The sequence below is a fragment of the Pinus tabuliformis genome, chromosome 7 (assembly GCF_031772625.1).
Source record: "Pinus tabuliformis cultivar Carrire ecotype Pingquan chromosome 7, CPIR1, whole genome shotgun sequence".
In the NCBI taxonomy this organism is placed as follows: Eukaryota; Viridiplantae; Streptophyta; class Pinopsida; order Pinales; family Pinaceae; genus Pinus; species Pinus tabuliformis.
The window spans coordinates 287,450,409-287,522,497 of NC_142293.1; positions in this window are offsets into that span (position 1 = coordinate 287,450,409).

The window sequence follows — 72,089 nt, forward strand, 5'->3', positions numbered from 1 at the left end:
GGAGGTAGGGGAAATAATGCAGAAGATAGAGGAAATGATGTAGGAGGCAGAGGAAATAGGGAAATAGATAATTCTTTTGGATTCCCTAGAGTGGATGAGGAAACAAATGCCACAATGAAAAATATCTCACCCTCTGTCCTCCCAAACTTTCATGGGTTGAAAAGTGAGGATCCTGAAACATTCTTATTTGAGTTCGAAGTCTTGTGCAAAACCTATGATTATCTAGAAGACTCTCAAAAACTCAAATTGTTTCCTTCAAAAATAAAAGGAGCTGCTTTGAAATGGTTTATGGGGTTAGTTACTCAGTCCATTAGAGCATGGAATGACATGAAAAAAAAAAAATTGGATAGGTACTTGGATTATTGCATACCTACCAATCACAAAGATGAAGTGTTCAAAATGATGCAAAGAGAAGATGAAAACTTAGAAGATTTGATTAAGAGTTTCAACTAAAATTTGAAAAGAGCAAAGATGAATGATTTAGATGAAGAAACCTTGAAAGCTCTTTTATTAAAAGCCATTAGAGATGAGTGGATAGATATCCTTAACATGATGGGGAAGGGAGATATTTCTCAACTCCCACTGAATGATATAGGAGAATTGTGTGTTCATCTGTCAAGAGGGAAATCTAAAATAGGGAAAGGGCCAAGAGATCCTTCTCTTGTTAGAGTAAACAAATCTGCAACGGGATCTGTAAGCAAGGCAGAAATTGGTAATATACTTGATGAATTTAAAACTAACATTCTAGGGAGCCTTAGTGAGCAATTAGACACCCTTAAAATACAAAACAAGTAGAAAATCGAGGCTGATGCTTTAGCCATTTTTTGTCCAAAATGCAAAAAAAAACATGCTCTAAGGGAATGCCCTTTAGAAGAAAAAATTGTAGAAACTTGTATGATTTTCTTAGAAAGTCATGAGACCAAGGGTTGTCCTTCAATCCCAGGTCTGAAGGCTGTCTTTCAAGAGGAAACAGTCCCAGTTTTTGCAGAACCTCTTTGTTTTGTTGCTAGAAGACCTTGGCAGGGGCCACAAAATCAGGGATTTAACAATCAAATGTATCTTTAGCCCCCACCAAATTGGAATCCTTGGCAGCAACCTTGGCCTCAACCTCAACCTCAACCTAAACCTCAAACTCAATCTCAGTTTCAATCTCAACCGTGGGCACAAGGAATACAAAATCCTTATGGGAGATTTTCTCAATATTACCAATATCCTCCATCATATCAGAATTATCCTCCCCCACACATTTCACAACAAAATCAGCAGCCACAACTTCAAAATTAGAACCCTCAAGTTTCATTGCCATTTCCACAATGACCTCCACAACAAAACCAAAATCCTCAACCCTTACTGCCATTTCAGCAGAAACCAAATAAACTACCTACCCAACCATTGCCAAACCCCAACAATAAAAACCCTCAGAATGCCTACATGGTAGAAGTGTTATAGACATTTTTGTGCCTTACAGCTCTAAGCATGAAATGTCCATAAACCAAAGGATCCTAAGTCCCTAAAAGTGTTGTTCCGACCCCTAGAGGAACAAGGTCAACAAATTACAGCTTCTCCCAGAAGTTCTCCACCAGAAACTGCTCAGAATCAGTCAAATCAGGATCATTTCAGCTGCTCCACTAGCTAGTTGCGTTGCATAGCACCCAAGTACACTAGCTAGGTGCGTTGCAATGCACCTAAATGCACTACCAGGGTGCGTTGAGCGGGAAATGACAAATGGCAGTGTCATTCCGTGAGGTGGACAGACAATGGAAGCTTCCAGAATCTTCCCCAATGACACTTGCCTCACTGATTTCGACCAAGGATGAGTAAGAGGCTCTCAGTCTCCAAGTGGAAGCAAGAACTGACAGAGAGAAGCCACTAGTCAGATCATAAGCTGACTCATCCTCTTTGCATACATCTATATATGGATCCCTCATCCCAGAGATCCAGAGGCTGGAATTTTGTACATTGAGGAGAATTGCTGCTGGTTTTGAGATAGATATCAGAGTATTGGGTGATTTATGCTTTGTTGGAGGTGAAGAGGGGATTCCTTTGCTGGGAGGTTGATGCTGGATCAGGAATCATCGGTTGTAACTCCTCCTGGATCTTCTTGTTATATCAATAAAACTATTTGAGTTTCTCCTACATGCTTATGTTTCATTGATGTTTGTTACATTTGTATGTTTAGCTTAAATCTGATCCTAAGCTATTTATGAATATAAATCCATGTCTTTGTGTAGTTTTCTTCTTCTGTGATCTTAAAGGAACTTCGTGAAGCTGGGCAAGTAAGGGAGCAGGTAGCTGGAAGCTTTCAAAGAGGAGAGAGATTGGATCAAAGGACTAGCGCAAGACACAGGTTGGTTCATCCTATTCCTCTTCGTTTATAGTTCATAAAGAAGAATACGAAAGTAGTTTTCCTTGTTTGTTTCTAAGGTCACTGTCACACCTTAGTGGGATAGGGTCGTTCTGAGTAGACACTTTTCCCGTTAACAAGAAGGACAACAATTTCCAACTTACATGATTACCCCTATAGATCTTAATGATGTTCAACTAAGATCTGGAAGGATATTAGAAAAGGAAAGACCTTCTGTAGTTATTCAGGAACATGACAGTTCTGAGGAAGATTCTCTAAAGATCAATAAAATTTTTGAGGGAACATCTCCCCAAAACCAAAATATTGAAATAGAAAAACAAAAAGAATCAGTAAACACAACTCCTATCATTGAGCAACCAACATCTACTTCTACACCTCCTTTTCCTGAAAGACTACAAATTGATAGAGGGGTAGAAAAATAGATCTTGTTGCCCAACTATGATTTCCTAGATGAATTGAAGAATTTCTATATCAAAATTCCTTTGCTACAAGCCACTAGAGAAATTCCAATTCTAACCAAAACAATAAAGGAGTTGAGCATAAAAAAACTAGGAAGAAACGCAAAAGAAACAAAAAGAATTCACTTGGTAGGAAAAATAGCAGACATAATGATGGGAAAAATTGCCATACAAAAATATGTGGATCTAGGAAGTCCAATTGTGAAAACACATATAAATGGAATTGAAATTCCAAATACATTGATTGACTTAGGGGCAGCAAGAAACATCATGAGAAAATAAACTATGGAGTAGCTCAAGCTTCCTAATCTTCTTTACACACCTACCTTACTACAACTAGCAGATAGATCAGTAATTAAACCAGATGGTGTGTTAGAAGATATTTCAGTATCCCTAGATTCTTGGGAATATCCTGTTGATTTCATGATCTTAACTCCCAAGAAAAATCTAGGACATCCACTCGTATTAGGAAGTCCTTGGCTGGCCATAACTGATGCTTTTATTAGCTGTAGATCTAGTCACATGTATATTTCTGATGGTAATTCAACAAAGAAATTTACTCTATATCCTCCAGCAAAAGCAATCACAGAATAGATGACAAAGAATGGATTGATGATGAAGATGATATTCAACCTCTCTTTACTATTCAGAAATTAGTGAGGATAGTCAAATTTTAAACACATTGGAAAATTTTGAATCATCTTTAGAATATGACCATGAGCAATTTCAAGAAAAATCTAATGTTGAATATTTGTCATCTTGGCAGATGTCTCTATATTCTATGGAAGATTTTGGTAGCTCTACAATTGAAATTTTTCCAGGAAGGACATTGAACATAAACAAAAACTTGGAGAAACTACAACAAGAAGAGCTAATCAAAACATTACAAAAACATTCTGCTGCATTTGCATGGGAATACACTGACATGAAAGGCATTGATCCTAAGACTTGTATCCATCACATCTATATTGATGAAAATAGTAGACCTATTAGACAACCTCAGAGAAGGATGAATCCAAATCTTAGGGAGATTGTGAAAGAAGAGCTCCAAAAATTACTAAATGTAAACTTCATTTACCCAATTTCAGATAGCCAATGGGTTTCTCCTTTGGTAATTGTGCCTAAAAAGAATGGTAAATGGAGGGTGTGCATTGACTATCGAGAACTGAATAAAGCAACCGTTAAAGATCATTTTCCTTTGCCATTTATAGATCAAATGTTAGATACATTAGCAGATAAGAAGTATTTCTCATTCTTGGATGGTTTTAGTGGTTATAATCAAATTCAGGTAGCACTTGAAGATCAGGATAAGACCACATTTACTTGTCCATGGGGAACTTATGCCTACCGAGTACTTCCTTTTGGGTTATGTAATGCACCTACAACATTCCAAAGAGCAGTACTAGGAATTTTTTATGATCTAATACATGATTGTGTAGAGGTATATATGAATGATTTTACAGTCTATGGGAATACATTTGAAGAAGATTTGGAAAATTTGGAAAAAGTTCTTAAAATATGTAAAGAAACAAACCTTTCTTTAAGCCATGGAAAATGTTTTATGATTTTTACAGAAGGCATTGTTTTAGGACATCACATTTCAGGAGATGGGATTAAAGTTGACGAGTCTAAAGTTGAAGTCATCTCTAAATTATCAATTCCAAATTGCCAAAAGGATGTTAGAAGTTTTTTGGGATTTACAGGGTACTATAGAAGGTTTATAGAAAACTTCACTAAAATAGCATCCCCACTCTTTAAATTGCTTACCAAAGATTGTGAATTCAATTGGAATTCCGATTGTTAGTTGGCATCGAAACCTTGAAAGAAAACATTTCTGAAGCACCCATTTTAAGAGGTCCAAATTGGAAACTCCCTTTCCATATTTCCACAGATGCTTCAGATACAAATCTGGGAGCTTTATTGGGACAAAAATATTTGATTCCTTATGCCATTTATTATACAAGCAAGAATATGATTCCCACTAAGTTGAATTATATTGTGACTGAAAAGGAGTGTTTAGCTGTTGTTCATGCAATTAACAAGTTCAGACACTATATAATAGGCTATGAAACCTTTGTTCATACATATCACTTTGCAATTAGATATTTGATGAATAAGCCTATTACTAATGGCAGAGTTACAAGATGGCTTTTACTTTTACAAGAATTCAACATTACTATGTTAGATAGACCTGGAAAACCAAACATAGTTGCTGATTTCTTGTCCAGAATTCAGAATATCAAAGAATATTCTCCGGTTGAAGATAAGTTTCCTGATGAATATATTTTTGCAGTAACTACTCAAACTCCTTGGTTTGTAGATGTTGCTAACTACTTGGTCACAGGGAAGTTACCTTCACATTTGTTTCCTAGAGAGAAAAGAAAAATTATTCAAGAAAGTGCAAGATATTCATGGATCACTAACGAATTGTATAAAACAGGGCCAGATCTTATGATCAGAAGGTGTGTCAGGGAAGATGAGATGCCCGAGATTCTTAAGGCATGTCATGATGAGCCATGTGGTGGACACTTTGCTGACAAGAGGATATCCTATAAAATCCCTTCATTAGGATATTATTGGCCAACTATATTCAAAGATGCTAAAGAATATGTTAGTAGACGTGACAGTTTCCAGAGTAGGGAAACCTACCCCCTCAAATGAAATGCCAATACAAATTCAGGTACTCATCGAACCCTTTGAAAAGTGGGCCTTAGATTTTTTTGGACCAATTAATCCTCCATCTAAGCAGGAAAAGTATATATTGGTATGCATTGATTATGTCACTAAATGGGTGGAAGCCAAAGCATTACCTTTTGCTAATGAAAAATATGTAGTTAATTTTCTTTTTGATGACATCTTCACTCGTTTTGGTGTTCCAAGAGAAATTGTGACAGATCAAGGATCTCAATTCACATCTAACATGGTGGAAAGGCTTGTGGAAGAATACAAGATCAAGCATCAGAAATCTACTCCCGATCATCCACAAGAAAATGGTCAAGTGGAATCTACAAATAAAGTGATTGAAGGAATCCTCACCAAGACTGTGCATCTACATTTTAGAGATTGGGCAAAAAGGCTTCCTGAAGCCTTATGGGCCTATAGGACTACATGGAGGAACACAACGGGACATACACTCTATGAACTTGTTTATGGTAAACAAGTCATGTTCCCTATAGAGTTCCAAATCATAACTTTCAAGCTGGTAGTTCAACTGGGACTAGATTTATTAGAGGCACAAAAGCATAGGTTGGAGCAATTAAATGAACTTGATGAAATCAGGCAAGATGCAGTTCAAAGGACTAGTATAGTCCAACAACAGAGGGATAAATGGCATGACAAATACATCAAGGACAAGAGGTTTCAAGTGGGAGATTGGGCGTTGTTATTTGATTCAAAGTTTAAAGATTTTCAAGGGAAGTTTCAAACTCATTGGCTTGGGGCATACGAGATTGAAATTTTTTTAGTAATGGAGTAGTGAGGATTAGAACAATAGATGAAAGTAAAACTCCTCTTCTGGTGAATGGTCATAGATTAAAGATACATCAGAAACCAATCTCAAAAGAGGAGTTCATTAAGATTTTCCAAGACAATTCTGAAATGTAGTGAAGAAGAATCCTTCTTCTCCACTAACTTAGTCTTTATTTTTCCTATATATATATATATATATATATATATATATATATATATATATATATATAAAGTAATAAATTGTATAAGGTTGAAAACCAATCATTGATTGGCATACTTATAGAGAAAATACAGGGTGAAAATCAGATGTTTCTGACACCCTATAATTTCCATTTCCTTTCTATAATAAATAGTGACAAAAAGCCACAGTCACTCTGTAGTTTAGATTCTTCAAAAATTTATCATCTCATCTCACCTCACTCTGTTTTGCTTTTGCAGTTTCACTTCATACCATTACCATATTTCATAATTCATTCCATCTCCATTTCATTTATCATCTTGTCTTAAATCTCATTTCATTTCACTTACATATCCATTTCCATTTCATTCATGATCCATAAGCCATATTTTCACTTTCTGTTTCACATTCTGCAGCTGATTCTATTCTGCAGCTGATTCTGTTCTGCAGCTACAAATTGTTCACTAGTTCAGGCACAAATGTACAGTACATAATAAAATCTTGAATGAAGGGAATTAAGGGAAAATCAATTTTTGGAGACCAATCATGCTCAAGGCACCTGTGGATCAACATCAAAGGAAAATTTTAGCAAGCAAAGGTAAAGGTTCCAAACGTAAAATGCAAAAATTTATTTCAAAAAGCAATTTGAAAACATAAGCTTCTATAATATGTATGATCACATGTCTCCTTAATTAACCATCATTTGATTTGACTACCACGATGTCTCTGCCATATCTTCTGCCTTTAATGAAAAATGGTCTCAATGATTCCTTCATAATCAATCTCTGCTTCAAACTCCATAATTGGTACTCAAACGGTCCTCCACAAGTGTGCTTGCTACACTTGTTAACAGTCAAAATGACGATGTGACCTACCTATCTACGACTCTCTAAACCCTGACTGTCTATTTATTACATGCCAACTCTTAAGTTTTTCTCTCATATTCACGTGGCCATTTCATATACACTGTCATTCTGTTTCCATATACCTAGTCACTCCATTTCCATACACACAGTCATTCTATTTCCTAAATATCACTCGTTCCATAGACAGTAAAGAGTAATTTTGAGATCAGTAAATTCTATAGAATAAAGACCATGTGACTCATCGTCAAGGCAGAGCCTGTAGGGGCAAAATTCAGGGAAGGATATCCCAAACTTAAGGAGATGTTGTAGAAGACTGGTTGGCTTAAGTTCATTGAAAAGTTTGATGGATATCATAAGGAGATCACGAAATCTTTCACTAGATCCTTTGATGGTACAAAAGTGGAGATTGTGGACATCAAGTTTGCAATAACAGAATCCTACATAGCAGAGGCTACAGAACTACCAAGACTTGGTGAGAGGTGGTTCAAAAACAAAGAATTCCACAGTGAATCATGGAAGGTATTCCTCAAAAACCCAAGTATGGATGTCACTGTGTTTAGGAAAGGAATCCCTATTTCAGCACTCAAAAATAAATGGAGGCGCATGCTTTTGATATTGCAAAAATTTATTATTGTGAGCGAATATTTGGATGTATGTATGTTTATCATATACGTTTATTGATGAACTTTCTAGACAATGGGGACATGAACCACCCTTTCTTCCTCCTAAATAGACTAAGGAGAATGGCTTCAAATGTACAGAAGAAAATAGAATCTTTGGAAACAACCATGTATCACCATGGATTGGTCAAAATCCTGGTTGAATATCACCTCAAGAAAATAGGGGATACCTGGGAAAACTGTTGGGTCCCTATAATACTAGTGATTACCCCATTACTATTGTATTTATACCCCTTATTTATATTGTTGTGCCCCTATTACCCCCATATTGTTATTTCTGTGCCCCATAGAATCCCTCTATTGTTATTTTTGTGGCTTTATATTATTATTGTTAGGTCGGCTGGATTATATTGTGACTCCTTAGACTCCTATATATAGAAAGGAGGTTTTGTCATTTGTATCATCCAAGAATTGTTCATTTATGTAATGTAAAGGAGGTTTCCCCCTCGAAGAGGCTGAATTCTAAGGCGTGGATCTATCTTTTCTATCTTTTCTTGAGCTGGTTTCATAACATTTGGTATCAGAGCTTTGGATTCTAGGGTTTCGCTGCTCCAAACAGGTCATCGTGGAATTTTCGCTATAACTTTTTTTCTGTGACGTTTCAGAAGTCGCAAAAAAAACCCATTTGAGAAGAATTGGCTCTGAACCTTGGGTCCGAATTTCAGAGCTTTTAGCGCGATATTTTCGGAGATATGATCTGAGGAAGTTGGCCTTTTTGCAGACTCCTGAATTACATTCAAAACAGGTGACCTGGGGAAAATCGTCATAACTCTCTCTCTGAGGATCGGATTGAAATTTCGTAAAAAGGTACAGAAAGAGGACGGACTGTAGTTTCTTGTATGTGTGTTTCAGATTCAAAGGTTGAAACAGTGACTCGTGGCACGTCGTACAAGTTCGCTCTACTGAACCAGTCTAAAAGCAAGTCACTGTGGGAGATTTCACATAACTCTTCCTTGGAGAATCCAATTTGGCTCAGACTTGTGGCATTGGAAAGAGGACGCAGAAGGCTACTACAGGTAGCAATTTCAGAACTGGATGATTCGAAATTACAGAGATACATCAGATTCAATATCAGGCTTCTATAAAGTGAAAAAAGGTGTGTAGTTTTTTTTTAAATTTTTATGTAAGCTTGGTTTAACGGAATTCAAAGGGCATAGTAAAGCATTATTATCGGTAACTGATGCCCCGAGGAAAGAAAATGCAAACACCTAGTAAGGAACCTGAAAGCTCTAGCATGACTCATGAAGAAGAAGAAGAAATGCTACATGATATATCAAAATTACAAGAACAAGTGCAACAAATGTCACGCTCACAAAAGCTAACAGAAGCTAAGATAAGTGGCGTGGAATCTAAGATAAAGGGCATGGAAGCTAAGATGGATGATTCAAAGACAGATTTGAAGAGAGACATGGCAGATTTGAAGATAGATTTGAAGACAGATATGGAAGAATTGAAGAAGTTGCTACAAGAAAGTGTCACTAATGGTGAAAAGGTAAGGAAACTCATGATGAGAACAAAAGAAATGTTAATCATGATTCCATAGACTCTAATGTTGGATCGAAGACTCACCATGTTCCAAAAATCGATATGAGGAAGTTTGATGGCAAGGATCCCGCCACATGGATATTACAGATGGAGCAATTCTTCGATCTCAATAATGTGCAAAACACACAAAAGGTACGTATGGCAACTTTATATTTGGAACCAAATCAGTTTGTATGGTATCAATGGCTTTGTTCTCGTAAACAATTTATCACTTGGGCAATTTTTACGGAAGAATTGATAGCACATTATGAGGATACAAAAAGCAACACTTTTTTTAGCCAATTGATAAGTCTCAAACAAAAGGGTTCAATAATGGAGCACATTGAGGAGTTCCAAAAATTGAACATAAGGGTAAAAGATATTCCAGAGGAGCATAGGATTGATGTGTTCATAGGGTCTTTAAAGGATAATATCCAACATGATGTGCGCCTTTGGGAACCTGATTCATTAGAGAAGGCATTCAGGTTAGCAAGAAAAATGGAAAGCAAAATTATGGCAACTAGGAAGCATACCATTCACAACTATAAAGACGGAAGTGTTGTTGCCCATAGTCTTCCACAACCTACAAGGTTGACACCACAACAATTGGAAGAAAAAAGAGCAAAAGGGCTTTGTTACAATTGTGATAGCAAATACACAAAAGGTCATAAGTGTGCTGAGAAGAAATTATTCTACATAGATTGTGAAGAGGAAGAAGAAAAGGAGCAAGAAAGGTCAAAAGAAGAGGATATATTCCAGGAACAAAGCCTAGATGAAGAACAAATAAATCCGACCATATCTTGTAATGCATTGGCGGGAATTACCACTCCTCAAACCATCAAGATAGAAGGACAAATCAAGAAGAAAAAGGTAATAGTGTTGATTGATTCAGGAAGCACCCACAATTTTATTCATTGTAGGGTAGCAAAAGAATTGAATTGCTTCCTATATCCAGCACCAGAGTGTCAAGTGATGATTGCAAATGGAGGAACAATAAATTGTTCTGGAAAGTGCCATAATATCAAGCTATCCATGGGAGAATATGTATTGACTAGCCCAATGCTTTCCATTCCAATGGGAGGTGCTGATGTTGTACTAGGAGTCCAATGGCTACAATCCTTGGGTACAATAGCTTTTAATTTTCAAGAACTTTTCATGAAATTTTCTGTGGAAGGAAAGGAAGTTGAATTAAGGGGTATTGCAGGGAAACCAGGAAAGATAATCAGCTCTAATGGCATGACAAAGCTTCTAAAAAAGGAGCAAAGAGGTGTAATTGCACAATTATGTTCGCTAGATGTTTCCACATTGGAATCATCTATTTCTCCAGATCTCCAAAAAGTCCTGGACAATCATTCCAAGGTATTTGAGACTCCCAAAGGTCTCCCACCTATGCGTGATCATGATCATGCTATTCATCTGATTCCAGGAAGTGTTCCTCCAAACATCAGGCCGTACAGATATCCCTATGTCCAAAAAAGTGAAATTGAACGTATGGTTGCAGAAATGCTAGAGGCTGGTATAATTCAACCGAGTCAAAGTTCTTTCTCAGCTCCAGTAGTATTGGTGCACAAGAAGGATGGATCATGGCGCATGTGTCCAGATTATAGGGAGCTCAACAAGCTCACTATTAAAGATAAGTTCCCCATTCCTGTCATTGATGAATTACTGGATGAATTGCATGGATCAATTTACTTCACCAAGTTGGATCTTCGTTCGGGATATCATCAAATCAGAATGAAGATTGAAGACATTCCGAAAACGGCATTTAGAACTCATGAGGGTCATTATGAATTTTTGGTCATGCCTTTTGGCCTTACCAATGCACCTTCAACATTTCAAGGTTTGATGAATTCAATTTTCAAACCATTCCTTAGAAAATTTGTGTTAGTATTTTTTGATGATATACTAATCTACAGCAAGTCTTGGAAGGATCATGTTGAACATGTTGACAGGGTGCTACAACTATTGGAGGAGAAACAATTATATGCAAAAAGATCCAAATGTTTCTTTGGAGTCCAGGAGGTGGAATATTTGGGTCATATTGTATCTCATGAAGGAGTTAAGGTAGACCCTAGCAAAATTAAAGCCATTAAGGAATGGAAAATCCCCACATCCATAAAGCATCTGCGAGGATTTCTTGGGTTGACAGGGTATTATCGCAAGTTTGTTAAGAATTATGGGAGAATAGCAGCACCTCTAACAACATTATTGAAGAAAGATTCATTTTCATGGACTCCGGAAGCAACAAAGGCCTTTGAACATCTTAAAGAGGCAATGTGCCAAGCACCGGTCTTAGCTACACCGGACTTCACAAAAACCTTTATTGTGGAATGTGATGCTTCAGGAAATGGAATTGGTGCTGTTCTAATGCAAGATGAAAGACCCATTGCTTTTGAAAGTCGTCCAATCAAGGGAAAGTTTTTAAGCAAAGCTATTTATGAGAAGGAAATGTTGGCAATACTCCATGCACTTAAGAAATGGCGACCCTACCTAATGGGAAGACACTTCAAGGTAAAAACGGATCATGATAGCCTTAAATACTTTTTAGAACAAAGATTATCCTCTGAAGAGCAACAAAAGTGGGTCACAAAGATGTTGGGTTATGACTTTGAAATCATCTACAAAAAAGGGAAGCAAAATGTGGTGGCAGATGCACTCTCAAGAAAGGATGAGGATGTGGAAGCATTGTTGTGTGCCATTTCTATTATCCAACCAGATTGGATAAACGAAGCAAGGGAGGAATGGAAGAATGACGAAGAAGTGTGGGCACTTATTCGAAAGCTACAACAAGATTCCAGTACTTCTGATACATTTAGCTGGCAAAATGATTCGTTATGGTACAAAGATCGCTTATACCTCTGTAAGAATTCCCAGCTAAAACAAAAGATTCTTATGGAATTGCACACTTCTCCCTTAGGAGGGCACTCAGGATTTTTAAAAACTTACCACAGGGTTAAGAAGGAATTTTTTTGGGATGGCCTTAAATCAGATATTCAAAAGTTTGTGGCGGAATGTTTGGTTTGCCAACAAAATAAAGTTGAAACAATTAAGACACCGGGTCTATTACAACCTTTATCCATTCCAAGCCAACGTTGGGAGGAGGTTTCAATGGATTTTATCACAGGTTTACCCAAGTCTGAGGGAAAGAGTGTCATCATGGTGGTAGTTGACAGACTTACCAAGTATGCACACTTTTGTGCATTATCACATCCATTTAAAGCCAGTACAGTTTCTACTGCATTTATGGAAACAGTTCAAAAGCTACATGGAAACCCAAAGATTATTGTAAGTGACAGAGATCCCATTTTCACTGGAAATTTTTGGACAGAATTATTTTCTTGTCTTGGTACTCAGTTAGCTCATAGCTCATCTTATCATCCTCAATCTGATGGGCAAACTGAGATAGTAAACAAATGTTTGGAAGGATATCTTCGTTGCTTTGTATCTGATAAACAGACACAATGGGTCAAATGGTTGCCTCTGGCTGAATGGTGGTATAACACTTCCTTCCATACAGCAACAAAAATGACCCCATTTATGGCACTTTATGGGTATCAACCACCATCCATCACATCATATTTAAGAGAAAATTCTAAGGTTCAGGCAGTGGAACATCACATCGAACATCAACAACAAGTCCTCCAACTCTTAAAGGATAACCTCGTGTTGGCACAAAATAGAATGAAACAACAGGCAGATCAACATCGCAGTGAAAGAAGTTTTGATGTAGGTGATTGGGTATTCCTACGGCTACAACCATATAAGCAAATGTCCCTAAAGCAAGCTAAGAAGGATAATAAATTATCACCAAAGTATTATGGTCCGTACAAGGTGTTGGAAAAGATTGGTACTATGGCATACAAATTGGAGCTTCCTGCAGCTTCTCGATTGCACCCAGTTTTCCATGTTTCATGTTTAAAGAAGGTTATAGGCGACAAGCTCCCAGTTCAAACAATATTGCCAGAACTTGACGAGGAAGGAAAAATTATATTGGAACCGGAAGCAGTCACAGAAACAAGAACTCGACAGCTACGAAATCGATCAATTTCAGAGTATCTTATCAAGTGGAAGAACTTATCCGCTGAAGATTCCACATGGGAGGATGAGAATTTTATGCAGAAGTATCCAGAACTACTCAAGCGTTGAGGACAACACTTTTTTGAAGGAGAGGGGCATGTTGGGTCCCTATAATACTAGTGATTACCCCATTACTATTGTAGTTATACCCCTTATTTATATTGTTGTGCCCCTATTACCCCCATATTGTTATTTCTGTGCCCCTTAGAATCCCTCTATTGTTATTTTTGTGGCTTTATATTATTATTGTTAGGTCGGTTGGATTATATTGTGACTCCTTAGACTCCTATATATAGAAAGGAGGTTTTGTCATTTGTATCATCCAAGAATTGTTCATTTATGTAATGTAACGGAGGTTGCCCCCTCGAAGAGGCTGAATTCTAAGGCGTGGATTTATCTTTTCTATCTTTTCTTGAGCTGGTTTCATAACAAAAACTTTCTGATAAGAAACCATTTCCAAGAGACACTAGAATATTGTGAAAAATATAGTGTCAGAAAGAGTAGGAGAAAGATTCAAAGCAACCCTAAACCTTCAGCATAGAAAAATGATGAAGAAGAACCAATCTCTAAAAAATTGATAGAGATTAAGAGACAAATCAAGGGGAAGGAAAAGATAGGAAAAGAGAAAAAGGGTGCAAAGGAGGAAAACATAAAACCCCTTAGAAGAAGCTCTATGCTCAAAGGAATGTTAAAAAAGGTGTCATCAAAGGAAATAGAGTTCATCAATTTGGAAGAAGAAACACCAACATCATCTCCTGAAAATATTCCACTTACATACAGTCCTCAAAACTCTCCTAGACATTATTTTTAAGGTAGTCCTAGTAGAGGATCCCAGGCATAGATCTAATTCAACAACAAATTTATGATTACATAGAATCACTAGAAAAAAAAAATGCCTTAAAGGATCCAGGTTCCTCATCCAATCTAGAACAACCCGTCAATCCACAAGAACCTCTGACTGACACACTCAAACATGAAATCTATGAGTTGGAGATATTGAACATGCACATTAAGAAAGAAAATGAAACCCTAAAGGAACAAAGCAAACTAGATAAGGCCATACATGACAATACCATACTGCACTTGGGCCTATGGTACAAGAAAAATAGGAAGTTGAAAAGGAAAAACAGAAACTTGAACAAAACAATGATCAATCTCAAGTACAGACTTCTCTTGAAGAAACCAAGGATGGTTGTTACTTCAAAGAAAAGCAAGAGAAGAAAGTTAGATGTATTGGCAGAGGTATCTGAGTAGATGCAATAAGGAAAAAGTTCACAGTTTTGGCAAATATTGCATGGGGACATGCAATGATTTTGCAGTGGGGGTATGTTGAGCTTCAAAATTGCTCTTTCCATAGCAACCCTTTTCACTCTTTTTCCCTATTTCTCCATGAGAAAGATGCATTCTCATCACCAATGACCGGTATATACTATCTTAAGGAGGACAATTAGTGGTTTACATATTATGCTTTTATGTTTTGTTGTTTGAATAAATTTTTGTATATTAGCTACGGAGCGCAACCTATTCTGTAGCTAATCGGCCATTCTGTAGCTACCTTCATGCTTTAACAGGTTCCAGGTGTCAGAAGGAGAAACTAACTACATGGGCAGCTTGGAAATCATTGTGACATGGACCTTGTCCTATTTACCTAGCCCAGGTCGACAAGGAAGTTGGTATAAGACTACAGTCAATGGAGAAGTCAAATGTAAAGACCAAAGGTAACAGGACTCTGTTTCATGGATAACTAACACGTTTCATAGTGATGGGAAGCATTATCCGAAACAACTAACTGAACCTACGGACTCCAACGACCACCTGTGCAACCGAATCTAACAGCCACCATCTTGGATTTATGTCTCGACTCTCCAGCAGTCGAGGAAGAAATTCCGCATACCTGTCTTCTATGTGTTTTGAATGTAACATATTTTTCTCCACAAATAGTTGTATTGTTTTCTTATAAATACCTGTGTAAAGAACCGAGGAAGTTAGGAGTGATAGTAATAGTTTTATTGTGAAATCAAGTTCTGAACTCTGTAATTTCTAGGCATTTTGTGTCCCTGTTTTTAATATGAAGACCGCATGTTTATGAGAATTTGAAGGAGTTTCCATGAAGTTGATTGAGAAAGCGTAGCCTAATCAGTTTCAGAGGGCCCCTGCACTGAAAAAGGTTTCATTTCATTTTATTTCTCTTCTTTCTGCTAACTGTAAATTCATCATTTCCTTTCACAGTGTTTATAACCATTTTCTTGCTAACCATGGTTATAATGCAATTTTCATCATTATCTTATTAATAGTGTTCACAATTTAGAGTAGCTTCCATTTGCTTAATCTCTTTCTATTTTTTATCAGTAGATAGAAAATGAATTTCAGTAATGTAATCTAGTTTTCTTCATTCACTGTTTTACTAGTCTTTAAATTTTCAATTACACTGATCAGTGTCATTTACTGTCTCTGCCATTCCTAAGTTTAATAACTCATGGTGTTAATGAATGTCTATAAAAATCCTTCAAGTTGATAATTCATCCTAAACTAAGTGGTTCAGCATTTCGTTTATGCAATGAGTCTTTGCTACATTTCTGTATTTGCTTTCTGTTATATTAATGAAGTACAAAATTCCTCAAATGTCATCCCAAGGAGACTTTCTCCCAAAATTGAGAGGCATAGTAACTAAGTATTTCATTTAGTTTTATTTATGTAATTAATTAGGCATCAGTTACAAATTTCACTTTCAGTTCTTAAATCATGATTTGGAAATAATGGTAAAACAGGAATAGAAACTCTATTTTCATTTCTTGCTTAAGCTTTGATTCCAAGTCTGTCTCAGCTCTATTTTCATTTCTTCCTTAAAAGCTCTGTTTTCATTTTTAGATTTCGAGTAGTCCTTACATAAGTTAGACTCAAGTTTTTGATAATTACATTGTAAATCATTAGGTATCAAAAGACCAAGAACACCCCAAAACAACATAAAACACAAAAACAATGAAGTAAGAAGGGTTATCTAGCATAAACAGTGCACTACACTTCATCATTTTATGATACCCGGATTGATAATTTATGTAGAGCAATTTAGGACACTAAATTGACCAAGCAAAGGTTCCATCACTAGGTAAGTCTGTGTATTATGTATCATTTATAGATGACTTCTCAAGGAATACATGGATATATTTTCTTAAGAAGAAATCTGAAGTCTTTGACAGGTTAAAGAATTTAAGGCTCTCGTGGAAAACCAAATAGAGAAGAAGATAAAGGTGTTGAGGACAGATAATAGTGGAGAGTTTTGCAGTAAGGAATTTGAAGAATTCTATATGAAGTGTGGTATAGCACAATAGAATACTACTGCATACACACCTGAGCAAAATGGAGTTGCAGAAATAATGAACAAGACGTTGATGGAAAGGGCAAGAAGCATGCTCACTGGTGCCGGGTTAGGCCAGGAATTCTGGGCAGAGGCAGTGGAGACAACATGTTACCTGGTCAACAGATCACCTTCATCAACGTTGGAGGATAAGACTCCATAAGAGGTATGGACTGGTAAGAAACCCTCTCTTTCACATCTGAGGGTATTTGGATGTGATGCATATGTACATGTTCCAAAGGAGAAAAGAACCAAGTTGGATAGTAAATCTGAAAAGTGCATCTTTATTGGGTATAAGGATGGTTTAAAGGGTTATAAGCTTTGGAACCCATTAACAAGGAAGGTTATGTACAATCGAGATGTGGTGTTCAAAGAGGTGAAAGATGTTATTAAACATGAAGTCCAACCAAAGGAACCTGAGAAGATAGAGTTTGAGCTTAAGGAGGAAGAATCAGACTCTACAGCAAAGGAGGAATCAGAAGATGAAGAGCCACAAACTTCAGGTGTGAGAAGATTAGTTCGAGAAAGAAGGCAGACAGAAAGGTATAGTCCATCTGATTTTTGTTCAAATTTTACTTTATCTATTACTGATGATGATCACAGAACTGTGAAGGAAGCATTAGATTTAGAGGATGGAAAACTCTGGAAAGAGGCCATGGTTGATGAAATGGCATCTTTTCACATAAATGAGGCTTAGCATCTGGTGGAGTTGCTGGCTGGAAGGAAACCCATTGGCAACAAATGGGGTGTTCAAGAAGAAGACAAATGTAGAAGGAAAGGTGGAGAAATACAAAGCTCGGTTGGTAGCAAAAGGTTATTCGCCAGGAATTTATTTTGGTGATATTTTTTCTCCTGTTGCCAAGGTAGCTTCTATTAGATTACTTTTATCTGTTGTTGCTGCTTTTAATTTTGAGGTAGAGTAGATGAATGTGAAGACAACATTTCTTCACGGGGATCTGGAAGAGGAGATCTACATGAAGCAATCTGAAGGTTTTACGGTGAAGGGTAAGAAATAAATGGTATGCAAGTTAAATAAGTCTCTGTATGGGTTAAAACAGTCACCAAGGATGTGGTATCAGAAATTTGATACATTTATACAGGCACTTGGCTTCACCAGAAGAAAAGTAGATCATTGTGTGTATTTTAAATTAATTGGTGACCGTGTTATTTATCTGTTCTTGTATGTGGATGATATGTTGTTGGTTGGAAATGACAAAGAAATTATCCAGGATTTGAAGACCCAATTGTCCTCCAAATTTGACATGAAAGATCTTGGTGCTGCAAACTATATTTTGGGCATGGAAATTAAAAGAGATCGGGAAAAGAAGAAGTTCTGGTTAAACTAGAGGAAGTATGTTGAGATAATACTGTAGAGGTTGAATATGCAGGATAGTAAACCGGTGAAGGTTCCTATTCCTGTAGGTGTGATGTTATCTGCTGAACAATGTCCCAAGACACAAGAAGAGGAAGAGGACATGTCCCGTGTTCCATATGCAAGTGCAGTCGGTAGCCTGACGTATAAAATGGTCTGTACTAGACCAAACATTGCACATGCAGTGGGAGTATTGAGTAGGTTTATGTCAAAATTAGGGAAGGAGCACTAGACAGCAGTGAAGCGGGTTTTCAGGTATTTGCATGGCACTAATGATTATGGTTTGTGCTACCAAGGAAGACCAAGATTGGACAGAGTGTTGAATATTCATGGCTTTGTTGATGCAGACTAGGTTGGAGACATGGATCAGAGAAGATCTAAAAGTGGGTATGTGTTTAACCTATTTGGAGGTGCAGTCATTTGGATGAGTAAGAAACAATCTGTAGTGGCACTATCAACTATAGAGGCAAAATACATGGCAGCCACTCATGCAAGCAAGGACGCAGTTTGGTTGCAAAGATTGTGTTCAAGTATGGGGTTAGTACAGGGAGCTATAAGGATAGACTGTGATAGCGAAAGTGCAATATTCTTGGCAAAGAACCCTGCATATCATTCAAAGACAAAGCACATTGATGTTCAATATCACTTTGTGAGGGATATGATAGAAGACAAAAAGGTGTTGCTGGTAAAGGTGGACACTTTGAAGAATATTGCAGATGCATTGACAAAATCTGTGAGCTCTGAGAAGTTCTCTTGGTGTAGAGAAACAATGGCTATTGCAGGGTTGGATAAATGACTAAGCTCTCTTGTGGTCCCCTTTGGAAAGAAAACAACAAGTGGGAGAATGTTGGGTTGTGTTATATTCTTTCCACGACTAGCCCACATAGTTAACCGGGGGGTTAGAGGGGGGCGGAGCCCCCCCTTCGTTGCACCGATTGCGTAGCAGGGGGGTCACAGGGGGTTTGAGGGGTGTAGGTAACCCCCCTCTATGGGGTCCGGGATAGCGCCCCAGAATTTTTTTTTTTGGACCCTATATTAGGTTGGGCAGACCTACCTATGGTTTTGTGCATGATTTTCGCACATGGTTTTGGACGCGATGGTTTTTGGTCCATGGACTTGGATGCTTCAGCATGTATAAATATGTATTGTAACATTGAAAAGGAACATAATGAAAAATCAAGATGGTAGTCCCGATTTTCGGATCCAGGGGAAAATATCTGTGTATATGTGTTTTAGGTGTTATTCTCTCGCATTGTTTATTTTCTGTGTTTTAGAATTCGTATGCAGGTAATTTCTGTATGGTGTTAAAACCTACAGTAATCAATCTGCAAAAACATTGACCCCATACTATTTTATGTGGCTTATTTTCTAGGTCATATTCTTGCAGGGTGGTAAAACAATTTTTCCTTTTCTTTCCTAATTATTTTTCTATAAGAAATTGTCTCACTGTAGGGAAAGGAAAAAATTGGAGCTTCAATTTTTTGTTCACTAGGTTGAGTCAACACTGCTACATAGGATTTTTCAGAAGCAAAATTATAAAGAAAAAATTGTTCAGCAAAATTAGGTGTTGATAACGAAGAGGAATTGATAATTTTCCATTTTGTTGACTCAAGTGATTTTCTTTCGATCAATGCCCACTAAATTGACTTATTCTTGATCATAGCATGTAAGGGGAGTACAATTTGAGAGAAATATGGGACAAATATGTTAACAAAACTAATATGCCCAAGGAAGGATTGCATGGACTTTTTGTTGTATGGTAAGGGGACTTTAGATATTGCCTTGATTCTATCTCGGTCTATGCATATTCCTTCTTTAGACATAATACAACCTAAATGTTTACCCTTGTTAAGAGAAAAAAATGACTTTTTAGGATTTAAAGAGATTCCAAATTTTCTACATCGTTCAAAGATTTGTTTTAAATCATGTAAATGATTACTCTTATGTTTAGAATAAATTGTAATGTCATATATATACACTACAACTTTCTTTTTAATCAAACCTCTAAAATCAATATCCATAGCTCTTTGGAAAGTAGCTCCGACACTAATTAGTCCTGAAGGCATTTTTTGATAAGCATATGTCCCCCACTTAGTCCTAAATGTGGTTTGCATTCTATCATTTGGATGTAAAAGAATCTAATTTTAACCCAAAAAACCATATAAGAAAGACATTAGTTTAGAACCAACAACAAATTGTGAAATTTTCTCCATTCGAGGTAAAGGAAAATGATCCTTTTCACAAGCTTTATTTAATTTTCTAGAATCTATACAAATACGAATATCTCCATTCTTTTTTTCTAACTGGAACAATATTTGAGACCTGGTTGGAATGTCTGACTAGGAAAATGATTTTATCTTTGAGAAGATTATTCAATTAAGTCTTAATTTGAGCTTCTAAGTTAGGGTGAATCTTCCTAAGCTTTTGTTGAATTAGCTTGACAGCTGGTTGTATAGGAATATTGTGTTGAATGATGGATGTGTCATAGTTTTTAGATTATCATAATTCCATTCAAATACATCCTTGTATCTTTTCAAAAAATGGATGAAATCATATCTTTCATCTCGTAAAATTCCAAGGCCTAAATTAATGTTTTGAGGCTTATGATAAAATCCTATGTTGTCTAATTGAAATCTCAAGGTAGAGCTCTAAGTTTTTCAATTGATGGTCCTTTTGAATCTATCTTTTAGATCACATAAGTCTTCCAATTTTTCTACAGGTTTAGGAAATTTATTTTCTTCGGAAGACCTATTTTTCATATTGTCATGTTCATCTTCATCAATGACCCGATTGGAGTAAGAACCTTTTGATGTTAAGAAACTCAAAATGTCACCATCATCATTAAACACAGGGAAATTAGTTATGTTGTATGGAATGGAGGGGTGAAAAATTAATTCAATTGAAAATCTTTCAGGACTGAAATATTTGGGTGATCTGGATCTTGGGAGGAGGCCCCCAAGATCTAAAAGATTGAAATGGATCTTGGGGGGAGAGACCCCCAAGATCTGAAAAACTTGAAATGGATCTTGGGGGAAAGGACCCCAAGATCTGAAAACTTGAATTGCCAAAAGAAAAATAGGAGAATGCCCAATAAACAAAACCACAAAGAAACTTTTTATTAAAACCCACTGATCTGGATTTAAACAGGAATGCAACAAATTACAGAGATAACCATAAACACAGATATGCAGCGGAAATAATACTTCATTTCATTAATGTAAAATACTGAAATATGCTTACAAACAGTAATGGAAATAAACCAGCTAGGGCGATGGTAGCTTATCTCTGAGAAGAGATGTGGTGGCTACATGCCTCTGAACTATAAAGGCTACATTGTGGCGGACAACCTGTCCTTTTACAAAATGTGACTTGTTACTTATAGTATTTTTCAGTTACAATACCACGGGTCAATTCCATGGGTGAATGAATACCATGGGTGGATTTTACAATACCACGGGCGGATGCCATTTACAATACCATGGGTAAATTCCATGGGTCAATGAATAATATGGGTGGATGAGTACCATGGGTTGATGCCATTTTCCATTCGGATCATTCCTCCCTCCTTAAGAAGCAATGGTCCCCATTGCGTAAAGTTCCCTCCTGCAAAGCCTTTGTTGAATATGAAGAGCCGCGGAAGATAAGGGTTTTATGTAGTTAACCCAAAACCCTGATAAACAAAGATCTGAGGATAGAGATACCTTGTAATGCTTGTGACCAACTGTGATTCTGACAGTGTGCGGCCTAGCAAATGGACTTCGATGACAAGGATTTTATGCGGTTGACCCATAACCATGATGTTGGTTGCTGATGAAGTAGCAGGTGCCTACATAGCCTGGGGTGAGAGGGCACGTCACCAAATAACCCAAGCCGAATGCTACTATGTTGAAACTGATGAATGTGAAGCAGGTGCCTACTAAAGTGGGGTGGGAGGGCACGTCTCCAATGGGAACCCACTCCAAATGCTACTCCAAAATTAAAATGGGCATAACTCAGTCAATATAACTCAGAATATTTATTATAACTTGTTTTTGGAAGCAGAAGGACCATTTTGCATCTTCCCATGAGTTGGAAATCCTTATCTGGACACTCTGAGATCTCAGATTCGTGCTGCCAGTTCCGCCGTCACAAAAATTCTGATAAAATAGCTGATTTTAAATCAGCGATATCTCCCACATCTGAACTCCGATTCGACCCATTTTTTTTTTTAAATTGGGTGATTTTTTAAGAGGAATCCAGATCTGGTATTTGTTTTTGTAAATTTTGTACCAAATGTTTCAGATCTAATCTGCAAAGTTGCCGCCCATGGAATCATAACCTACTCTAATACCACTGATCCGGATCTTGGGAGGAGGCCCCCAAGATCTAAAATATTGAAATGGATCTTGGGGGGAGAGACCCCCAAGATCTGAAAAACTTGAAATGGATCTTGGGGGGAAAGGACCCCAAGATCTGAAAACTTGAATTGCTAGAAGAAAAATAGGAGAATGCCCAATAAACGAAACCACGAAGAAATTTTTTATTAAAACCCACTGATCTGGATTTAAACAGGAACGCAACAAATTACAGATATAACCATAAACACAGATATGTAGCGGAAATAATACTTCATTTCATTAATGTAAAATACTGAAATATGCTTACAAACAGTAATGGAAATAAACCAGCTAGGGCGATGGTAGCTTATCTCTGAGAAGAGATGTGGTGGCTACATGCCTCTAAACTGTAAAGGCTACATTGTGGCAAACAACCTATCCTTTTACAAAATGTGACTTGTTACTTATAGTATTTTTCAGTTACAATACCACGGGTCAATTCCATGGGTGAATGAATACCATGGGTGGATTTTACAATACCACGAGCGGATGCCATTTATAATACCATGGGTAAATTCCATGGGTCGATGAATAATATGGGTGGATGAGTACCATGGGTTGATGCCATTTTCCATTTGGATCATTGGGTGGAATAAGTTTGGAAGCAACATTTGTTACGAGGTCAAAACTATCATTCTGTATTCTTGGGATAAGAGCTATATTGAATGCAAGAAAATGAGAAATGAGGTCTTTAATAAAAGAAAGTTAATGTTTAAGGTGACTAGGAACACAATGGATGTTATTTCTTACTTTTTTAATACCAATATTTGGGTCACCAAAAACTTTAAGATATTTCATATCAAGGATAATAGTTTTATGTAAACGATGTACCAATGCTTCATATTCAGCAACATTATTGGTACAATAAAATTCCAATATGCATGCCATCATAGTTTTCTCACCCTCAGGGTTTACTAAGATGCAACAAATTCCCGCACCTTCATTAGATTTTGAACCATCAAAATAAAGAGTCTGAAATAAACTATCATGCTTATTTACAAGGTTTTATACAATACTAATACACTTAGATAAATTGGTTTGGGAATAATTTTCAATTTGAGATGAAACAGAATAAACTAAAAAGGGAGATGTTTGTGTGAGAAAATTACCAAAGAAAGATTCCAAAGAATAGTTTCCATGAATGTTGAAAATACTACTGGTCCATTTTCCTCGTCAAAATCAGTAACTGAATATTTCATATGTTTCTCCCTATCAACACAAATATTATATGGTTTTCCATTGTAGGGAAGCCACATATGTGACCAATGAGTTGCAAAGTAACCATGTAGATTTTCATCCCAGTCTATGCTCAAAATAATACCATAAAACTCAGGAATGCCAGCCACTACTATCTCAGTTATTTGAAAAACCTTTGAATTTGAAGATAATCTAATAAAAATAAAATTCATTTCCCCCAAAATTTTTACCTTTGAGCGATCTAATTGAACAATTTGAAAAGGAAATTTCTAAGGTGATATATTTAGTTAAAGGCAAACTAGATAAGGCATGATATTTCATGATGTACTCGAATACACTAAACAATTATTAATGTTTTTCTTACACCTAATATAGCTAAATTTATATTTTTATATAAGAATTTTTATTTATTATTATATTATTTATCATTTATATATTTAGATATTTAGTTATTTTTTACCTAATATAACTAAATTACTAATACAACTAATATAACTAAATTAATTTATTTATTAATATAACTATAATTTATTTACTATTATTTTTGTTAATTTATTTACTATTATTTATTTATTTTTACCTAATACAACTAAGTTACTAATATAACTAAATTAATTTAATTATTACTTTTATATAACTAATATAACTAATATTACACCTAACTAATATAATATAACTAATAGAACTAATATAACTAAATTAATTTAGTTATTATATAACTAATATAACTAAATTAATTTATTTATTAATATAACTATAATTTATTTACTATTATATTTGTTAATTTATTTACTATTATACAACTAAATTACTAATATAACTAATAGAGCTAAATTAATTTATTTATTACTTTTATATAACTAATATAACTAAATTAATTTATTTAATAATATTACTATAATTGATTTACTATTATATTTGTTAATTTATATTTTTCTTACATCTAGTATAAATAAATTTATATTTTTATATATAAATTTATATATTTTTATTATTATATTATAATTCATCATTTATATATTTAGATTTTTATTTGTTTATTTTTTACCTAAATTTGACCTTGCTCCTTGAGTCAACCTTTCCCCCTGGTAACCGTTGGTGTCTCTGCTCTAGCTATTTAAACACGCTAAGCTGGTTCTGTTCTTCAACTTGTCCTGACGATGAACCACACTGGTTGGTTCGAAACGCGTCGACAAATGATATTCCTTGTGATTTTTGCCGAAAAATTCTCTCTAAATTGATATGGATCACAGAAGCCTGAACTCTATTATTTGGAAAGTCAATAAAAAGGGAGGAGTGTGAGAATTTAATTTGTCTCCAATTAAAATAACATCAGAGGGGTGAATTTTATCCAAGAAGACATTAGGAGGTTTACCTTTCCCTTTTGAAGCTTTTGCAGTGCCAACAATAGGTAATGGAGATTCAGGGACTGCATTTAACTCCTTGAGTAAAAAATGTTGTTGTTGTTTTAACTTACTAACTCCATATATGGAAATGTTGGCTTTAACCTTTTTCATGTATTCCACAATATTATATTCGATGGTATCCAAGACTACCAAGGTTTTAGATGAAGAAGAAGACTTAGAAGTAGTTGGATCAGAGTTTGAAGAAGGAGTAGAAGTCTTTTTTACTATACCTTTGTCTTTAGTAAGAGGAGCAAGAGCCTTTTGTTTTTTATTTGCTGGAGAGGTATCAATAGGTCCCTTACTTCTAGTACTACCTGGTAGGTCTTCTTCTTCTTCTTTATTTTTGATGAAGTTAGAATAAAATCCCATAAACCATGAGCTTCTGCTAATTATTCTTCTTGGGACTCCTCAGCAGATAAGGGTAATTCTTCCTCTTCATCATCTTGGTCATATTTTGCATTTGATATAATGGTAGGTGGTTGTGACTGGGATGGTTGATTTGTTTTAAAAGGACTACATGGATTTTTTGAATATTCAACAACTTGTTTCTTAATATCTACCATTTCATTAGACATAGTCTTTAGAACCTTTTGTAATCCTTCTAGGTCGAAAGGGTCTTTGGGGGCTTTCTTCCTAGATTCATCCTTGAAAGTAACTTTTATGGTTTTCCTTCTTTCCTCAAGAGCCACCTTCTTCTCAAGAGAAAGGATTTCTTTTTTGACAAGCAACGCTTCTTTCAGATTATCAAATAGTACCATTTTAGTTTCCCTACCTATTAATATTGCAATATTTGAAGGGAGAGCACTAATGTACCATTCAATTTGTGCATCAGCACCCAGTCTGGAGGTTGCTGGGATTTTATTCAGTAGTTTATTAAATATCGATTTAAAATCCTTAATCTTTTCATTTGGATTTGTTTTAAGATTTGACAATTCATTAATCATAGTGCTAGTTGTCGAGTCATCCACAAATTTGAGTAAGAATTGTTGTTTGAACATATTCGAGTTTGTTATGGACTCGAAAAGAAGAGAGAAATACCATGAACCTGTGGGCCCTTAAAAAATATAAGGAAAAATTCTAACAACACAATATTATTCTATGAATCCATTTAAATTTATGGCTAACATGAAATTATGAAGATGTTCCTTTGCAAGGATGCCATCATCAAGATTGAACATAGGAAGCCATATTTCTGTATGTTTAGGAAGAGGATGTAATGGTGGAGCCATTTGTACTTCCCTAGGATTGTTCCATGGGCTATTTTTCATCTTGGGAATATTAGTAACAGAGGAAGTTGCACAAGATATGGAAGCTGATGGAGATTGGGGATTTGAAGATGTTGCTCTTGTGGTGATACTAATTATAATAGAACTAGATTATTGTGGATGAGAAATATGAATGGATTGGATGAGAGGTTGATAAGAGGAAGGTAAAGAGGTAGATGGAGAAGCGGGATCGAGAGAAGGAGTATGAGGTAAAGATGTTGATGTGAGCTCGCTAACATAAGAGTAAGTCTCTAAGATACTTTTATTTCTCCAATGAGTGGATAGTGGAAATTTAAAAGGTTTAAATCTAAGTTTTTCACTATGGGATATGGTTAACACACTAGAAGACTGTAAGGATGATGAAACACTTCCTTCCGATATATCATTTTGAACAATTTTTTCTCGAGAAATGGATATTTCCTCCAATTTTTGAATTAAATTCTGAGCTTCAGGAACCTTTGTAGGTATTTTTGAAGAATTTTGGCCAACAAGCATTGGAAGTGTGCTAGGAGTTTTGTTGGTTGTTTGAGCAACTTTAGATCTTGGATTTAGGGATTTAAAATGTGATCTATAAGTTGGTGGTGATTTTGAGGGAGATTGACTCTTAGAATGACCTTTCAATTTAGGAGTGGATCTTCTTTCCATTCATAGTGTGAGGCTCTCCTTCTAATGCCAAAAATATTGAACGGTCGAAATTCTTTGCCTTAACATCGAGGAAAACCACCTGGTTAGGAACTTAATGCAACTCCTTTTCCATTTGGAATGGTGGCTCCGACTGGGATTACGAGACTAGTTTCGCTTAATAAAATTTATGAAAAACTTATGAGATATATAAGTGCGGGGATAATGATGTAAATTAAACTAAGAAATAAACAATAAATAGACTTACAATATCTGTCCTAAGAAAGCTTTTTCTATATATGTGACTTTAGAAAGATCTCACATTTAACGTGATAATGTAGATCATCAAGTCATTTATGAGGTTAAAATGAATGAAGATAACTAATTTAATTAAATTAGTTGAATAAAATCATTGCTAGGGAAAAATTTAGGCATGGAAAATTACCTTGAAGTTCAAAAACATTGGTGAATCTCACTAGTCCCTAATATGCATACTATACAATGGTTATTAATGTATTCGTAAAATTATTCAAATTTATAATCATTTTATATACTCTCTATATAATTTTGGTGATTTTTAGGGTAAAATAATTTTATATCATAAAATTTCGGCGAATCATTTTTATAAAAATGGAAATTGGCAAATCTTTTTTTTGGAAAAATCATGGAAAATTAGCCCACCTATGAATATTAGCCCCTAAAATTTTGCATGATCATACACATTAAAATATTTCAATCAAACACATCAATACTGATAAATGTTTAATTGCGTGCAAAAACATATATGATAAACACAATTAAAATAACCATTCAACTCATAAACATAGTACTAATACACAAATAGTAGTACTCGATATATGTTGACTCTACTCATAAGTGAAACAATAATAATTTTTCTTTCTATTAAGATCACTTCAAGTTACAGTAGAGCAAACAAAAATATTTCTTGCCAAAATTCAGAACCTCTTCTTAATATCAGTGAAGGGGATTTATAGTTTCTAATGCAAATACAAATATAGTAAAGAACCATAAAAGACTATAGTGGTTTCAAAAAAACACACTTGAGAAAAATTAAAAAGACAATACTAGATTTCAGTTTTAACAACTTGACTATGACTGAGATGAATTCTTCTCTTCCATATGTTGTTGAAGTTCACAAATATATGTCATTAGCATTAATTCAGGTGGAAAATGAGGCTGTATGCACATTTGTGTAGTTAATATCGCATCATTGAGTGCTGAAAGCATATGGGTGGTTGTGTCAGAGAGACACCTTAGCACCAACCACTAACTATGAGGTTTAACTAAGAAATGACAATGTCATTCCAAGTCAACCTTTGACATATTCTTGATGTTCTCAACCTTCTACTTCGAACACTCCTGCCATGTTTTAGTTAACAATTTCACATTGGGAAAAGTATCCTCACAATAGTATGAAATTAGGTTGGCCTATAATAATCTGTCACTAATAGATTCAATGAGATTAATTAAAATATCCTTGGCACTGAAGATTTTCATTTCTGCATGCTTGAGTTTTATTTCCCACTCTTGGAAAACAATCCGTTTATGTGATTATTCAATTTTAGGGAGCTCAGTTGATCTCCCTTCAGTACTATCTTTCCTATCTATATAATCTAAAATATTATCCTCAATTTCCCTATGGTATGTCCTTAGAACAGACAACTAATTCACTAATGAATTGAGAAAGGAGATTGTCTAGTTCTCCTGCTTCCTTTTTAAATTTAGCTATCTCAATATTCATGTTTAATTGCTCAATATTTTCTTGAAGTTTGTGGATTTAAGTATCCTTGCCCTTCAGATCATATTTGTGTTGAAGCTTCAATTCATTTAAGTTATTTTGTAGTTCTGCAAGTTATGCTTGCCACTGTTGAGCGATTATATGTTTTTCATTCTCAAAACAAGGTTCTAACTGCATAATCCTTTCATCTTTCTCCCTTAGGAGTTGTTGTACTTCATAAGCTTTATCAATAGTAGCACTGGCATATGCTCCTGCAAATTGTGAAAGCCTTTCGAGGTTCTCAAGAGGAGTAGCCTGAGCATCTTTCCAAAGTGCTTCAAAGGAAGCATTACTAGGGACTAAGGACATGATATGTTAAATTCTCCTTCTTTTTCTCTGTCTGTTAACCACAAATTTATATTTTGGACTATAAAACACATCAAGAGGAGGAATTTCCTCAATTTTCAAAACGACCTCAACGGTCTGGGATACCGGGATGACTTCTAAATCATCAATTTCCAAAGCTTTATAGGAAGCCTCACCAGGAAGAGAGGTCTTCCCTACAACTTCAGGGGTCTGTGTAATATTCATCTGCAATGGAGTCTTCTTCCTGTTAGGATTTGTCTCTTTTCTGAACTGCTCCCATATTGCATCTAGTTTTTTATCTATTAAAGTTTCTTCTTCCTGAGGAGAGGAGGGAATGACTGTCTCTTTTATCTGACAGACATTAGGGACTTGTGTTGTACTAACTGAGACTTTATCCTTCTCTTTATTTTTTCGATGAAGAATCAATAAATCGATATGCAAGTGGGATATCCTTTTATTCTTGTACTGATTAAATTGAATCAATTCTTCAAGACTTAACTGTGATGGTACTTGTTTCTCAACCTTTGAATAGATATAATATGATTCAAATAAATCATCAAACTTTTTTAGCTCATTTGTGAATTTCCTAAGTTTTGCCTCTGTAGTGACATTCTTGGCAATATCATTAGGGTTATATTTTCTATTGGGGATAGCTGGGAAATTTAGGCATTGAATTTGCTCAATCTCAAGATTAGCATGCCTGAAATTATCAAGAGCATAGATACCACATTGAATAGGAAAGGTAGGCCACATTGTCTTTTTAGCATCTTTCAAAAGCTTTGAAAGACCATTCCCTATAGCTTTGTAGGTGACCTATCGGGCTAAGAGTTTATCGTGAACATAAAAGGGCAACACATGAGGTTTTGCAAGACTATAGAAGATCCAGATATAAGTGAAGGATTCTTCTCCAAACCATCTTCCAATTGATAATAAATCATTATTGGCTCCAGTTGAAACACTAGGAGCCTTCTCTCCAAGGACACTTTGGTGGATGGGAAGCATAACTACATGGCAAACTTTATAGAAATGAGGTTGGTTTTTAGATTCGTAGAGTATGTTGTGATAGATATGAATAGGTGTAGGGTCTTCTATGGTCCATTTCCATCCCAGTAATGTAAAATCAGAGGTGAAACAGATAACATCCATTATATAGGTGTTGATATAGAAATGGGGAACAATTTTTGGGAAAAATGTGTGTTTTCTCATAGAATCCAGTATTTGAGTGGATAAATGTAGAAATTCCCACGTGTAGATCACTTGATAATGCAATATACTAAAGCAAAATACTTGATCCACTTCTACAATCAATTCAGTGGAAGCTTAATCAATTTGAGAAACATCAATAAGAACACATATAATTGATATGGAGAAATCAAACACACATAACACAGAAGAACAACCTAGGGAAAGCACCAGCCTAAAACCACATCTCTGTATTATCATACAAGTGGAAATATAGCCAGCATTACAAAAATAATCAGCTCAAAAGTTATCCTGCTCTCTCTGCAATACCTCTGTTGCTCATAGACAGTCAAAGGCCTCTATCTAACCTCTGGTCTGCCCTCCAAGCCTCCTATTTCTTTGCGCAATTCTGATTGGGTTCCAGTGTAGCCACTTGTGTGAATTGGCCTCTTCACACACTCACTAACCTCTGATCCAACTACACAATCCTGAAGGAGATAAATCCTCATCATGGATGAGCTTCCTTTATAGGAAAAATATTCATCCAACTTATAGTACACTGTCCCTTATCTGATCTCAGTTGGGTCTTTGTCTGAACTGACATGCATAAGTTATCCATGAGTGAATACTTAGTTATCTGAATTACAGTAGTTACATGCATGCAAGCATTAACTAACTGAACTCTCATTAATTTAACAAACTGTTAAATTAATCTAACTGGACTTGACTCAGTTAATTGAGCCAACTAATTACAACTCAATATTACAACTCATTCTTATCTCTTTAACTGATGGACAAATTCCTCAATTAATAGATAAATTGTTGCATGTCCTCACATAGACTTCAAGTTTGATTTTCTTTAACTAATGAATTAATTAATTAATTTACAAACTGTTATTAATATCAAATTCGAATTTTACTTCCTATTTTTAGTCCAGGGACTGACTAAAATAGGAATCCATCCTGAACTACTAAAAATAGAATGCTATTTTTAGCACTTCCATTTTTCATTCCCTGTTGCCCAATCCAGCACTGGTACTCAAACTACTACTTTTAGCAGTGCTATTTTTAGCACTTCTATTTTTATCATTCCTTGTTGCCATTTTCAACACTCCCTCTCAACAAGAAAGGCTTCCTCTCGAACCCGATCCTGTACCTTCGGAATGTTCTACATGCAACACTTTTACCAAGTGTGGTTGCTCTAGCAACTCTCGAAACAAAAAAAAAACTCCCAACTAACCTCTCGATTGGGCTAGAAACATACTCTAATGCTGAAGCTCTACTGGTGCAACACCCCTGTGCCTCTCGCATCACTGCAACCTACTAGCTCTACACAGTCTTGGGACTCTTGCACTGTAGCTCTCTCTGTTGCTCTATCCGCATCTGTCTCTACCCAATCAGCCAGTCCTACTACTCCTTGTCGGGACTCCTGTAGCAAAGTCGAATCAAAGAGGTTGGGTACCTCAAGGATCCTGCCCCTATTCCAACCCTCTTGGGACAATTACTCCACATCACCCCACCTCCTACCTGGAGGTATGGATGCATGTGATCCCTATACCCATCTGGCTCGAAATTTCCCCCTATTGGAGGTCTCTGCATGAGTGGATGCCTCCACTGTGTCTCCTCTCGGCTTCCCCTATTATCGAAGCTCCACAACCTCCTGAAGCTGCTGCACCAATCGTGGCTCCTCCACAATCTTCTAAGACTTCTTCTGGCACTGCATGTTGAGAGGTAATATACTCTCCCTCTCAACCACCAAGTCTCCATCAGTTGCCTTGCTCCTCAAGGCTTTGCATGCATCTTGAACCTCAAGAGCATACAGGTTCTTGACCCGTGAACCGATCTACTTCACCTATCTAGTGATGAGGTGTCTAAGGAAAACCTTTCCCTTACTGAAGACTACATCATAGCCTTTGTCTTCCAGCATCGCGATCGACACCAAGTTTCTTTTCAGTCCTGGTACATACTTGACATTGGTCAAGGTAAGGCGAGCTCCATGCACCCTCTGAAAAATAACCATGCCTACACTTGAGACACTATACTTTTCATCATTACCCATCACTATGAGTATCTGGAGATCTTTCTCCTCCAAAGTACTGAACAAACTCTTGTCGTTGGTCATGTGGAAAGAAGCTCCATTATCAAGAAACTAACCACTTCCCACCATGGATGAAACCATGCATGCGAAGAGTGTGAAATCCAACTCGAACTGTGAAGCAAGTACCTCACCTTCAAATCCTTCCCCGGATCCCCTCTTGCATTTCCTCTGTGGACAATTTGTAGCAAAATGGCCCACCTCATGACAACGAAAGCATCACACTTTCGATTTGTCAAACTTCTTCCCACCATGGAAAGAACTGGATTCGGAAAGAGAAACCTTCCCCTTCCCATTCTTTGCCTTACTCGCTAAGGCACAGTTTTCTTCATCCTCCATGGATGAAGAACCATCTTTGGTGCTTCTTCTTATCTCATCCTACATCAAATCCGACCAAAGTCGTTCCCAATTTGGTTGTTTCTCTCTTCCATTAACCGAGTCCTGGTAGCTATGTCAGCTCTTAGGAAGACCGAGGAGTGTAAGACTCACCATGTCATCATCAGCTGTCACGATCCCTACACTTCCAAGCTCATCCCTGCATGCAGTGAGCTTGTTCAATACATGGAGATCGCGTCACCCTTTTCACACTTGATCTTTTGAAGTTTGTCCTTTAGTGCCAGCTTCTTCTGATCACTGCTATTCTGATAAATATCTTTCAATGTTTTCCACATCGAAAACAAAGTCTCCTTCCCATGGAGGCTCAAGACAATGTGATCTCGAACCCCCTCCAGGAGGATTCTCATTGCTCTAGGCACACACTTTTTCCATTCTGCCAATTGAGTAGCATCAGTCGGCTTCTGGACTTCTTGATCAATGAAGTCCTTTAAACCGTTATCTTCTAATACTGCCTCCATGTGATCCTTCCAGGCTATATAATTTGATCTTCCATCAAGGGCATATTCGAGTCTCAAACCACTGAACGCCATCGGTGAAATAGATGTGATAAGAACTCAATTCAATATTTAGAAACCACAAACTTCAACTTCTCCCTTCTTGTATATTGTTCTTCCTTGATCACCTATGCTTTGATACCATGTAGAAATTCCCACCTATAGATCACCTGATAATGCAATATACTAAAGCAAAATACTTGATCTACTTCTACAATCAATTCAGCGGAAGCTTAATCAATTTGAGCAACATCAATAAGAACACATATAACTGATATGGAGAAATCAAACACACATGACAAAGAAGAATAACCCGAGGAAAGCACTAGCCTAAAACCCCATCTCTGTATTATCATACAAGTGGAAATATAGCCAGTATTACAAAAAGAATCAGCTCAAAAGCTATCATGCTCTCTCTGCAATACCTCTGCTACTCATAGACAGTTAAAGGCCTCTATCTAACCTCTAGTTTTCCCTCCAAGCCTCCTATTCCTTTGCGCAATTTTGATTGGGGTCCAGTGCAGCCACTTGTGTGAATTGGCCTCTTCACACACCCACTAACCTCTGATCCAACTATGCAATCCTGAAGGAGATAAATCCTCATCATGGATGAGCTTCCTTTATAGGAAAAATATTCATCCAACTGATAGTACACTATCCCTTCTCTGATCTCAACTGGGTCTCTGTCTGAACTGACATGCATGAGTTATCCATGAGTGAATACTCAGTTATCTGAAATACAATAGTTAAATGCATGCAAGCATTAACTAACTGAACTCTCATTAATTTAACAAACTGTTAAATTAATCTAACTGGACTTGACTCAGTTAACTGAGCCAACTAATTACAACTCATCCTTATCTCTTTAACTGATTGAAAAATTCCTCAATTAATAGATAAACTGTTGCATGTTCTCACATAGACTTCAAATTTGATTTTCCTTAACTAATTAACTCAAGATGAATTAATTAATTAATTCACTACTGTTAATATCAAATTCAAAATTTACTTCCTATTTTTAGTCCAAGGACTGACTAAAATAGGAATCCATCCTGAACTGCTAAAAATAGAATGCTATTCTTAGCACTTCCATTTTTCATTGCCTGTTGCCCAATCCAGCATTGGTAGTCAAACTGCTATTTTTAGCACTTCTATTTTTAGCATTTCTTGTTGCCATTTTCAACAATAAAATGTTAGATAATATGTTTCCCCAATCCATAATATAACCATTAGATGCAACATCAATTAGTGGTACCCACTGGTCTGAGAATTTATGGGTATTAGAGTAACCATAGATTCTACATATCATAGTAGCTATATAATAGAATGGCCCGACAAGGGAAGCAATAGAATACATACCCTTATCCTCAATCTTGTGTTTGTTGGCATCCCTTCTCAATTCTTTGATGACCTCTAACTGATCTTCATTTCCATTCATGAATTTTCTACAAATTTCTTGTCGTATTTTTTCTTAGGCTTTGGCAGATTATGCATCTTAGTCAAATCTCTATTGGTCAACAACCAGATAAATGTGTCCATCTTACACATGAAATTCCTATCTGCAATATTCATATGTTCGATAACCCATTTAACCATATCTATATAGGGCATGATGTTGGGATGGGTTGCAATTCTATGAAGGAATCAATTGGCGACGTCACTCTAAGTAGTTTTAGAAACAGAGGTAGAATAATCGGTTGTAGCTATTTTATCTATCATCGTGGGTTATTCATATTCAAAGATTTTATAAATAGCTTCCCAAGAAGAGCTTCCAGCATCGGCGGAGCAGTTTGTAACTTATAGTAACACAGGGATTTCGTTAGCTTCAGGTGAAGGAGAAACCAACTATTGTTGAACAATGGGTTTCTTCCTGGGTTAAGTTGCTCTAAAAATTTCTACTGAGATTTTGTTATCGAGATTGTCCTGCAAAGGAAAACATGGGAATTAAATGATGAAATATTTAGAGCGAATAACCAATTTCATATCAATTCATGTCTTTATGAGCAAAATCTAGTGATATTGAGCCGCAATAATGAAATTGTTTAGAACTTTGAAATCATAAACTCATTACATTTGGTCATTAAATGATAAAATGTGGGTTCACATGGGATTTTGTACACGTCAACATATTGGAGGATTATATAAGAGAAATGTTATCGTTGTACCTCTAAAAATTGTGATTTTCTTACTTTCTGATAGGATTTTATTATTAAAATGTAACAAGTAAAAATATAAGCGGGAAGGGATATAAGAGGTCTTGTATCGGGGGTTGAGAAGAGTGGTAGTCAATAGGAAGTTCCGATATGGAAGTTCTGATATGGATAGGAGGGGTTTATTGGAGGATCGAGATATTGGAGAATTTAATTCATGCTTATATGAAAAGTTCCAGTATTTAGAGGCTCTGATAATGTTATGTGGAAATCCTCTGCGGTCAGGCCTTTTATTATTATATTCGAAAATAAGAACTTTATTACTTTTAGACTTAAAATATTGGAAAACTTTAATTGGGGAGTGATTTATCACAACTTATACTTTGGGACATGTTACAATATTTAAAATATTCCGTTAAAGTTATTATGATAATACATTTTCAACAAAAGCCTAAGGGTAGATTATTTATCAATTTGTCTTATGGGCCTAAGATCCGATATGAAAGCTTCGATAAGGGAATTTTCTCATTTAGTGAATTTTTTTGGTGACAAATCTAATATTGCCTTATTTTATTAAAACTAATGGATTTTATCCTAAATTTAAAGGGTGCCCATTATTTATTATTTCTACTATTAACCTTAATGGGTAGGGTTGTTGAGTAGTACAACACAAACCGACAATAATATCAATAGAGGACTATACCAAGTTAGATCGGAAGGCAAAGAGCACATGTTGATTGTCTCTATCAAATTTAGTATTGTAGAATGTTTCAAAAGAGGCTAGAATTAAAACTTTGTGATATAGGTCAGGCACTTTGTATTAGTCTAAGTCCCTGGAAAATGAATTGTTCCTATGGAAAACATTGTATAACCTGAGAATAAGGGGTCTAGACTCGGTGACAAAGCATCTAAAATTATTCAATATTGTGGTAATTCAGTGATTATATATTGATATTAAAATTACAGATGAAGATAAGTGCACCAACTTGGTTTTTTTCTCTACTAGACTCATGGAATATTTTGGTTGTTTCCATAGCTAGCAATACAACTACGTTGAAATTTGATGAAATAGTCTCATGATTGTTGTTGGAAGAGATGAGATGGAAGAATATGAAGAACTAGAATGGATATGCCTTATCTATAAGAGCATGGTCATAGAACATAAAGAGAAATAAGTTCTCAAGTGGGAGATTTGAATCTCTAGGAATGTTTGTAAAGGCATGCTAGAAATGAAGAAAATAAGGGAACTAGAAAAATGAATCTAGATCTAAAACTATTGAGAATGGAAAGGTATCTAATGATGCTCCTTCTGTAGAGGAAGAAACCACCAGAGATGAAGGTGGAAATGTGTATTTAGCTTCCTATTCAGGTACACCTATAAATTATGAGACATGGTTGATTGAATGAGGTGCATCCTTCCAAATGACTACCCATAGGGAGTGGCTTTGTTAATATGAGAAGTATTATGATGGTGATGGATTCCTAGATGATGATAAGAAGACGACAATCATAGTATGAGGAAAACTCAAGGTAAATCTGATAGGTGCAAGGATTATAACACTTCCTAGTGTTCTACACATTCCTATACTGGCAAAAAATCTAGTCTTGATAAGAAAGACAGATGATGTAGGTGTAACGAAAATGTTCAAAGAAAGTAATTTCAGTATCATTTGAGTAGAACTAGTATTGATGAGGGGATTTCATGTCAGAACTTTATATAATACTATATGTAACTGTTATTTATGGGTGAAAAAATTCAGTTGTTACTCAAAGTGGAGCGTAAAATATTGAAGTCTCTAATGAAAACCCTATGTTATGACATCAAAGACTGGGACATATTAGAGGGCAGGGACATTGGATATTACATGTCAATTTAATGGTAGAATGTATTTCTAATTTCCCTCTATATTTTTATTTCTATGAACATTGTGTATATATGAAGGATAATCAAGTGAATATTCCCTTTTGCTACTGAGAGGGAAAAAGGAATATTAGATATTTTGCATAGTGATGTGTTTGGACCTATGATGATTCAATTAATGGGTAAATATGTGTACTATATCTCATTTATAGATGAATCTCGAGGAATACATGGTCATATTTCCTCAGGAATAAATATGATGTCTTTGACATGTTCAAATAAATTAAGGCTCAGGTCGAAAATCATATAAAGAAGAAGATTAAGGTATTAAGGATAAATAATGGTGGAGAGGTTTGCAAGAAGTAATTTGAAGAGTTCAGTAAGAAATGTGATATAGTACGATAGGAGAATACTCCATACACACTTCAATGTAATGGAGTTGTAGAAAGAATGAACAATATTCTCATGGAAAAGGTAAGGAGAATACTTAGTGGTGTTGGATTAGGGAAGGAATTTTGGGCAGAGGTAGTGGATATTGAATATTACCTGTTTAAGAGATCAGCTACATTAGCATTGTAGGATAAGTCTCAACATGACATATGGAATGCTAAGAAACCATTAAGAAATTCTAGTAAAGTTCAAGGGTGTTATCGAGTTTAAATTTTAACTACACTTCATCTGGATCTTACCGTGTAGGAATTCAAATCACTGTTGGTAGAGAAGAAGCTAAAGGTTGACTATAGAGGAGATTTAGGATATAGTTGACCCTTTGGAAGACACTTTGAGAGTACCATTGGAAGAAACTATGGATGTGGAAGAGATCTAAATTGTTGAATATATTGATGGGAACCCTAAGAGTCAAGATTAATAGGATGTATGTTCTTTAGTTGTTTCGAAGAAAGATCCATAGGAAGGGTCATCAATAATAGGAGAGAAAGCATCACATGAAAGAAAAAGGTTTTGAAAAGTATTGTATAAAGCATATTAACAATGCAAGCCTGGAGTAAGCACAAGGCGACCCCCACATCTCCAATCTAAACCTTGTTGATAGAACATGACCTTGAAAGGATCAACGAGAAAATTGAAGATGTGGCGACAAAAAACTTGGATAAGCTACAACAAATGGTAAGTGAATTATGTTCAAACTTCACTCTCATGGTTGATTTATTAGAGCTTAGAGGAATAAATGTTGTAGATATTTGTCTTCAACCCAAGATCTAGCCACAGGCGCCTGACACATATTCATTCAAATAACCTTAAGGATATTTTTCTTCTTGAACAAATCCTTGTAACTGTGGGATGGGATTATAGAGCAAAGAATTAGCAATACAACTTGAATCAATCTAATACTATCATGGTTTGGCTTGGAAGAGTTGACTTAGCTATAGTGTAGCACAGTCCACAGTAGTGGTGACCAAGGTAGAGTTGAAATAGATGCAGGAAATGCAGGAGTAGTTGTGACAATAATAAGAGTATCTAGTAGAAGATATGTTAGAATGGCACTCTTCCTTGACACAAGTTTACAGGTAGTGTATATAGGAATCATTCGATCACTTTGTTCCACCCATCTACATAGTAGAGAAAATGAAGAAAGTGATACAAGTTTTAAAGAAACATGTGATAGAAGCAAAGACACTTTAGCAATTATAAACACCACCGAAGGAATATAAGTGCAAGGAATTAGTGCACCAAGTCAAGGAGCAAAGGATTGATGATCAAGTGCTCCAAAAATAGCTCAAATTTAAAAGTTGTTAGATTGGTGTGGAACCTAGATGACCATTTAGTGCTCGTCATCTTGAATCTAGCGCAACTTGTTTCGCGCGGAACAGACTCCATATGAATCTAGAAATGATTTCTGTCCACTTTCCCAAACAAGCGAATTTTCAAAAAACAGGACAACCTAGTCAACAGTCTGTACTGTTGACATGGCTTTGGATGGGTAGGTGATGTGGACGTTGACTTGGTCAAAGAATATCTCGGAAAATTATATCGCGAAAAGTCTCTATTTGTTATTGGTCACAATTTTGTGGTTTTACATTGGTTGGAATGATGGCCAACCACACGTGGCCTAGCTAGAGGCCGCCACATGGCAACCCGATAGGCCACCAAAAACAAGGCCATAGATTGGGTGGAGGGAGTGAGGGTCGAACCCATGACCTCTCAACACTAATACAAAAACGCATGGGTCTTAACCGTATGGGGTGCGATGCATATTTAAGGTTTTTTTCCACATGATTTAGAGGTTGGGCGCGGACATAACCACCCCATGTGAACACTCCCGCTGTTTACCTGTCATCAGATTATGTGGATGCCAGGAGGCTCCCTCAACTTGACCTTCAGCGTAACCGCCCCATGTGCCCACTATTTTAGTTAACCGCCTCGGTGTTGTGACCACCGGAGGAAAGGGGTTAGTGTCGGGGGCTAGACCCTAAGCGCATGCCCCCCACCCCTATTTTCGGCGTTTTTAGGCCTCAGTGGCTAAATTAAGTGTTCGACAAATATGCCTAGATTTCGGTGGATTTGGTGGCCAATTAGCCAAAAACAGGGCAAAAATGAGGGTCGATGCCAGATTTTGGGCAAATTGTAGAGCAAATAGTGGAGAAACTAGGAGATGTCATAACTTCTCCAGTTTTCGACCGAATTGGGTGCAAAAAGAGACTAGGTAGTAATTTTTGGACATTTTAGACTCATTGGAGCAAGTTTTAGAAGCATTTGAGCATTGTAAACACATATTTTTACACATTTGATCATAATAGAGAGGCCCAAGCCATTGGAATATGGACCAAGGAGATGTAGCCCAGGAGGGGTGAACTCCTTCATCGTGTTCCTGTTGTGATGTGTTATTGGTGATGTTATGTACATTTATATGTCATCGTTCAATTTCTATTTTATGTTAAATTGCTCATAAAATTAACATAAAAACTCATTTTTCACTTGCAAAACTCATGAATCCTTAAGCACATGATTAGCATTTTGTTTAAATTTTGAGGAGGATCTTCACACAACAAAACTAATATTCTTAATTAGATGATTTTTTTGGTATCAGAGAACTAGTTTTTCTTTGGCCAAGAAGGATTTAACTGTTTGTAAGTTTATTTCATGCTTACAAGGTTTAAACACAAAACAGGAGAAGGGAAGCTGGTTGGAAGCCCTGAAGTTGGGTCCAAGGGAAGGAAGGCAAGGTTGCCACAATCTCCAACACCAGTTCATCCTCAAGTTGCAATTGAGATTCTAGTGAGCATGTCTCATGAAGGATAACCTACAAACATGACATCAAATGAGAAGGTCTTCAGAAGGAATTCTTTGATATGATAGAGATGGTAAAGGTCCTATATGAAGAGAGGAATACTAGGTTGCAGGGTGAAAGCTCCAACCCTCCCAAAGGAGAAGGTTCTTCAGGAGGAGTTAATGGAAATGGAGGCAATGGAAAAGGAGGTAATGGAAATAGAGGTAAACCTCCACCCTCTCCACCATATTCTTCATCTTCTTCTTCACAGACATGTTTTCCCTCTTCCACTAACACAACCCTACTCATACTCATTAACATACCTCAAAAGGAACTGGTAAATCACCCTTATTAAAATTTGATGTTAAATTTGCATTGCCCATGTATAATGGTGAAGTGAATGCAAAGAAGCTTGATAATTGGATTCGTTAGTTGGAGGTCTATTGCATAATTCAAAACCTTCAAGAGGATGACATAAAGATTCAGTTAGCTTCCTTGAGAATGGAGAGTGCACCATTACTATGGTGGGAATCAAAGACACAAGCAGAGATAAAAAAAAAATGGTAAGATATCAATTTCTTGGTCTGATTTCATTGTTGCAATTAAAATATAATTCTACCCTCTAGCTTATATGCAGAAGGCCATGATGAATTGCCAGAACTTTAGACAACTTAAAGGTCAAAATGTGGAAGATTACACCCAAGAATTCAGAAAAAATGTCTCTAATGTTAGGTATAGATAAGACACATTGTTGAAGTACATAGGGGGTTTACACAATTACCTTAGGCATACTATCTTAATGTTTAATCACAATAATCTAGATGATATGTGTGCAAGTCACACATCTTGAGGTGAGAGGGAAAAATACTCCAGAATAAGGTAGTAAAAATCCATTTAAGAGTAAAGGAAAAGAAAAGGGTTTCAAAGGGAAAGGAAAGAAAAATGCATCTATCAAGAAGGAAGGAGAGAAATTAACATGCAAACATTGTTCCAAAGAGGGTCATGATGAATCTCATTGTTGGAAGCTTCATCCCAAAATGAAACCAAACAAATCTAACAACAAGGGAAAACAAAAGACAACTTCAACCACTCAACAAGATTTGGGATCTAATTCGGGTGATGAAACTAAAATTACAACCATGGGTATGAAAGGAAAAAAATCCGTTGCTAGCACTAGTGCTTCAAATTCATAAAATGAAACTCCAAATGAAAAGAAGAGGATATAATTTTTTTACATATCAAAAGTGATACACTTTTCGACAATGGCTCTCAAGCCAATCTTATCTCTGAAAACATTGTCAAAAGTTTAATCTTGGAAACCATTCCACATCATAAACCATATCCACTTGGATGGGTGTGTGACAATGCACAATTGCAAGCTACTAGAAAGTGTAAATTGAGATTCGCCACTACTGCAAATTTCATAGATGAAGTGGAGCTTGATGTTGTTCCATTAGACATATGTGGTATAGTTTTGGGCAACCCGTACCTATATGATAGAAAATCTATCTTCCATAGACATCAAAACAAATACTATTTGTTCAAATATGGAGTAGAATATATTATGAGAGCTCATAGCAAGAAACTAAATATTTCATTTCTTAATGTAGGGCAGATGAAAAGACTAGTGAATTCAAGAAAGAATTTTTTGCTTCTAATGATCAAACACAAGAAAGATGTTGATAATAAAGCTTTTAAAGGTTGTGATTCAAAACTGAAATCTGAATTGGTTGATGTAGTTAACCAATATGATGAGATGTTTCAGGAACCAAAAGGGTTGCCTCCCAAGAGAGGAATCCAACACAAGATACAATTGTAGCAAGATTGTCCTCTTCCTATCATTGGCATGCACAAGATGTCAGTGATGGAAAGTGTAGAAATTAAAAAGAAAGTTCAAGAGTTTTTGGATAAAGGGATCATCAGGTCATCTTCCTCGCCATGTAGTTCACCTATTGTCTTGGTGCAAAAGAAGGATGGAACATGGAACATGTGTGTGGAATTCCGTGGATTGAACAAGATTACGGTAAAGAAAATTTACCCATTGCCTAGAATAGATGATTTACTTTATCAATTGAAATATGAAATGTATTTTACTAAGTTTCCCTTAAGGAGTGGCTACCATCAAATTAGAATTGCTAAAGGAGACATTTGGAACACAACATTCAAAACAAAACAAGGTTTGTTTGAATGGCTAGTTATGCCTTTTGGTTTATGTAATGCTCCTGCTACATTCATGTGTGTGATGAATGATGTGTTGAGGCCATTTCTTGATGAGATTGTTATAGTCTACTTAGATGACATCTTAATTTTCATTAAATCTCGTGATGAACATGTCATGCGTGTGACAAAAGTACTTTATGTCTTAAAGAAAGAATAATTGTATCTTAAGATGTCAAAGTGTGAGTTTGGAAAAAATTCTCTTGTTTACTTGGGTCATATTTTTGGAGGAGGTGAGTTGAAAATAGATCCCTCCAAGGTTGACGTCATTTTGAATTGGCCATGGCCCTAGACAGTTACTGAGGGAAGAAGTTTTTTGGAGTAGCCAAATATTGGAGGAAATTCATTGCTAACTTTTCTTCTCTAGCAGCTCCTTTGCATGCATTGACAAGTGTGAAAAGGGTTTTTCAGTGGGGAGGAAAACAACAAAAATCCATTAACGCATTGAAGGAAAGTATCTGTTCAGCTCCAGTACTTGCACTTCCAAACTTGAGACAGTCATTTGAGATTCATACTGATGCTAGTGATTACACCATGGTTGCAGTCCTCATTCAACATGGTAAGCCTATCTATTTTCATTCGAAAACTTTCAATGGCGTAGTGATTAACTATCCAACATATGACAAGGAACTGTATTCATTGGTGCAAAGTCTGAAAAAGTGGAAACACGACTTCATGGGTAAGGAAACAAATTTTCACACTAATCCTCTACCATTGCAATACTTGCAATCTCAATCAAAGTTGCAGCAATCAATGCACCTACGATGGATGGGTAATCTTGATCCAAATTTAACCAGGAGCGAAAAAAGTTTATAGATATAACCATAAATAGAGAGATGCAGCAGAAATAACACTTCATTTCATTAATATCAAATAATGAGATATGCTTACAAACAAAATGGAAATAAGACTAGCTTGGTCGATGATAACTTATCTCTTAGAAGAAATGTGGCGGCTACAGGCCTTTGAGTTGAGTTAAAATGAAACTCAAGGGCCTTTTTATTATTGGAAAATAAGAGAAAAACCTAAACAACCAAAACCCTAACCCAAGGAGATGTAACACCAAGAGTTAATGGGTCCCGTTGGGGTTACTTGGGCAGCCAACTTCCTGGGGTCATAACTTGGTCATATTATATCTGTCTGACATGCAGATACCTCATTGGAAAGATATATCTGGGGACTACAACTAAAAAAAAAATTTACTTAAATATCCACGAAGGCATTTTACAAAAAAAAACATCATTTAGGACCTCAAAATGGATCCAAAAGTTCAAGACCTGAAAAACTGCCAAAAATAGTAAACTATGCTACAATTAAGGAAACTAAAAAAAATGAAATAACAATGGTGAGGGTCCAAGTGGAATAGGCGAGTGGCCACCAATTTCAACCTGGATCATTTCTTCAACAATTCCACTTGGTAATCAGGTATAAGAAAGGAATCTACAATAAAGTTGTTGATATTCTTTCTAGGCCTATTGTTATTGCAACTACTTTACTAAAGCATAATTTTGGTTTGAATGAAAGTTATATTGAGCAATATTCACTAGACAATGAATTTCATGATGTTTATCCAAGCTTGAGTCAAGGTAACCAAGTAGAGGAATTGGATTAACATTTTCATGATAACTTGTTGTACCAACTGGGCCAGCTTTGTATTCCACAGGGAGAAAGAGTCAACATTATAAGAGAGTCACACACTTCTCTTATTGCTTATCATTTCAGTGTAAGTAATATGGTGGCACATCTACAAAGGTATTTTTATTGGCCTCATATGCTTGAAAGTGTGTCACATTTTATTAAAGGATATTCATTACGTGCAATTAGTAAGCCTAGGAATAGGAACTTAGGATTGTACACACCACTTTCGATTCCTTCACCACCGTGGGAGAGTCTTTCTATGGATTTTGTAGGAGGTCTTCCATTGTCAAAAAGAGGTCATGATTATTTTTATGTAGTTGTGGATAGGTTCATAAAAATGTGTATTTTGATGCCATGTAAGAAGCAAGTTATAGCTGAACAAATTGCTCAGTTATTCTTTCAAAACGTATGGGTGCATTTTGGATTGCCCACATCCATTGTTAGTGCTCGAGATTCTCGCTTTGTTGGAAATTTTTGGTCAAGCTTGTGGGGATTCATGGACACCAAATTGAAAAAGAGTACAACTTTTCATCCATAAAAATATGGTCAAATAGAGGTGGTGAACAATACAATGATACATCTTGTTCGTGGGTATTGCAGTAGGGATCCTAAGTTGTGGGATGAACATTTACACTATATTCAACATGCTTACAACTGGGCCAAGCACTCTTCAACTCAAACATCGCCATTTGAGAAATGTTTTAGATACTTGCGTAAGTCTCCTTTGGATTTCATTTTTGGCAAGGATGTTGCTATTGATGGTCTTAGTGATATAGACAAAGCAAGAAAGTTCATTGAACACATCCAATTGGTACAAGAAAGAGTTCAAGAACAGCTTGAAAAGAGCCAAGGAAAGTACAAAGAAAGGCACGACAAGCATCGTGTAGATCACAAGTTCCAAGTTGGTGATGATGTTTGTCTTCACATTAGCAAAGAGAGGCTCCAAGGAGAAGGTAAAAAATAAAACCAATTAGATATGGTCCATTCTGATTTTTGGGAAAGATTGGTAACAATGCCTTGAGGTTAGATTTTCCTTCATCTATGAAAATTTATGTTGTTGTTAATGTTGAGAACATAAGGTTGTATGAGCCTCCTTTGATTGAAGATCAAGGAGAGAATGTTCCAATTCCTTCCATAAAGGATTTTTCTCCTGAATACCTTGATGAACTACAACAAGATACCATTCTTGACAGAAGAACAAGGTCTTCAAAACAAGGGAATGTGGATTACCTTCCAGTAGGGCTCAAGGGAACAAATCTTTCAAAATCCAAATGGATCGAGATTGAAAAGGTGAGGTAAATGTACCCTCACTTGTTGGATAACTGAAAGTGATCTTTTGGGGTCCAAAATGCTTTCAATGGGTAGGAATGATTAGGTTCTCAAAAAATATCTCAAATTTCAAAGTTATCAAATTAGTGTGGAATGTAAACGACCATGTAGTGCTTGTCATCCTGAATTTGGCTCAACATGTTTTGTGCGAAACAAACTCTGTATGACTCCAAAAACGAGTTTTGTCCACTTTTCCAAATAAGCGAAGTTTAAAAAAAACAAAAACAAAAACCCAGTCAACAGCGCATATTGCTGACGTGACGCTAACAGGGTAGGTGACGTGGACATTGACTTGGTCAAATAATTTCTTGGTGAATTATATAATGAGAAGTGTCACTTTGTTATTTTTCAAAATTTTGTGGTTTTTCATTAGTTAGAATGATGAAAAACCATAGGTTGACACGTGGCACAGCCTGAGGCTACCACGTGGCAACCCGAGAGGCCACCAAAAACAGTTCCATAGACGGAGTGGAGGCAGTGATAGTTGAACCTGCGACCTCCCAACACTAACACAACAACTTTACCAACATACCATGTGCGTGGGTCTTAATCGTATGGGGTGCAATCTATATTTAAAGTTTGTTGCCACGATATTTGGAGGTTGGGCGCAGACTTAGCCGCCCCATGTGAACACTCCTGCCATTTACCCGCCAAGATATTATGTGGCTGTTAGGAAAACCACCACTGCTTGACCATCGGGGTAATCACCCCATGTGACCACTGCTTCACTTAACCTCCACAGTGTTGTAACCTCCAGGGGAAAGGGTCCAGCATCGGGGGCTAGCCCCTAAGCGCATTTCCCCACCATATGACCCTATTTTCAGTGTTTTTAGGCCTCAACGTCTAAATTATTTGTCCAACAAATCCACCCAGATTTCGGCTGATTTGGTGGCCCGTTAGTGGAAAACGGGGCAAAAATGAGGATCGGTGCCAGATTTTGGACAAATTGTAGAGAAAATAGTGGAGAAACAAGGAGAGGTCATAGCTTCTCCAATTTTCGACCAAATTGGGTGCACAAAGAGGATAGGTAGCCATTTTTGGACATTTTGAACTCATTGGAGCAGGTTTTAGAAGCATTTCAACATTGTAAACACATCGTTTTACACATTTGAGCATAATAGAGAAGCCTAAGCCATTGAAATACGGACTGAGGAGACGTATTCCAGGAGGTGTGAACTCCATCACATTGCTGTTGTGATGTGTTATTGGTGATGTGCTATACATTTATATGCTGTTGTTCAATTTCTATTTTATGTTAAATTGCTCATAAAATTAACATAAAAACTCATTTTTCACTTGCAAAACTCATGAAACCTTAATCACATGATTAGCATTTTGTTTAAAATCTGAGTAGGATCTTAGCACATCAAAACTAATATTCTTAATCAGATCAATCGAGTATGTGAGAAGGTGTCAAGACATGATCAAGTAGGGTGATCGATTATAGAGCATCATATCAGTAGTGTTAGCTACAATGTAGGGCGTCAAGTAAATTGTGAATGTCGATGAGAGGATCCGTCAAATTGAGAAGAGCATCAACGTAATGAGTTTTGTTGGGAAGCGGAGTGTGATATAAGAAAAAACACATCTCACAAAAAAACGTTACAACCTATTTGAAGATAAAAATTCTTGGAGTGACTTTCAAGAACAAGTGTATGTAGTAACCAACAAATACAATGAATTGTTGAAGCATGTATAGAGAAAAAGCAGTGAGGACACTAGTCTTGTCACCCCGATTCAACCACTAGAATAGTGGAGAATGATATCAGTAAGGGGGAAGAGTTTAAACCCATGATAAAGCCATAAGAATAAGTTTTAAGGCCCTTACAGAGGTTTGTAGATGAGTATATTTCCTCACAGAAGGAGGATTGTGTGGCTCGAGACGAGCGACAATTTTCTGTTCTAGGTCTATTGGGTCCTAGATTTTTTATTTTTTTATTTTTCTAAGTAAAGAACCGCATAGGAGGATTAGGTGTGTAGAAGGGGTATATGGTGTGTAGTAAAGGGAGCGGGCGTAGGAAGAAGAGGTAAGGTGTAGGAAGCTACTGCATGTGAAGCATGTGTCAGTGTCTAGAGATAGGGATGCATGCAAGGAAGGTTAGGTAGTTAGGATTTTGGAGTTGTCTTTAAGGTGGAGAGTGATGTCGTGGTAGGGGAAGTTACAAAAATTTAATAAGCAAAGGAAGGTTTGGAAAGTGGACAAAGAAGGTGGTAGATACTTTCAAAGGATTTTTAAGCACACATGGGCTATCTAAGCTAAGGGCTCAAAGGATAGTTAGAGAGATGGATAAGAAGGTTGGGAACATTAGAGGATCCATTAGGAAGAGGTAAATGGGGATGCTATAGATAGATTAGAGATTATAAGGTTGATCATTGGAATATATAATGAGATGTTGACTCATGAAGGGGAAGTCTAATTCTATGCATGTATATTCTATGTTGTGTGTGTAGGCTTGAGTATTTTGTTTGAGTTTGTAGCTACTCTACAACATCTGATATAAAGGTGATCATATCTAGTAAATTTTGAGTGGTTTTGTATCGAATCTTTGTGCTTTCCATTTTGTATGTTGTGTAGAGATTAATGGCCGCTGAGATTGATTATATTAAATCTTCATTATAGTGGCTCACACCTTTCTTATATATGATAAAGTAATATAACAAATGGTTGATTTTCTCGTCATATTTTGGTTAATTTCTGAATGTATATTGTTTCTTATGGTGAGATATTTTAACATGTCTCTCACATTTCACTACAACTTTAAGTACGTATGAATGACTAAATGATTACCCTAATGAAATTCTGGCAGTGTATTAATGCTTGATCGCATGTCTATAAAAAATAATGTCTGTTGTTGTTAATGTCATCCCAAATGCCAAAAAGTGTAAGTCGTTTTGTATCTCAACGCATTGTATTTTTTTATTCACGTGATAATTGGTAATTAGAAGAGTTTAGAGGTCCTATGTAGAGCACATTCTTAGGAGGATGGTTAAGTGTTTTTCTAATGTGAGTTTAGAGTATTAAATTGTTGACAATCCTATCATACTAGGGAAACTTGGTTTTGAAAGTCACCCATCAGCATCTCGGGTGAGACTTCCCCCACTCTATGGGTGTTGCCAAAAAGGTCGATGCTAAGCAGGTTTTTGTTGGCCACTGCATGACAAATACCAAGTTTGTCAAAATCACACTTGCCAACATGATCGCATGTATAAGTGTGTATTAAGATTTAATTTCCTTCTACCAAATATGGGGATTTATTTATGGTGCATAATCTCAAAATGTAATTTTGTGTAGTTTGGTGATGTCGGAGCATTGAACCACCCCAAAATGAAATCCATTTCAAGAAGCTTCCAGAAGGAGTAGTGTGGCAGTCATAGAGGAGGTAAAAAAAATTTCCTTTCTTTTTACGTTATTTTGAAATGTTTATAAGACTCTTGAAAGTTGTCATTGTAGAGGACAAGATTCCTCATTCTATTAAGTTTTGTTTCTTTAAAAGTACTACCTAAAAATTATCAATATGGTGGCCATTTTCAATGTAATATTAGGGTGAAAGAGAGGGACAGGGTAATTTTGAGTGAGGTTGAATAGAATCAACCCTAGAGAGTCCATATATATGAAATCATTTTTTTTCTATAAATATCATATGTCTCTGTTGAATCTAATCCTTGTCTAGTTTTTTATTCGAAAGTCGGCCCACAACACAAAGAAAATGTGGGAAATAGTTCCAACCAGCTCGACCTCCCACTCGGGTGGGACCTAGTTATCTAGTGAGGCCCCACACTAGTGGAGATCAACCATGAAGGAAAATAAGGGCTGACTCATGACCGATGATGTTATGGACATTGGAAAGAGCATTAGGGGCAAATGCTTGTCCTGCATCATTCTAACATGATCAAATCATGAAGGTTTTGGGGATGGGATGAATTGTTGGTTCTATTGCATTAGAATTATGAAGAGAGATTATAATGTTTGGGCCTTAACCGTAGTTTTATTGGAGCTACCAGTGGATGAAAATGAGGAGACCCCTAGAATCGGTAATCAACAAGAGGTATCAGAGCACAAGAAAGAGGAAATACTCCTACAGGTAAACAATTCCATAGCTGTAGTTGTGGGTATAATTGTGGAGGAGAGGTGAGAAAGTGTTCAACAACCAGAGGAGTAGAGGAAGATTCAGAGGTTATAGAGGAGGTGACTTTAGATGTCAAAAGTCCAAGACAGAGGATGAGAACAAGTGAGGTGTCAGTAAGGCATGGTTATAGCTTATTGTTGAGCATGAGGACAAGCTTAATGATACATGTGGAAAAGGATATTGAGGTTGTGAATTGACAAGATGTAACAATAAATATACATGGTCAAGAGATCATGAATTTTTTTAAGTGTGGATTTTTGATGCAAAAGCCTTAACCCACCCCAAAATGAAATTAATTTAAAGAATATTTGGCAAGGTTCAATGTGGTAGTCATTGACAATGACATGAAATTCCATTTAATTTTAAGTAATTTTAAATATTTAGAAGCATATCTAAGGTTGTCGTGGCAAAGGATGAAAATCTTCATTTTTCTAAATTTTGCTCCCTCAAAAGGACTGCCTCCAAATTGTTAGGACAAAAACCATTTTCAATGTAATATCAAGCCAAAAGAGAGGGATAATGTAATTTAGAGTCAGATTGAATGGTGTTAGGCTGAGAGAGACCATATATATGTAACCATTTTATTTTTTCTATAAACATCATGTGTGTCTATTGAATCCAATCCTTGTTTTGTTTTTTTGTTGTGTAGTGTTTTCGTTTCTCACGCACAGCACAAACCCCAACTAGAGAGAGTTCTATAGAGAAACTGATTAGGAAGTTGGGCCACAACACAAACAAAATGCAAGAAATAGTTCTGACTAAGCCAAAATCTAAATAATGTGGGATCTAGTTGTCTGGTCGAGCCCCACAATAGTTGGGATCATTTGCAGAGGGAAAGAAGAGTCTACTCATAACTTGTGATGTGATGGAGAATGAGTCAAGCACAAGGGCGAATTATGGTTTTACATCATTCTAACATGATCAAATGATGAAGGCTTTGGGTTTTGAATGAATTATTGTTTCTGTTGCTAGAAAATTACATAGAGAGAGAAGAATGCATAGGCCTTAACCCATAGGCTCCGAGATTAGAGCCACTAGGGGTTCGAAATGAGGGGAACCCTAGAATTGGTGTTCATCATTTGGGGTAGTTTTTGTTATGATCTTAGGCATAGAGAGGAATCTTCTATGGTTTACATAAGTAATCAACATTTTTTTTGTTAGTTTGGAGAAAATGTGATATATTTGTTGTAAGATGATTATGTTTTCTTATTAGGCCCATATATGTTGCATGTGTTATCGTATCCAAAACAACAATCACAAATGCCATTGTTGGAATCTTGAATTGAATTCTATGATTATAAAATATCCCATCTTAAACGATTTTTCCAATTTATATAATTTATGGGTTTTTTTATCCAAGTAAGGCATGATATTTATGGGATTCAAGGTTCAAATCCTCATGGGTCAAACATATATATATTATAAAAAAATAACATATATATAGTCTAACTTATAGAAGAAATAAGATTTTTTCACAACATTTTTTTGATTAATTTTAATAAAAAATGGGGCTAGATTTTTAAAAACTTGATGTTAAGTTGCTGAATCTATAGAAATTGAATGACCCTCATTAATGCATTCAAAAATGTATTTTAGACAATAAAAAATCAGAGTTTTGCTAGAGATTGTGTAGCTGGGTGAAAAGGTATTTTCATTTATAAGTTAGGCTAAGCCAATAACATACACACATTTTGAAAAAATATGTAACAAGATTCGTAATCATGAGATTGATTCATAATTTTCCATGGACAATTTTAACCTATAAATAGACTTTGGTATAATATCACCCGTGGATACTATGGCTTATCAATACCACATGCCCCATAAAAACACAATTTCAAAATAAAAAATATTTTATATATAGTTTAATTAAATTAAATTTTGTCATTTTTGTAACTAAATTGAAAATTAAGAAATCATAACTATTTTTTATATAATTTTCAAGCCTCTACATGCCCCATAAAAACACAATTTCAAAATAAAATATTTTATATATAGTTTAATTAAATTAAATTTTATCATTTTTGTAACTAAATTGAAAATTAAGAAATCATAACTATTTTTTATATAATTTTCAAGCCTCTACATTTTATAAATATTTCCTAAAGTTAATTTTTTTCTTCTATTTATTAATTATTGATAATTAAATCAAAATTGTGAGAATAGTGTTCCAAAATAGATAAATTTTGGACATGATATTTTTAAAATTAATGTTTATTTAATCTATATTTTATAAAGCAATAAAATAAAGTTAATAATATGATAATATGATAATTTCCATTATTTCTCCGAGACGTTTTTTCCAACTATCCTGCGTTTTTCCAACTATCCTGGGAGTTTTAAAAAAGTTACCATTTTAAAATATTTATAGAAACTTTAAACATGAAACTTTCCTCAAAAATTTTAGCTTATTTAATGGAAACTCAAATCATAGAAACTTTTAAAAAATTAAGAAAAACTTAAATAAACTTTTACTCACTTAAAAAAAATATTAAGTCCAAAAGTTGTTATTGTTCGCTTGTTAAATCATTTCATTGAACTAATTTTCAAGATCCCCTTATTTTCGCAAATTTGTTATTTTTTTTATCATTTGGTTTCCCTTTCCAAATAATACATAATCTTAAAATAAAATTATTTCCATTTTTAAATATTTATTTAATTATATATATTTATATAAATAAATTATTTCCATTTTTAAATATTTATTTAATTATGTATATTTATATAAATAAATTTATTGAAAAATATCATTATTAAAATACATAGGCATACTATAATTGAATTAATATAAAAAGGAATTCGATTGACTTTAAGAAATAAATGCGAAGAGAGAGTTCTTCGATTGACTTTAAGAAATAAATGGGAAGAGAGAGTTCTTCGACGCTTGATGAGGTGTCCTCTTCGAAACAAAAAGAAATGTGGAAAAAGAAAAATATTAGATAAAATTTAGATGGAATATTATAAAAAGGCCAAAGCATTCCATATTGAGGAGAGGGGAAAGTGATATAAGGAGAACAAGGGAGCTAATTGAGCTAACTAATAAGTGGTTCTAAATTGTTGTGGTTTTTTTAAATTTTGTTAGGATGTTAGTGTGTTGATGTAACTAACAATTTAAGTGGAGAGCTTTCTATCAAAAATATTAGGAAGGAAAAAAGAATGTTTGGCTTTTAATACTTGCAAGGAAAAAGAAAAATAGGAGAGAAATTTTTGTGAGGTTTTCTTTAGATATTAAAATTCTTTTTAATTTTAAAACATATTTAATATGAAATTTATTATAATTGAGATTTGATTATAAGTTATTAAAATCAAAGATTTTGTTAGAATTAATATTGAATAAATTTCATATAAAAGTAAAAAAAAACTGCTTGACTTGATTAAATGTAACTTTATATTGGTACATTGTGTTATTACCAATATTTGAAATGTGTATTTTAAAATCTTTCATAAGTTGTAATGTTTTGTGGTGTCTTGTTATATAAATATTTTGATTTAATCAAATTAGATAAAAAAAAAAAAAAAAATTAAAAAACATAAAAAGAAATAAACTAATAGTTGTTAAGTAGACATTTTGACTAGATCAAGTTATATAGAAATAAAAATTAAATTAAATTAAAATTTAATATTGTTGGTGGTTTTCGGTTTCATGTTTTTTAAAATCCGTGGTTTGTCCCATGGTATTCTTATGTAAGAAGAACTATATATATCCTATGAGCCTACATCTATATTAACACCAAATATACAAGAGCGAAGAAGGATCAAATCTTGTTCCTCTTTAAAAGAGGATTGCTTCCTCTTAGAGTCTTGATCCCTCTCACACTAGTAGATCTGGGGTTAAGAAGGCTTGGTTTTCTAATGTTATTATGATTTTAGGTAATCCCCAAACCCTAGTATTAAGATTTTTATTGAGAAAGATTAAATCTAGTTTCTCTTTAAAAGAGGATTGCTTCCATCTTAGAGTCTTGATGAGTCTTGATCCCTCTATAGTCTTGATGAGTCTTGATTCCTCTCAACCTAGTAGATCTGGAGTTAAAAAGGCTTGGTTTTCACATGTGGCCACATCCAGGGATCTTTCTCACTTCTTCAGACTCCTTGTACCTTCATAATTATTTCTAAAAAATTAAAATATTATTTTGTACAATCTCATCGCTCCTAGTATCTTCCTTTCGCTCCTAGAAATACGAGCGTCTTAGTAGGCTTTCTCAGAGTACTTCTCTTAAATGTAAGTTTGAGAAATAGGAATTCAAGGGTACGGTAGGATCGTATTGGCTGTCTTTTCTGGATCAAAAGCAAATTAAATTTTTGTTATTTTTTCCTAACAAAAGTCGAGTGTAAAAGTGTTTAAATCATTGAGTTTAAAGTGTTTAAATCTCATTTTTGTGGTAGAAAATAGATTCAACACCATCCAAATAACCTCGGTACACTAAAAAAAATTAATAGCGATATCCTGGATTTGGAACCTTTTTAAACTAAGCGCAAGAATATCTCCATCTCCATCACCCATGACACAAGTAATTTACAACGGAGTAGTCTATAATGCGATTTTTTGTAAATGAATGGGACGTTGACATGGATGATGATCATACATAACATGGTGATTTTTCGGCAGCTCCTTTTCCCTGCGAGGCTGGATGCTGCATCTCCCCGAGGTTTGACAGCCAACAAGAGTCGTCCTGTCGTGGTGTTGAGTACTCTCGTGGTGGTGAATTAAAGCATTGATTGAACGCTAGATGCTGCATCTTCCCGAGGTCTGACAACGAACATGAGCCGTCCTGTCGTGGTGGTGAATTAAAGCATTGAGTGATACATACCGAGCGCGGCATAGTCCTCTATTTAAAATTCAAAATTTGAAATCTGAGCGCGCCATGTAAAGCACTACATGAATGCGCATGCCGCAGAGGTTGGCTTCCTGGTGTGTTTTTGTTTCTAGGGCATGGTGTCGCTGGACGACTACGCTTTCAGTTTTTTCTTCGAGAGACTTACTAGTAAACGCCACCATTAGAGTATGGGTGCCCATTTATATGTTTCAATAGTTGCCAAAGGAGAACCAAAGAATGGGCATGGCAGTTCATCTCCACAGAGGAGTGTTTTATACAAGCCACGCAGGTTGGCCAATAAAATATCAATTTTACAAGGCGTCCAACGTAATATGCGTTTTTGTGGATTTCAGACTCTCAGAGCATCGCCTCCGGCAGCCTGCCACAACTCATTCAGGCCTGTTCTGTGACTCAGTGCAGTAGCCCACAGAGGGAGTGAGGAGTTGTGGCTCAATCGATATGTGGATTTAGAGAGATGGGTTCAAATGAGCGACAACACAGGAGGAAACTTACTTCACAAGATTATGAAAGAGATGTTAAGCCTAAGTTTTTGTAATTTAGGTTTTTGGATTCAAAATCTTCATAGTGCATTACCAAACTTATTTCTCGATTGTCCAATGCACTCTTAGCACAATGAAATTATCTGTTTTATCATGTGCTTTTATTCCTAAGCCATGTTATTTCATTTTGCGCTCTATTTTTATTTCTAGAGCGGTTTTTGAATCTAAGAAGCATATAAAGTTTTGCTATTGCATTTTGCACTGTATTTTTATTTCTATTTCTGAATGTTTTTTTATTCGAGAAAACCATATAAATTTGAATTGCTGTAAACTAATAAGTAATGCTTATGGAATGTAAAATGTATTTTTTAAATTTCTTTAAATAATATTTGTGTTGTGTCCCAAAATAATTGTATTTTCGCTATAACTAATAAAAGTTTCGAGTTTTATAATGAAACTAATTAATCTAAATTAAATATTTATGGTAAATAGTCAATCATCATAGAATATTAGCCTTCACAGATTGGGTTGTGTATGGGGTGGCGATCATACACAATCACTGCTTCGTCTATGTTACCTTATTAGTCTAGTTGTTGAAGAAGTTAAAGCTATGCCACAAACTCAATAAATGAATTGGTAACAACAACATGAAAGAAAGGAATTACGTAGAATTCACGTTTATATTATATTATTTATACTATTGGGTTGAAAATTTTCGACTATTATGAATTTCAGTAATTTTTTTTATGTGGATATGGTAAATTTTATTTGGGAGGTTATAATCACTAACCCCATTATTTTAAAATGAGGAAATGAGGAAATCTCTGTGAAGATTTGAAAAATAAAAAAATCATCCTTCATATGTGGAAAACCTTCAACATTTTTAAAAGGGAAAAAGTGTTTACCGGTAGATAAAATCCATTCATTTTATATAACCATTCTGGTGGATATTATATGATTTGGAAGTTTGGCTACGGATATATACTATTATGTACTTTAAGGGTAATAGGAAAGTGAATAAATATATTTATGTTCATCTTTATTTATAATTAAATTTAGGTAGTGATAATAACAATTTTTTAAAGTAATTTAAATAAAAATTATATTTTTTATTTTTTATATATGTTTTAAAAATTAAATTATAAGTTTTATTTAAGTTCATATTATGTATAATGTATAAAGGAACTAAAAAGTGACTTTCTTTCATAAATAAAAGTTTCACAATGTAGTTGCAACCCCTTGATGACAGTTGAGTCATCAATCGACATTGTTACAAGATAGAAAAATTCAGTTAGAAGTTTTTTTTTTACTGTTAAAAGTTTGTTTAAGAAAACAAACAATAGACAAGATGCTTCTTTTTAATGCCATCTATGGGCTGAGAGACAATGTGTTGGATTCAACGAGGTCGTCAATTGTTAACGCCTTCTGTGGGCTGAGAGACAGTGTGTTGGATTCAATGAGGTCGTCAATTGGGTGGGAGGTTGTGCTTAGTTGTTAAAGGAGTGGGTCTGGATCAAACCCGCGCCCGCCGAAGTCAGGAAAGTGGAGGCCGAAGTTAGGAAAGCAGACTGAGTTTTTGTCACAGCTCTAGGAATCGATGTTTAATAGAACGGGATGGTTCAGTGCATAGATGGTGGTCGTGGGTTATTCTGGTTTCAACATTTTATTCTTGCTGTTTTACTCCCTTGCAATTCGTTTTTTTCCGCGGCTTGCCCAAGCATCTGTGGATGCTGGACATATTGGCACAAACAGGTTTCTCGATAGACATTTCTTTTTAGTTCTTTCTTTCCTACAAAGATTCAGATACTTACAAGATGGTGTATGATCGCTGAAAATTATTTTTTGTTATGTAAAAACAAGTTTAGTTCTGGATGTTCTTTGTTGCTTGCCATGGGATATTATTTACAAAAAATCAGGTAGAAAAGAAGAGGTGAGGTATCTATTGTGGATCCGGTTGTATCGAGCCCAAAAATTGATGGAATTTTTCAAGAAAATAGAAAAAAATATCCGTATAAACTATTTGTTCACAAGGATTCTGAAACTTATCTTCGTGCAGTTGTATTGCTTGCATATTTTATTATCCGACCACAACTATTCCAGAGGAAAATGACGTGTCTACATGGGTTGGAGGTTAAGTTTGGGAGATTACCATTATACCCACTTTAGGGAGATAAGCCTGTCAAAATTATATATAACCTCTTTGTATTTTAGAATAACTACCATGTCCACCATAGGATATGGAGATGTACATGCAGTGAATCGTAGGGAAATGATATTTGTAATGATATATATATATATATATATATATATATATATATATATATATATATATATATATATATATATATATATATATATATATATATATATATATATATATCTTTTAATATGATTGTTGGGACCTATGTGATCCATAACTTGATTGCACACATTGTTAAGGGATCCAAGAGAGAGATTTAGGGATAAAATAACTAATTTGATTAAATATATGAAAAGACATAAAGTGGGACAATATGTGGACAATATTTGGACATAAAGCAAGGGATTACAAGACCCGCGCAATGAATCATGATTTCATAAATAAAGGTTATTATCAGAAATCCAGGAACAAATATATGGGTAATCAAATCACAAGTTACAACAACATAAAATCTGAGCCATTTTTGCCACCATTCAAGTTCAACACATAGTGCTATAAATGTCACAAGGTTGGACATATAGCTCATGATTGAAGAATTGACATGAGAAGCTTTTCTATACAATCAATGGAATGAGTTTCCTCATGCAATTATGAAAGAAAGACATGGAAAAGAAAGGAATAACATTGAGCGAACTGCAGCTAATGTCGTGCGCTCAAGAAAAAAATGATCAATGGCATATAGATAGTGGATGTTCTCATCATATGATTAGATATAAGAGAAAATTTCTCTCTTTAAAGAAGATCAAAGGTTGTAATGTTATTCTTGGAAATGATACATCAACCAAAGTGATAGGAAGATGTAAAGTTAGCATTGTTAATAAAAATACAAATGTTGATAATGTTTTACCTATTTCAAGCCTGAAGCACAACATCCCAAGTGTGAGTCAAATGGTTGATAGAGGACATGAAGTCATATTCAATACAAGAGGTTGTAGAATTAGAAAAGAAGACTCAAGAAAATTAATAACAAAAGGAATCAAAAGTCCAGACAACATATATATGTTAAAAGGAAGAAAAAACAACAATAAGATATTGAAGGAAATCCCTTCTTCACACTAACAATAGAATGAGAAATACCTAGATGCAGTCCACTACACATGTTATGTACAAAAGGTGCATTGTAGAATAAAGAGAGAACAAAGCAGCATTGTTGGGTCAAGAAGAATTCACATGATAGAAATTGGAAGAAGCCAACATAGTCTTAGGGTGATTTCATAGCAACATCTTGACTTACATAAAGAAAATAATAATCATGGAAAATGAGGTGGAACAAAAGAGTATTACGTTAAAGGGCCAAGAAGTAAAGACTGGTACACATGAATACCTCTCAAACAGAAGAAAAGAAGGAAAATGTCAAGTAATGTTAAGTAAGTACTTTGATAGGGGGGCTTGCGAAGAATTGATTGTGATGGCTTTCGCTGCGCGTTCGACCTGGGCAAGGAATGGAACCCTCGGCAAGCTACTCGTCGGAGGAGGCGAGGGGGGCAAGGACGCAGCCGCCCACAGGAGTGAAAGCAAGAACGGACTGCCGGAATTTTACCCGTCTCAAATCCCTGAAGCAGTCATGTTTATGTGGGTAAATAACTGGAAGTTACCGGAGGTTAGGATTACTGAGTTTACCTTTCGCCCATATCGCCCAACGCATGATGGGTCTGAAACTGGGGCCGATCGGAAGGAGAAGAAAACAACTCCGTCCGGGACAAGAGATCTGCAGCTGGTTTTTATTGGGTTCAGAACTCAGTTTGGGGACGGATCTATGTCAGTAATCGGCCGGGCATATCCCGGATCGGCCAACCTTGGGCATGCATACAAAGTAGTAGGGTTGCATGGGGGAGATCCGACTGCAGATCTCCCCCCTCACTCAATGCAGTGGTTAAAACTTTGCAGATCCGGCCCAGATCTACCTGATCGTGTCATCTTTCGAGATCCCAGGCAGCAGATTGACGGTAGCAAGCACAGATCGAACAGAGGGGTTGTAGAACGAGGCATGCAATCCAATACGATGCCAGATCTAGAAGGCTGTCTAAAGACAGAGCAGGTAAGATCAACCCTTATTCAGATATTTATTAAAACCCCTGAGGGGAAATCCCGATTAGTGTGGGTTCATGCAGGAGGCACCATCTTGCAGTTAAAACAGCAGATCTGGGCAGAGATGGGATATCCAGTCCAGATCCAACATCTGGTCAGTGGAAGGTGGTCCCTCCAGGACTGTAGAACCATGAAAAGCTATGAGATCAGCCCAGGAACAATCATAGTTCTAAACCTGAGGCTGAGAGGGGGGGCTATGCCTCAGGGACAGCCAAGTTCTTCAGGGGGAGTCAAGGGGAAATCAGCACCTCAGAACCAACCCACAGGCAACTATCGTGAAGCAGCCAAAGGGAAAGAATTTCCAAAGGGGAAAGAATCCACAGCTGTCAATATACCTCCAGGGCAGTATATCGTGGATCAAATGCCAGAGAGTCCCTCCATCTTGCTGGATACTCCAGAGGTAAAGTGCATATTTTCAGATCTACAAAAAAATGTTGTTATTTGTAGATTTAACGGTTTCTGGCCTAGAACGGATGCTTTGTACCAATGGATTCACACGGTCTGGACAAAAAACTGCCAGATCCACCTATGCTCGAAGGGTTTTTTCATAGTAGTCTTCCTAGAAGAAGGAGAAAGGGAAAAAATTCTTAATGAAGGACCATGGTTCTGGGGCAGTGCAGGATTGTTTGTAACCCCATGGTTCCCGGGCTTTGATGCAAATACTATGGTGGTATCAAGGATGCGAGTGTGGGTAAGGTTGCATAACCTCCCGATACATTTTTGGCATTACAAGACCTTATCAGCCATAGGGAATACCCTTGGAAGAATGTTAAAGATTGATTCAGAGAGACACTTAAAAGGAATCTTTACTTTTGCTAGGATATGTGTCGAGGTAGACCTTAGCCAAGGCTTACCTGAAAGCATCATTCTGAATTTCAACAACTCTCAGTGGAAACAGCCTTTGGACTATGAGAATACAGCATTCAAATGCAGGGGATGTCAACAAACAGGTCACCTGTTAAATGCATGCAAAAGCCTCAACAAGAGCAAGCCTCAACAAAGGAAGCCCAAAGGATGGCAGAACATAGATGATGTTATAAAGAAGAGAACCCCTTCAGTAACAGAAGACGAAGAAACAGAAGCAGAAGAGGATGATACCACCATAGAGGAAGTTGAAATAGAAAATCAGAAGGAAAATATAGCAGTCAACAAGGTTTCACAGCCCCACTCAAATCAGGCAGAAACACAACAAACTCAGGCAGAGATGATAAGCGTGGATCAAAGCATGGGAGGCATCAAGTGGCATCATCACTCAGATACATCAGACTCAGACAAAGAAACAGGGCCTCCGAATGCATCAACACAGTTAGTCATTGTTTTGCCCGAGCCCACTCAAGGAGAGTGGCGCAAGGTCGAAAAGAAAAAGGGGAGAAAAACGTGAAAACCTTTTTCTCTTTTCTCCTTCCTTCTCTTATTCTTTGTGCACGTTAGTTTTCTAATGTTGCGTAGGGTGCGAAAGCATTGGAGCCCATGTGGCAATTACTGAATGCTTCACTGCATCTGCTAGTGTAACTCTTCATTAATTTTTTAATAAAAGGTTACCGCTTTTTTTCCTTGGAAAAAAAAAGTACTTTGATAGGGTATCGAAGATAAAAATAGTGCATAAGCACAAGGTGTAGGTTTTAACCCCGTACAGAAATTACCTGCATACGAATTATAAAACAAAGAAAATAAACAATGTGAGAGCATAACACATAAAACACATATACACAGAGATTTTCCCCTGGATCCCAAAACCGGGACTACCAGCTTGATTTTTCATTATGTTCCTTTCAATGTTATAATACATATTTATACATGCCAAAGCATCCAATATCATGGAAAGAAAACTATCGCGTCCAAAACCATGGACTGAAAACAAAAACATGTGTGAAAATCATGCACAAAACCATAGGTGGGTCTGCCCAACCTAACATAGGTTCCAAAACCCCATAGGGTGGGATTACTTGCACCCCTCAAACCCCTTGCGACCCCCCCACGATGCAATTGGCAGAATGAAGTGGGGGCTACGCCCCCCCTCTAACCCCCCAGTTAACTACGTGGGCTAGTCGTGGAAAGAATATAACACAACCCAACATTCTCCCACTTGTTGTTTTCTTTCCACAGGGGACCACAAGAGAGCTTAGTCATTTATCCAGCCTTGCAATGCCCATTGTTTCTCTACACCAAGAGAACTTCTCAAAGCTCACAAATTTTGTCATTGCATCTGCAGTATTCTTCAAAGTGTCCACCTTACCAGCAACACCTTTTTGTCTTCTATCATATCCCTCACAAAGTGATATTGAACATCAATATGCTTTGTATTTGAATGATATGCAGGGTTCTTAGCCAAGAAAATTACACTTTTGATCTGGAATTTATCCAGGACAAATAATTAAGGTATTACAGACTCATATGCATGGATGTGCCTATGTTACTTTATGCAATGGATCGATAAGATTGTGAAATGCACAGACACTGATGCAGTTAGAGAAAACATTACAGGAAAACATGTAAGACAACAAGTTTAACAAGGAGTTCACCCAATGTTCCTGGGCTATGTCTCTTGGTCCAGCTCTCAGTGGTGGCCTCTCTATTATGTTTTTAAGCAGGGTTTTTACAACAGTGAGCTAAATTCCGTTCTCGCTAAACAGATAAAAGTCAGTAGGAATGGATTGCACAGACTCTCCTTACTGAAATTCAACATCTGATGGTCACAATAGTATGACAGGCCTATGCCTAGGAGTTTGCTTGAACCTCTCAAGCCTTTTATGGAGTACACAAACTCTCTGACTCTCTCTGCCTCTGTCTGGCTCGATGCTGCCTTCAAGTCAGCTCGACTTCTACTCTCTGTTTTCTACTCTTAGCTATCTGCCTTCTTGTGTTGTGGCTTTAAAGCCAGTATGTTCTTTTGACTGTTCGTTTCCACTTCCTGGCCTTTTGGTTTCCTTACCTCTGTCCGTTCGAATTCCTCTGCTCTACGTGATCATCACTGGGTAATGCTTCGCAGGGAGGGCCACCTGTTTCCTGATGAACTGGGTGTCAGATTCCTTGAATCATTTTTGAATGGCCGTTAAGTCCGTTTACTTCAAGATCGCCCATGAAACATGAATCGTTTGCCAACTCGTCTTCCACGTCGGACTTCAAATCCACTGTCATCTTGCTTTTTGACTTGTCAAATCCGGTCAGTCATCAGAACGCATCTCCGCCATTGATCTAGGCCCCCAAGATCCTACGGCCATCCTTCGTATCGGGTGGACAAGTTGCACAATGTTTACCCATCCGATGCAAGCATTTTTCTCTCTCATCTGTTGGATGCATGTCGCTCAATGTGTGGCATCGGGAGAGTCTCAATCAAAACTGCTTACCACCTCGAGGCCTTCTGATATCCTACCGGTTTATGGAATCTCATGCTATGGAACCGAATGTGTTACTTTTTCCGAATTTTATAGAAATTTCGGGTCCGAGCGCTTCGGGGCTTTCCTTCACTGAGGGGCATGCCCTGTGATACACGATCGTGTATCAGAAACCACCCCCGTTTCTTGATTTGGCCTCCATTTTTGCTAGTTTGCGCTAGTGCGCGTTACCATGGGCCAACGGTTTGTGCACTCGACCGAGGGTCCTCGTTGCTCTGCTCTAGCCACAACTGCAAGTGTTACAAGGATTCCTTCTGATAGCTTTGATTTTTCTAAGACTTGAATCTTTTAGCATAATTTGAAACAGTCATGAAAACTTAGAGAGTGTTTAAGATCCAATTCGGATCATGGCCTTCCCACTAAAAAGGATTTTGGAGCACCAAAATTTGGTTTTTTTTTAAGCATCAATCAAGTGAGGGTATTGCTTCCTCGCTTGCTCAATTTCTATCCATTTCGCACTGCTTGGCTTTGAACCTTTGAGTCCAATCCTGAGGTATTCAACATCCCCTCTGTGCATAGTTCTTACCTTCCTGCAATTCATTAAGATATTCAAGCAACAAACCATTAATAGAAGGAAATTGACTCTGCTCTTCGGGATCTTCGATTAATGAAGGTTCAAATAGTCTCAAGCTGTCTGCATTAACAACTGAGTAGATGTGCATGTAAGCTGGTAGATCAAGGTGAAAAGCATTCTCACCAATTTTCTCAAGTATCTTGAAAGGTACATACCTTATTGGCTTCAGCTTCTTACCTTCACCTTGCATTATGTCTTTGTTGATATACAGCCAGACTTGATAACCAACTTGGAAACTATGCTCCATCTGATGCTTGTCATGCGTTTCCTTGTACTTGGCTTGGCTCTTTTCCAGCTATTCCTCGACTGCCTAGTGAATCTATTGGATTTGTTTAATGAGCTTGGTTGCCTTGTCCACATCACTATGTCCATCAACTGCTATGTCTTTACCAAAGAAAAAATCCAAGGGAGACCTTGGTGTGAAACCAAAACAGGTCTTGAAAGGAGATCTCTGTGTAGAAGAATGTTTAGCTCGATTGTAAACATGTTGCACATAACATAAATGTTCATCCCAAAGTTTGGGATGCTTACTACAATAGCCTCTAAGCAACTGGATCATCATCCTGTTGACCACTTCTGTTTGGACATCTGTTTGCAGATGAAAAGTTGTGCTCTTCTTCAGCTTGGTGTCCATCAATTCCCACAAACTTGACCAAAATTTCCCAACAAATCGGGTATCTCAATCAGATATTATGGAAGTGGGTAATCCAAAATGAACCCATACATGCTGAAAGAACAACTTTGCAGTTTGTTCAGCTGTAATCTATTTGTTACAAGGTATTAAAATACACATTTTGCTTAACCTATCCACAACAACATATAAATAGTCATGATCTTTCCTAGATTTAGGCAGTCCTCCAACAAAGTCCATGGAAACACTTTCCCAAGGATGAGAAGGAACTGGTAGTGGAGTGTACAAGCCTAGTTTTCTATTGTTGGGCTTGCTTTTAGCACACATGGTACACCCTCTTACATATCTAGAAACCATCTCATTCATTTTTGGCCAATAACAAAATCTTTGCAGTTGTGCCGCTGTTTTACTTACACCAAAGTGACCTGATATTAGAGAAGTGTGTGCTTCTCGAATTATCTTTACTCTTTCAGTTTGTGGAATGCATAGCTTCCCAAAATGATAAAAGAGTTGGTCCTTAACATGATAATCCAATTCTTCTACTCGTTTTCCTTGACTTAAAGTTGCATATATATCTTTAAAATCTATATCTTGAGTATATTATTCAATGTAGCTCTCATGCAATACTGAATTATGCTTAAGTATAGTAGATGCATTTATAATTGGTCTGGACAACATATCTGCAGCTTTATTGTGTATGCCCTTTTTATATCTGATGACTAAATGAAACTGTTGTAGAAAACCCATCCATCTATAGTGTCTTGATTGTTGCAACTTAGTTTGGGAGTGTATATATTGAAGTGGTTGATGATCAGTATGTATAACTGTCTCTTTGCCCATTAAGTAATGTTTCCACTTTTTCACACTCTGTACTAATGCATACAATTCTTTATCATATGTGGGATAGTTAACTACTGCAGAATTAAATGTCTCAGAATGATAACATATGGGTTTACCATGCTGCATCAACACTTCTCCCATGGCATAGTTACTGGCATCTGTTTCAATCTCAAATGGTCTTTGAAGATTGGGCAGTGCTAGTACTGGTGTTGCACTAATCTTTTCTTTCAAGGTGTTGAAGGCTTTCTGTTGTCTCCCTCTCCATTGAAACACCTTGTTCAATTCTGTTAAAGCATGTAAGGGAGTTGCAATTAAGGAAAAGTTAGAAATAAACTTTCTCCAGTATTGTGCTGCTCCTAAGAAGCTTCTATCTTCTGTAGCAGATTTGGGTTTAGGCCAGTTTACAATGACTGCAACCTTATTAGGATTTATCTTCAATTCACCACCCCCTACTATATGTCCCAAATAATTCAAAGATGTTTTTCCAAATTCACATTTATAGAGTTTAACATAAAGATTTTCTCTTTTCAAAACATCTAGAGTCTGCTTAACATGCTTTAAATGTTCTTCCCACATTTTGCTGAATATAAGAATGTCATCTAGATATACAATAAAAAAATCATCAAGAAAAGGTCTGAGTACATCATTCATTACTCTCATGAAAGTAGCAGGAGCATTAGTTAATTCAAAAAGCATAACCAGCCCCTCATACAATCCCTGCTCTGTTTTGAAAGCAGTCTTCTATGCATCTTGCTCTGCAACTCTGACCTGATGATAGCCACTATGCAAGTCTAACTTGGAAAAATAAACAGTTTCTTTCAACTAATCTAATAGATCATCTATGCGAGGAAGGGGATAACGATTTTTTATAGTTATCTTATTCAGTGCTCAGTAATCAATGCACATTCTCCACGAGCCATCTTTCTTTCTCACCAAAACAATTGGAGACCCACATGGTGATGTGCTAGGTCTGATGAACCCCTTCTCGAGTAGCTCTTATACCTGCTTCTTGATTTCTATATTCTCTAAAGCAGACAACTTGTAAATTCCGATGTTAGGCATAGGAGCATCTTGCTACAAATTAATATCATGCACTATTTCCTTTTTGGGCGGCAGACCTTTATGTTCTTGAAACAATATATCATATTTTGAAACAACTTTTTCTAAATCAGCTTGCTATTTAGCATCACAGCGCTCAAATACATTGGTTTTATCAGGTTTATTTTACTTTACAACCATAAGTAAAAATTGTTTGCATGAATTTACAATTCGTTTCGTCTGCCCTGAGTTTATGAGAGTATAATTATTCTTGAGCTTATGAGCTCTTACAATATATTCGATTCCATTTTTAACGAGTAGATACTTATTCTCATCTCTATAGAAAATAACTTTTCTATCATACAAGTAAGGACTTACTAAAACAATTCCACATATATCCAAAGGAACTATATCTAACTCAACCTCATCTACAAATGCTGACCCAAAAGAAAACTTAAGTTTACATTGTCTAGTCACTTGTAGCTTTGCTTTATCACATAACCAACCTAATGGATATGGTTTCTTGTGAGGTGTGGTTAGTAATCCCAACTTCTTTACAATTGCTTCAGAAATTAAATTTACTTGTGAGCCACTATCAAACAAAGTATAAATCTTTTGATGATTGGAAATAACTAGAATATGAAAAAGCTCGTGCCTTTTTCTCTCATTTTCTTCATTATCAGTAGATTGTGTAGAATTACTAGTAGATGCTTCAGAATTTTTACCTTTTATACCTGTGGTTGCGATTGTTGCTTAATCTCCTGAGTCTGACCCCAAATCCTTTTGAATAGCTGCAACAGTATTCTTCTTCTTGCCCTCGAACTTCTTAGGTTTCAGCTCCAGATGCAAAATCCAATAGTTTTCATCATCATGCCCATCCTTCTTATAGTGGGTGCATGAAGACTTGCTTTTCTGTACAGTGTTTGTCTTCCTCTCTTTCCATTTTTGTTTTCTTTTCTCCTTATTTTTGCTTGCAGTGGGTTTGGATGATCCCCCAACTTCTAGGTTCCCATTCTTACCTCTAGCTTCTAAATGCGTAGCCCGAACGGATACCTAAAGAAATTCCTAGAATCAAAGCCCTTTTCCTAAATTCTTGGGTGTAATCTTCTACACTTTTCCCTTTCAGTTGTTTAAGATTTTGCCAGCTCATCATGGCTTGTTACATGTAGGCTAGTGGATAGAATTTCTTTTTAATTGCAGAAACAAATTCACTCTAGACTTAAAGAATCTTACCATGTTTCTTCATGTCAGCTTGTGTCCTGCCTTCCCACCATACCAAGGTAATGCCTCCAAGGCGTAGGCTGGCCAGTTGAATCTTACTCTTGTCTGAGTCAATGCTCTGCACTCTGCAATAAACATCAATCTGTCTAATCCAATTATCCAGCTTCTCTGCATTCAACTCTCGATCATATATTGGTAAATCAAATTTAACATCTAATTTTATCAAAGATGTCTTCTTTTTATTTTCATGGCTATTAGGAGGTGTGAGAAACTTTTCTTCTTTCCCTTTGCCTTTAGAGTGGTCATGGAGGAGAGATTCTTCTACTCCTTTGTCTTGTTTGGAGTTTGATGAATCTTCATCTCTATTTTTCTTAAATTCCCTATACATTTCCTTGACCATGGATCTCATGGTCCTAAAACTATCCATGAACTAGGGGTCCGATTCCAAGGGATTTTCTTCTGACATTTTCCTCTTAGAATAGACTCTTCCAATTTCTAGGTTAGTTTCAGCCAACTCTCCTCCTAATTTAAGCTTTGATCTAGTTAGCATTCAACAACAAAATCCAGCACAAGCTTGTCTAACCTTAGTAACCTAGAAGCCCTGATACCACTTGATCTGGAATTTATCCAGGACAAAGAATTAAAGGCATTATAAACTCATCTGCATGGATGTGCCTATGTTACTTTATGCAATGGATCGATAAGATTGCGAAATACACAAATACTGAGGCAGTTAGATAAAACATAACAGGAAAACATATAAGACAACAAGTTTAATAAGGAGTTCACCCAATGCTCCTAGGCTATGTCTCCTGGTCCAGCTCTCAGTGGTGGCCTCTCTATTATGTTTTTAAGCAGGGTTTTTATAATATTGAGCTCAATTCGAGTCTTAATAAACAGATAAAAGTCAGTAGGAATGGAGTGCACAGAATATCCTTACTGAAATTCGACCTTTGATCGTCACAGTATTATGAAAGGCCTATGCGGAGGAGTTTGCTTGAACCTCTCAAGCCTTCTATGGAGTATACAGACTCTCTGACTCTCTTTGGCTCTGTCTGGCTCGATTCTACCTTTAGGTCAGCTCGGCTTCTACTCTCTGTTTTTTGCTCTTAGTTATCTGCCTTCTTGTGTTGTGGCTTTAAAACCAGTCTGTTCTTTTGACTGTTCGTTTCCGCTTCCCAACCTTTTGGTTTCTTTACCTCATCCATTCGAATTCCTATACTCTGCGTCATCATCACTGGGTAATGCTTCGTGGGGAGGTGGCCACGTGTTTCCTAACGAACTAGGTGTCAGATTCCTTGAATCATTTTTGAATGCCTGTTAATTCCATTTGCTTCAAGATCGCCCATGAAACATGAACTGTTTGCCAACTCATCAACCACGTCGGAAACACATGGACATCATTTAGAGACTGGTCCCTTTTTTTTTCAATCGAAGTTTTACATTGGTAGCAAGGGCAGGCAGGTTCAATTTCATCTCCATTTGGTTAGCAATAAATAGGACAATGTTTAGCATCTGATTCCAGCGGTCATTTATGGAGAGTATATTTGGGTTGTGCTTTGTACCTATTATAGTGTACGATGAGGGCTAATAAGTGTCATTGCATGTTATAGTGTACGATGAGGACTAATAAGTGTCATGGCATATTTTAGTTACAATGGATTTTTTTATTAGACATCTTCAAATACTTGAATATTTAGATTCTTCTATCCAAATTATAACAGGTAAAACAGGTATTATCTTGATCTTGATTTACAGGTTGACATGGCTAAGTGTCTCAATCGAAGAGGACATCATGTAGAGACTGGTCCCTTTTTTTCAATCGACGTTTTTACATTGGTAGCAAGGGCAGGCAGGTTTAATTTCATCTCCATTCCACCAAGATGCCCAAACACAATGCCACCAACATTGCAATTGTTGTCAAGGGAAAGTATGTTTTTTAAAAGGTGTGGTCAACCAGAATGCCAATTCACTTACAGAAAATTTGTCATGACACGTACATACCATAATTCTAAGGAAAGCATTTCATCACCAAATTGTTCTTCTTGGTCTACCCTTATGACCTGTATGATTTTGTGTGTTTCTTCATCTGTCCTCCTTTATCCGCAAAACCCAAAGGGAAAGTATGTTCCTCGAAAGGCATGGTCAACTAGAATCTCAGTTCTACATGAAGACACTGACAGGAAATTTGTCATGACATGTAAATACCATAATTCTAAGGAGAGGATCATTCACACACCAAATTATTCCTTGATCTTCTTGGTCTAGTAAGATTTTGCATGTTTCTCCCATCCCGTCCTCCATTTTTTCTTTATAGAATTGGGAGTATATCATTTACCTGATCTTGCTTTCATGTTGACAATGTTTAAAACTTTAATGTGCTTCTATAGTTACCTTGCTGCATGCCAGCCTATATTTCTACATTTTGTGTGTAAAGTTTTTTATTTTTCCATTCCTTTTCTCTTACTTAGGTATTCATATCTGTGTGATAAGAGTTTTATTGGCACATCTATTAACTACTCCTATATGTACCCTTATAATATTGAGATATAATGTGCAGGCTACATTTTTTCTGCAATTTGAAAGTAGTTCTAATTTTTAATGCATATGGTTTATTTCTTTCAAATGTTTCAAATGTTTCGTCTCCCTGTCATCATATTAATTAATAGTCAAACCAAACCTTAAAAATTATCTTCATTAATTCATATGTCCTTTTACAAGCAAGTATAACTTATTATTAGAAGGAACAAATTCTTCTTCCAGTTATCACTTTTTGTTGCTTACATCACTCTGAAGATGTAATTTGTGGTGACAATAGGATAGTTTATTCACTTTTTTGCAAGTGTTTGAGATCTTCAATAATCCTTAGTCATATGAAGAAGGTATGTGTTGTTGCATGTTTCTTTTGATAAGGAAACATAACTTATCATCAGAACGAATAAATGCTTCTTCTTTGAATTTTGGTTGAAGTTATCAATTGATATTTTCTTATATCACTATGAAGATGTAATGTGTAGTGACAATAGGATTGTGCATTCATTTTTGTGCAGATATGTGGCATCCAAAATAATTTTTAGTCATATGAAGAAAGTGTAGGCTTTCTTTTCTCATCGAGAAGACTTCATAAACATTGTCATGTTGATGTCATCAACTGTCTCTATGGTTTTTGGAAGCCATGGAATCTTTTGTTGATTTATGTTGTTTAATGAATGAATGTTGGTTGTCTATGAGAAGCCAATTGTTGGTTTCAAGAGGAACAAATGGAATATTAATGTGGAACAAAATCCCAAATTACAGATATGATGGTAATTGCACCTTGTTGCTTCCCAAGGTGTTTTCAACAAAAAAATGAGGTTAATTGCTATTTTACCATTTTAAAATATCTTTCACACGAATGTTTGTATGATAATTAAATATATCCATCATAGAAAAACTTATTTCAGCATTAGAATACTACAAACTCAAGGATAAACTTGCATCTTTGATTCAATACATCAAAGATGTTGTTTTAATAAGTTTTCTTCTTCAGAAATTTAATTTGCATTGGTAAGTTGGAATTTTTTGAAGGCATGAGAGCCTTTTGGCTGGCAACTAGACTTCCATCTTTCGTTTTAAAAGTAGAATGCTATCTTGACAAGAAATTTGAAATAATGGGTTTACAGAAATTCTTGAAATAGTGATATAGTAAAAAATATAGAAAAATTGGAGACAGAGTGCAACAAAATGTATCATTTGGTTATTAACTTGGTAAGGAGTCTACGATTGCCAACATTGGAAAGGATGTCAATTGGGTCATCTCTATATTGAGGGAAATGAAGAAAAACTTGTTCAACTGTTAAATGTGGAAATGGAATGCTTGGCCCAAGAGATAAAGTCACCTCTATAGGCACATATTGAAGCTAACAATGAACATGGCTTTCACTAACTACACGTCTTCTTATGATTTGCATAGTAATTTTGATTTTAGGCTTGTTTAATAGGATATATACAAAGCCAAAAATTTTGCTATGCGAGGCAAAATAAAATATTTTTATTTGGAAACTTTGTAGTTATTTAAATATATCCTAAACAATTGGCTCTAAATAATCATACACTTTTTTTTTTTCCACTGGAAAAATCCGTAAACTTTTCATTAAAGATGAAAGGTTACATATGTAGATGCATGCCGCATATGCCATTTGTTCACTGGTATCTCTGTACATTTTACAAAATAAATACATATATCTGCTGTTGCATTATATCGCTGTATGGTCGGTATAGTTCATAGAGTTGATGCCTTATGGCATCCATCTGATTACAAAAAATTTACAATAATAAACACAGTTCTGTGTACTGCTACTGTCATACTGCTGTTTTAGATTAAGTCTCATGCAGACCCACAGTAGGATATTGTGGGTCTATGTATGGGCGATGATAAAACTTTTGTTCCTGTTGATCCAAAAACTCGGTTATCTCCCAGTGTCCTTTCTCCATCAACGCGGCCTCCTTGGAAAGTTTGTCAGCATCCTGGTTATGTTCCCTGTAGATATGAGAAGCGGAGATGTGATTAAAAGCTTCCTTGAACTGTAGTACTTCATCAAGTATGTTATTGAGTGAGTGTATATGACATGTAGAGATATTGTTGAACCAATTTATAATGTTCTGAGAATCCCCGAAGATGTTTATGCTGTTACATTGATGACTTAAAGCAAAATGAAGCAGATGACGAAGAGAAATAAGCTCAGCGAAGTTGTTGGTCCCGGCCCCCAAACCGGCTTTGAT